Source organism: Cryptomeria japonica, chromosome 9 (assembly GCF_030272615.1).
Source record: "Cryptomeria japonica chromosome 9, Sugi_1.0, whole genome shotgun sequence".
Lineage (NCBI taxonomy): Eukaryota > Viridiplantae > Streptophyta > Pinopsida > Cupressales > Cupressaceae > Cryptomeria > Cryptomeria japonica.
In genome coordinates this window covers 653345895-653417983 of record NC_081413.1, presented here as the reverse complement: position 1 = coordinate 653417983, position 72089 = coordinate 653345895, and the positions used below count along the sequence as shown (strand labels likewise).

The 72089-nt window shown below is 36.7% G+C and overlaps 5 protein-coding genes and 2 pseudogenes across 5 annotated transcripts; 2 read left to right on the top strand and 5 right to left on the bottom strand.

The window, feature by feature from the left end:
• Positions 1 to 32613: 32613 nt before the first annotated feature.
• Positions 32614 to 33630, bottom strand: LOC131858587 (protein DUF642 L-GALACTONO-1,4-LACTONE-RESPONSIVE GENE 2-like). Its single transcript, XM_059211873.1, has 3 exons — positions 33444 to 33630; positions 33014 to 33158; positions 32614 to 32929 (listed from the first exon to the last, which is right to left on the bottom strand). The coding sequence occupies exons 1-3, from the start codon at positions 33628 to 33630 to the stop codon at positions 32614 to 32616; spliced, it is 648 nt and encodes a 215-aa protein (XP_059067856.1).
• Positions 33631 to 41663: 8033 nt separating this feature from the next.
• Positions 41664 to 44556, top strand: LOC131858586 (probable DNA-directed RNA polymerase; annotated as a pseudogene).
• Positions 44557 to 44782: 226 nt separating this feature from the next.
• Positions 44783 to 46204, top strand: LOC131858585 (DNA polymerase-like). Its single transcript, XM_059211872.1, has one exon. The coding sequence runs from the start codon at positions 44783 to 44785 to the stop codon at positions 46202 to 46204; it is 1422 nt and encodes a 473-aa protein (XP_059067855.1).
• Positions 46205 to 51878: 5674 nt separating this feature from the next.
• LOC131858583 (DNA polymerase-like) lies at positions 51879 to 53399 on the bottom strand. The gene is made up of 2 exons (XM_059211871.1): positions 52803 to 53399; positions 51879 to 52727 (listed from the first exon to the last, which is right to left on the bottom strand). Exons 1-2 carry the CDS (start codon positions 53397 to 53399, stop codon positions 51879 to 51881), a joined length of 1446 nt encoding a protein of 481 aa, XP_059067854.1.
• Positions 53400 to 53501: 102 nt separating this feature from the next.
• On the bottom strand, positions 53502 to 54641 carry LOC131858582 (DNA polymerase-like). Its single transcript, XM_059211870.1, has one exon. It carries the CDS (start codon positions 54639 to 54641, stop codon positions 53502 to 53504), a length of 1140 nt encoding a protein of 379 aa, XP_059067853.1.
• A 20-nt stretch (positions 54642 to 54661) lies between these two features.
• LOC131858581 (probable DNA-directed RNA polymerase) lies at positions 54662 to 57500 on the bottom strand (annotated as a pseudogene).
• Positions 57501 to 66721: 9221 nt separating this feature from the next.
• On the bottom strand, positions 66722 to 71368 carry LOC131858580 (mitogen-activated protein kinase 10-like). Its single transcript, XM_059211869.1, has 4 exons — positions 70901 to 71368; positions 68499 to 68907; positions 66990 to 67117; positions 66722 to 66841 (listed from the first exon to the last, which is right to left on the bottom strand). Exons 1-4 carry the CDS (start codon positions 70922 to 70924, stop codon positions 66722 to 66724), a joined length of 681 nt encoding a protein of 226 aa, XP_059067852.1. The 5' UTR covers positions 70925 to 71368.
• Positions 71369 to 72089: the final 721 nt, after the last annotated feature.

Below are 72089 nucleotides of genomic sequence, written 5' to 3'. Positions count from 1 at the left end.
CAAAACCTGCAAATCCATAAAATTAACTATTTTAGCACCTTGGGGTATCCAAATAATCACCAAATACAAATTTATAGCTTCTGGTTTGCATTAAAACTAAAGTTATGGGGACTGTTCATGAATTTTATTCAATTCCCTAAACCAGTCACATAGAGATGCCTGGCCAAATTTTAAAAAATCTTACCCAAACTACATCCTTTCTTTCTGAAAATTTTTGAATATTAAAATACACTCCCAAATCCTCCATTTCAACAAGTTTTAGAATTTTCCCATGGTGAATTTGGAAGAAATGGGAAATTGAAGTTGAAACCTTAGGAAAGGGCACTTTCACGGGCTGTTTGGATCTGTTACAACTTTTCTCCCTCAATACTCGACCTATAGACATTTGGTTGGATTAAAAAGCAATTTATTTCACCCCTATAACTCCCCATTAAATAATCTTTCATTTTGGAGGTTGTGAAATTTCGTACCAACTGAAAGAGTAGCAAATTTTCTTTAAAAAATGCAGTTTTTTATTGATTTCAAATATCAAGTTTACAAATTTCACCCACAACAACCCCCACACAAGTTTTTTGAGGAATTTTATATTTTTCCCAAAATTTTCAAACTTATTTTAGATGGTTATTAACATTGGGCAACCAATTACAACAACTTTTTGAAAAGTTGCTTTACAAATTGACAACTTTGCCAATTTTTGCATTTTGCCATTCAAACTAATTTTATTATCAACCTAGGGACCTAAACACATTAAAATGGATCTAAATAGACCACAAAAACCTTTGATCTCTAATTCTACTCATCTTAAGTCCCTTTGACCATAGTTGACTATAGAGTTTATAATGCACCCTAGGCCACTAGGCCTTACAAAATGGACAATTAAGACCTTATTACAAAACAAAACATAAACAAAGGATTCTTTTATCCTTCCCAACACATTTCTATCAAAAAAATGAAGTTTTCAAACAATAAATTATGAAATTGAGGCTTGTTCCCCTGCACCATACTCTTGGGGTGGGTTGATCTCATTTCCACATGAGATAAGTTGGTCCAATGAAGTGTCATGCTTCAAAATTTCTGCCTCATCCATCCATATTGCCTCTTCAATAGGTTGTCCTACCCATTTCACAAGGTTTTGTTTGTACTCTTTATTTTTGGTCTTCTTAATGACCCTTTCATCAATAATTTTTTCAGGCCTCTTTGGTGCATGAGGAGGTATATCAGCAATGTCCTCTTGAATCTCTTCAACATGAAAGTATGTACCTACAACAACATGCCCTTTATAGGGTGTTAGAAAAAAACATTAAAGATAGGATAAATACCAAGGTTAGAGGGAAGGGATATCTCATAGGCATTCAACCCATGTTTCTTCAAAACCTTACAAGGACCCACTTTCTTCATGAGTAACGTTGTATGCTTCCCCTTTGGTAATCTTTCTTTTCTTAGGTAAACCCACACCATAGCACCAATATGAAATTGTACATCCCTCCTCTTCTTATCAGAAAGTTCCTTGTACTTTTGTGAACTCTTTTGGAGGGCTAGCCTTACTTGATCATGCTCTTTGTTCATGCTATCAGAAAATTGTTCACCATGAGCACTTGTTTGCCCATCATGTGGAAGGTTGCCCATCATGTCGAAGGTCTCTCAACTCCAAGATGCCTCTTGGATTTTGCCCATACACAATCTGAAATGGACTCCTTGTACTCCTATTCACAGAATCATTGAATGCAAATTCAGCTTGTGGAAGTACAACATCCCACTTCTCTCCATATTTCTTTGTCAAGCATTTCAATAGGTTTCCCAAGGACCTACTCACAACTTTAGTTTGCCCATCTGTTTGTGGATGGTAGGCTAAACTAAAGTTCAAGTTTGTTACCAACCTCTTCCATAAGGTTCTCCAAAAATGGCCAATGAATTTCGCATCCCTATCAGACACAATTGTTAGAGGAAGTCCATGTATCCTTACAATCTCTTTGAAAAACAAATTTGCTACATAGTTTGCATCACATGTACTCTTACATGTCAAGAAATGTGCCATCTTACTGAACCTATCTACAACAACAAAGATGATATCAAAGCCTTTTTGAGTCCTAGGCAATCCCATTACAAAATCCATACTACAACTTTCCCAAGGTCTTGTAGGTATGGGTAATGGTTGATACAAACCTGCATTGGTGGAAGTACCTTTGGCCTTTTGACAAATAGTTCATGTTTCAACAAATCTTCTCACATCACTTTGCATCTTAGGCCAATAGTGGTGTCTTCTTACCTGCTCAAGGATTTTATCCAACCCAAAATGTCCACTCATGCTTCCACAATGCTTTTCTTTCGCAATATTCTCCCTCATTGCACACCTAGGAATGCATAGTTGATGTCCTTTCAACAATAAACCATCTTGGATCAAGTAATCAGCATATTCAACATGGTATGCTTCAGAAAAATTAGAACAAACTTTATAAATTTCATGAAAGTCTTCATCACCTTCATACATACCTTTCAAGGATTCAATCCCCACACTTTGCAACTTCACCTCTTGCACTATCAAGGATCTTCTACTCAAGGCATCTGCCACCTTGTTTGCAACACCCTTTTTGTGTTTGATTGTAAAGGTATATGTTTGGATAGATTCTACCCATTTCATATGCTTGTGACTCAACTTCTCCTGGCTATTCAAGAAGCTAAGTGCATGATTGTCAGTAAAAACAACAAATTCTTTTGGAAGGAGATAATGCCTCCACTTTTTCAAGGCTTTAGCTATGGCATACATTTCCAAATAATATGAGGAATACTTCCTCTTTGCCTCATTGAGTTTCTCACTAAAAAATGCAATGGGCCTACCCTCTTGGCTCAAAACAGCCCCCATTGCAACATTAGATGAATCACACTCAATTGTAAAAACCTTTTGGAAATATAGAAAAGCAAGTATAGGTTGCTTTTCCACCTTTTGTTTGAGACTTTGAAAAGCCTCCTCAGCCTCCTTGGTCCACACAAACTTGCACTTCTTCCCCCCTTTGATTGGTTCTAGGATAGGTGCACAAACTTGGCTAAAACCTCTTATAAACTTCCTATAAAAGGAAGCCAAGCCATGGAAGCTTCTAACTTTAGTCATTGACCTTGGAGAAGGCCAATTCAAGATGTTCTCCACCTTCTCAGGATCCATCTTGATGCTTCCACCTAAAACTATGAAACCAAGGTACACCAATTCTTCCTGCATAAAAAGACACTTGTCCACATTGATTAGGAGGTTTTCTTTCTACAATCTCTTAAGGACCAAATTCAAATGCTGCATATGCTTATCTCTATTCTTACTGAAAATAAGAATATCATCCAAGTAAACAATAAGAAATTTACCAAGGAAAGGTTTTAGAACTTCATTCATGAGCCTCATGAATGTACTAGGTGCATTGGACAAGCCAAATGGCATCACTCTACTCATAAACGCCTTCATTAGTCTTAAAGGTTGTCTTCCATTCATCTTGAGCCCTTATTCTGATTTGATGGTACCCACTCTTCAAATCCACCTTTGAATACCACCTTGCACCCCCTAGATGATCCAACAAATCCTCAATACTAGGCATAGGGAACCTATACCTGATAGTGATCCTGTTAATGGCCCTTGAGTCCGTACATAACCTCCATGTACCTTTTTTCTTAGGTGTTAGCACAGCTGGAACAACACGTCGACTCAAACTTTTAGAAATCAAACCCTTATCTAAGAGTTCTTGGATTTGTCTTGTCATTTCCTCATTTTATTGGGGTGTTAACTTATAGGCAGCCTTATTTGGGAGTGTAGCTCCTAGGAGTAGATCAATATTATGGCTAATCTCTCTGATTGGAGGTAGGGTATTAGGCAACTCTTTTGTTACAATATCCTTATAGGTCTCAAGCAAATCTGCCACCTCTTTTGGTCCTATCCTCCTAGGTTCTTCCTTTTTCTTGTGCACCTTTCTTTCTTCTTGTTTTGGCAATACAACCAAAGCATAACAAGGAGTATCCTCCTCCTTCAAAAATTCTAAGAACTCTTTCCCTCCTACAAACAAAAACTTAGAGTCTTTTGCTTCTTCACCATTATCAGGGAGGGGTAGTAGTGTTACCTTCTCACCTTTGTACCAAAGGGTGTATGTGTTCTTCTCACCATCATGTTTTGACTTCATGTCATATTGCCATGGCCTTCCAAGCAGAAAATGGCATGCATCCATGGGTATAATGTCATAAAGTACCTTGTCCTTGTACTTGCTAATAGAAAACTCCACCCATGCTTGCTCTTCTATAACGATATGACGCCCCTTTGTGAGCCATGATACCTTGTAGGGTCTTGGATGTTTAATAATCTTCAATTTCAGTTTCTCTATTGCCTCAATGGATAGCAAATTATCAATAGAACCTTAATCAATCACAACACTACATACTTTGTCACCACTTCTACAAGTAGTCCTAAAGAGTGTCTTCCTTTGGGGTGGATCTGGTGGACTAGGTGCCTTGATCAATGTCCTTCTCATCATCATGATCTCTCCTTATTCAGGGTGCACAAAGGATCCATGAGAGTGAACACTATGTGTGTCCTCATCTCTCACCAAATTTTCTCTCCTTTCACCTTGTTTGTTTGCCTTCTCTGGACATTTGGATGCAACATGACCCATTTGATGACACCTATAGCATTTTATGCCTTCTAGGCCTCTTCCACCACCTCTTCCTCTAAAGTTTCCTCTCTTTCCTCTGAAAGATCCTCTAGAGCTGCCTTCCCCTTGTTCATTCCCTTGACTTGATTCACCAAGGTCTTTGGTGTTGGAAAATGCACACTCCAATGAGAAATTGGAGGTGATTAAAGGTATTGTCATTGATTGCAACCTTACAATCGTATGACTCTAGCAAGCATCGGCACTAGGAGACTCTACACCGGCACCGAAATGATTGATTACCGGCACCCTAGCCGACATGATTTTGTTTATTGTATTTTTTAATTAATTTTAATATCTTATTGTAGGCCAACAAGGGCATATTGTAATAAGGCTCATATATAAGTATGAGATCTTGTAGAACAAAATATATAGGATATGTAGATGGATATCATGTGTGAATATTCAGGCAGATTGTAAAGTAAGGTTTATGATTATTGCAGAGCTTAAACTGGTACTGAACCTGGCATAGCAGATGCTGATCCGAAGCAGTACATGACATTGGATTTATATAATAGACCTTTGTAAGTCTGTGAGACTTCTCTTTTGTATTTAAGCAGTGATCTTTAGGTAGTTGGCCTTCCTGCATGTGCAAGCCCCTATTGTAACAGTAATATTCACTTATTGGCCAGTAAGTGAATATTGTGGGTCACAAATCCCACCGAGGTTTTTCCCACACCGAGTTTCCTCGTTAAAAATATTGTGTTATGGTGTGCTTTTCATGTTCTGCTTATTGTTCATATTTACTGCATTAATTTTGGTTTACCGGTACACTGTTTTGGAATACATTTTGTTTAATAAGTTCAATAAATCCATTAACCGGTTAGATACTAATTCACCCCCCCTCTCAGTATCTTTGGGAATCCTAATAATTGGTATCAGAGCCTAGTCCTCTATTTTCAAAAACCTAATAGCTTGAGGAAGATTTTGACACTGGTACAGATGGATAATCTAAGAAAGCAACTAGAAACATCTCTTGCAAACTATGATGTAGAAAAGTTGAAGAATATAAAACTTGATGATGATTTGAAGGCTGCACAGGAAATCATTCAAGGACTTCAAGAGAATCTCACTATTGCAAGTAACAAAAGAAGAGAACTTCATGAGAAAATACAGAATGATGATGATGAAAAAGAGACTCTTAATGATCTGGTAAGCAAACTAAAACACGAGAATATATCTTTGAAAAATGAGATGGAAGATATGACTATGAGACTTTGTAAAGACATTGAAGATAGGAAGAAGAATGAAGATGACTTGGTTAGAAGACTGAATGATGCTGGAAATGAAAACACAAGACTCAGTCATGAAAATGATATGTTGAAGACAGATTTGATGCATACACAAAATGACAGAACTGTACTCACGAGACATAAAGGAATCTTGGAAAATGAATTGATTGCTGCAAATCAACACAAAGAAAAATTCAAGAAAAGCTCAGAGGAAGTTGATGACATGCTGAAGAATAAGAAACTTGATGGAGATACAAATGGCCTTGGCTTTGAGGTTGGTGAAAGCTCTGGTACTGCAAACAAGCATGATCACAACAAACCGGCCTAATGCTTACAAATTAAATGGGAAATGCTTTAACTGTAACAAGTATGTTCATAGAGAAAGTCAGTACAGATCTAGAAACTATCAGAATAATAATGCACCTACTAGTTAATGTTCTAAATGCAATAAGATTGGTCATAACTCACAAAATTGTAGAATGAATGTAAGATGTTATATTTGTGGAAGATTTGGACACTTATCTAATCAATGCAGAACACATACCGGTATAGGATATGGAAAAGCTATTCAGAAAAAACAATGTGACTTGTTATGCTTGTAACCAGATTGGACATATTGCAAAATTTTGTAGAAGGCATCACCGACAAATAACAAAGGACCCAGCTTGAAAGGTAAAGAGAAGGTTGAAGAGGTAAAGTAAGAATTTTCAAAACAATGGATTAGAAAGTCAGTCATGAATGTTAGTAAAGCTATTCCTTCACAAGTAGAATAGAGTATCACTCCACCGACAGGAGGTTCTTCATCTAACTAAAGAAAAATATTTAATGGGTATGGCAACAAATTGAAAACATGCTAAATTACCCTCAGTTGATAGTGAGAAGTTGAAATACTTCTTTACCGGTAGATGAGTTAATTTTTCACTTAACCGACAGACATTAAATGTGGCAGTTGAAGGAAATGACACTATAAAGAAAGTGTTTTGGCTCTTTTTTCATTCACTAAGCATTCAAACTTCCAGAGAGTGCAAAAATCCTGAGCGAAGGAGTCCATAGCAAGAAGTGAAGCAAATCATCCTAAAGGCAGATTAAGGTATTTATAACAATGGCTTCCTCCTCTCCACCTGAATTCATTGCAAACCCTATTGTGATTGAAGTTATTAAGCGCCCTAGAACCATGTTTAAAATCATTCCCTAAATTGCGAAGAAGGATGATACCCTAAGAGCATTTTCAAAAATACCTAAGGGAGTAGTTTATGCTGAGGATCCTAGAATCTATATACATTGTCATATTGAGGAACTAGGAGTTGAAAAAATAATGAACATGTATAGAATTGTAAGTTGTGATGAACATGGAAATGTTAAACCGGAACACAAGATAGTGGAAACCCTAGGCTTTGTGGACATTCTTAATATCCCTGATTTTCCTAAGGATGTGATAAGGATTGTCTTGAGTAGAGTACATGGAGAGTTCTTTTTGTTGGATTCCATCCATAAGATTACCAAAGAGGTAGTTAGGGTAGTGACAAGCTTACCTTCCACCTGTAGTAGGCCTGACAAAACTAAAAAGGTTCCAAATGACACTGTGATGACCCTAACCGGTGCAAATTTTGAGAAAAGATCCCTGAGAGTAAACGATGTTAAAGATATCAATGTTAGATTTGTTAGCATGATTCTTGGATACAAGGCTACACATGCCAACTGACTAAACTTGTTTTCTAGCTTGTGTATCAAAAGTGCATATGACATGGTGAATAAAAATGCAAATATTGATGTATATGAGTGGCTAAAAGATGAACTGATACATAGTTTAAAGATAATTAAAGGAGATAAGAAAGGGACTTTAAGATTTGGCAACCTGCTTGTATGTTTAATGTTGTACATTACTAAGGAAGTTCCCGATATTGGCAGAAAAGACATTGGTTTTGATATATGAGTAGGAAAACAACTTTTGGACATACTAGACAATATGGGAGATGACAGGGAGAAAAACATAAATGAACATTTTCAAGAATTGAAGGCTAGGATGAAGACTAGAATAAGGCTATCTCAATCTATTGTTGACAAATACCAAAAGGAGATATGCTTTGTGATCAAGAAAGATTAAATTTGGATGGAGTCAGTTGTCCCTAGGACTGTTTGGGTCATAGAGATGGGATATGAGGCAGATGAGAATATAGTTGAGACCTATGCAGAATCCCTCTTAGAAGCCCCTAAGGAACCGAAAGAAAAAGTATTTGGCAATGCTGAAACCATAGAAAGCAAAATCCAATCAGAGAAAAGGATTAAGAAAACTGAACAGATAGTTAGTAAAGGAACAAGGCATGCCAAAGCAATCAAAGAGGATGTATTGAACAAAACTGGTATTAAGGAGAGTGACTTAGAAGGACTACAACTGGAAACACATCTTTCACCGGTTGCTACTTCCTCAGACAGTGATATACCAGTTGAATTCAAAAGGGTAGAAAGAAAGAGAAAACCCTCACCGGTACCTTGACCTACACCCAAAAGGACAAGACAAAAACAATAGGCAGTTAAGCCTTCGGCTAAGAAATTGACCCCAAAGAAAAGAAAAGTGAAACATGTTATTCCTCCTTTTGACAAACTTCTGAATGAGATAATTGAAGATGGCAAATATACAAACATCAACAAGTTGTATAACACACTTTCAAATGATGAAAAAGAAAGTATAGAGAATAGTTTTATACTACATCTTTATAGCTATAAGAAATTTTTGATGGAAATTGTTGATGATGTACCAAATGACTTGTACAGAAGGCTAGAAGCTAGAAGGGTAGCTATTGTGGAATTAGATAAAAAGATCAAAATAGAAAAACTACTTGCAAGTCACCTAGTGAACTCAACTCAAGAGATTGATGAGCTGATCAGTGAGACCAACTCGATTGTATTCTCAACCGGTCACCAACATGTAGCATTAATGGCAGGGAGAATTAATGAGATATCAAAAGAAACTGCAGATAAGTGGGATATATTTTTTATTGAGAAAGAAAAACAAGAACTTAAGAGACCAAAGACTATTAGAGTCTACCAAAAGGATAAGGATAAGGGGAAAGGAAAGGTAGGTGGACCTCCAAGCATAAAGATAACTGATAACTTGCCCCCACCTCCTTCTGATACTCCACGAGTACAAACTATTGACACACCACTAGCAACAGAGAGTATGGATACACCACATGAGGACACCAACCCTGATTGTAAGGTGTTATACACAATGAACATTGACACACAAGAAGTAAATATTATGGTGGATAAGGAAACAACTCACAAGAGGGATGTGGCAATAGAGCAACCTGCAGGAAATATTGCAGTTGGAAACACTGAAATTGGGAATGAGCAACAAATTGAAATATCAAATGATCCCCTAGATACAGGAAATGCAGATACCACAGGTGCACACACTAATGTATCTACTGTGCCACCGACAATTAATATGACTGAAAAATCTACTGAGTCACTGGCAGTAGACAATACAGAGGTAAACAAAGAGGAATCGGTAGATAAATCAGAGTTACAATCAGAAAAAATGGTAGTGGATAACACAATAAAATCATCAGAGGCACAAACAGAGACACCATCAGAAGAGAACACAAAGAAACCGATAGAACAATAGGTTCACACTATGAAAAACATTAAGAAACAGGTAGAGCAACAGGCTTCTTCATAGGTACATACTCAGACAGTGCCACCGGTTACATTTGACAAGCCCAAACCTCTGGTAGTAGAAATGCAAACTCAAACGGATCCTCCAGAGAAAGAGGAAAGAAAAGCTATTACTACCATCGGCGGATTGCAGATTTTGAAGACAGTTGGATAGTCATCCGAAACATCCATAACTAAATTTAGGCCAACTAATGTAACAGAGGTGTTATTAAACTCAATAAAGAAAATAACAGAGTGTAATGCATAGGCATATAAAGCTATTGATGACACTTTACCAATTTTGAAGATGATAGCTCCAAAGTGCAACATAGAAAATAAAGATTCTTTGAGCCAATTAGACACATTGTCTAAGTATATAACCGGCAACCTAATTAAACTTGATCAAATAAATGAAGACACCTTCAGAGAGAAAATGAATAAACAGAAGGAAAAATTCTTTGAGGAGACAGTCAAGAAGAATAAGGAACATATGGATACCTTATTACCGGTATTAGGCAAGACAATTTTGGACTTCAAGAAATTGTATAGAGACACATGCAAATCTAACATTTTGACAGAGAATATAGACAAAGAAATCAACATAGCTCAAAAGGAAATCAATGATATTGTTGACAACTTGATAGGATCATTGGATTCATTATTGGTAGTTGAGAAGGAAATAGCAACTTTTGAAGAGAAAATTGAAAAACTTGAAAAAGACAAAGAAAAGATAAAGTTTAAAGCAAAAGAACTGAAGTGTAGACTAAGTCCTAAACTGGATATCCTCATCTCTTTGAGAAAAAAGATTTTTGAGGCTCTTGTTCTAGGACTTAAGACACCAAAAGAGAAAATGCACACACTCACTGGTACAATTCAAAGAAATGAAGCAGCAATAAAAGACAGTGAAAGATTCAGCAATAGTCTAAATTTTGCATTGGCGGACATTTATCAGATTGTAACCCACCGGTTACAAGGATCATGATAGGAACTCCACTCAATTGGCATTGAATGACAACCTTTGTCATTGATGCCAAAGGGGGAGTAGTTCAGGATGAGAAAAAGGATATGATAGAAGAGATCATCTCCTCAGGGGGAGCACTCAATTTTGCAGAAGACAATTTTGGACAACACTTTTTGGATATACTTTTTGGATTTTTCTCATGAGTGTTGCCATCAATGCCAAAGGGGGATATTGTTGGCAAATGCACACTCCAATGAGAAATTGTAGGTGATTGAAGGTATTGTCATTGATGGAAACCTTACAATCATATGAATCTGGCAAGCACCGACACTAACAGACTCTACATCGACATACAGTTCACCGGCACCGAAAAGATTGATTACTAGCACCATGGCCGACATTGATTACTAGCACCCTGGCCGACAGGATTTTGTTTATTGTATTTTGTAATTAATTATAATATCTTTTTGTAAGCCGATAAGGAATATTTTAATAAGGCTCATATATAAGTATGAGATCTTGTAGAACAAAATATATAGGATATGTAGATGGATCTCATGTGCGAATATTCAGGCAGATTGTAAAGTAAGGTTTATGATTATTGCAAAGCTTAAACTGGTACTGAACCTAGCATAGCAGATGCTGATTCAAAGCAGTTCATGACATTAGATTTATATAATCCACCTTTGTAAGTCAGTGAGACTTCTCTTTTATATTTAAGTAGTGAGCTTTAGGCAGTTGGCCTTCCTGCATGTGCAGGCCCCTATTGTAACAATAATATTCACTTATTGTCTAGTAACTGAATATTGTGGGTCACAAATCCCACAGAGGTTTTTCCCACACCGAGTTTCCTCATTAAAAATATTGTGTTATGGTGTGTTTTTCATGTTGTGCTTATTGTTCATATTTACTGCATTAATTCTAGTTTACCGGTACACTATTTTTAAATGCATTTTGTTTAATAAGTTTAGTAAATCCATTAACTGGTTAGATACTGATTCACCCCCCTCCCCCCGCCCTCCTCAGTATCTTTGGGAATCCTAACATTTGGAACCTTTTCCTCTTCCTTGAGACATATTTCTACCCCTATTTCCAAAGTCTTTTTGCCCTCTCCCTCTTCCACCTTGATCACTCTTCCTCTTGACTTTTTCATCAACCTTCAAAGCAGGTTGAAAACATTTTTGGACTATGGGAGGGCTTCTTAGATTGAGTTCATCTTGTATGGTAACTCTCAACCCTTGCAAGTATCTTGGAAGCTTCACACATTCAAGCTCCACTACATTGGACTTCATCACCAATTTATGGAATTCTTGAGTATAATCTGAGACAGTCATCTCCTTTTGTCTCAAACTCATTCTCCTCTTCTGAAGTTGGACTTCATAATCATCAAGAACATATGCATCCCTGATCAATGCAACCATCTTCTTCTAAGTGGTCACTGGATTCTTCTTCTCCTTCACCCTATCATCTTGAGTGAAATTCCACCATGCAAGGGTTGATCCCTTCAACTTGGACTTAGCAATCTTAACTCTCTGACTTTCAAGTATGTCTTCACATTCAAAGAAGCTTGTGAGGGCATCAATCCAATCCACAGAAGCATTTGGATTCAATTTTCCATCATAGGAAGGTAGGTCCAACCTAACATCCATGGTCCTTCTCTCCATGGCCTTTAGGGTCTTCACAAGTAGTCTCTGATCAGTAGGCACTTCTTCTTCATCACTCTGTCCAAGGGGTTCCTTGTCACTTCCCTCTTCAACAACATCAGAGATTCTACCACTTTTCTTACGAAGTTCCCCATTAAGTCTATCAACCTCCTTCTGCAAGGAATCAATCTTGTGAACCAAGTTTTGATCCTTCAAAAACTTCACTATCTGTGCATTAGTCATCCTTGAGGTCAACTCACCCTCATATTCTTCCCCTTACATGGCTAAACTAAAACAATCTTTCTCCTAAGGATCACACTTGCTTTGATACCAATTGATGTAGAGGTATGGTTCAAACAACTTAAAAATGCTCCAAGTTACTCACTTGCTCAACCAAACAACAAACCCTCCTTTTAAGGATTCACTCCAACCAAGCCTCACACCTTTAAGAGTATAAATTAAACATCTCATATCACCTATTTCCATCCCCATAACTCCACAATGGGACAGTGTGCAAGGTTATCAATATTTGGTTTCAAACCCCATAGGCAAAAGTGCTCGAAATGGCTCAAATTGCTCACAACCCCTCCAAATGGTTTTATAGGCCAAAAAAGGCTCAAGAAAGGTTTGATAGGTTCCTAAAAACTCAAATTATTCCAAAAAACCATCTTATTTGGTTGTTCAAGTCACAACATGCAAATTGGCTCCTTAGACCTATTAGCCTTCAAAACTCACTTTTTGGCTTCCCACCCAAAATCTCCAAAGGACGGGCCAATATTGTTTGATTTTATTGAACAAAAACCTAGGGCAGCACTTTCTATCAAAGGAAAAGTTCTAGAACCTCTTGCAAGTACCATTTCTATTAAACCCTCATCTAGGCTAATAAGGGGTAATTTAAGAACTTAACAAAGGAACTACCCTCCAAACCTACAAATCTGCCAAATTAACTATTAGAGAACCTTGGGGTATCCAAATAATCACCAAATACCAAGTTATAGCTTCTGGTTTATGTTAAAACTAAAATTATGAGGGTTGTTCATGAATTTTATTCAATTCCCACAACCAATCACATAGAGATGCCTGGCCAAATTAAAAAAAAATATCACCCAAACTGAATCCTTTCGGTCTGAAACCTTTTGGATATTAAAATAAACTCCCAAATCCTCCATTTCACCAAGTTTTATAATTTTCCCATGGCGAATTTAGAAGAAATGGGAAATTGAAGTTGAAACCCTAGGAAAGGGCACTTTCACGGGTTGTTTGGATCTGTTAAAACTTTTCTCCCTCAATACTCCACCTCCAAACATCTACTTGGATTCAAAAGAAAGGTGTTTCACCCCTATAACTTCCCATTAAATAAATTTTTAGTTTTGAGGTCGTGAAATTCCATACCAACCAAAAGAACAACAAATTTTCTGGAAAAATGCAGTTTTTTATTGATTTCAAATATCAAGTTTATAAATTCCACCCACAACAATTCCCACATGAGTTTGTTGAGGAATTTTATAGCTTTCCCAAAATTTTCAAACTGATTTTAGATGGTTATGAACATTAGGCAACCAATTACAACAACTTTTTGAAAAGTTGCTTTACAAATTGACAACTTTACCAATTTTCGACAATGTTTGCATTTTGCCATTCAAACTAATTTTATTATCAACCTAGGGACCTAAAAAACATTGAAATGGATCTAAATAGTGTTGGTATTTTGGTTATGTTGATATAGTTTTGTCATTGATGTCAAAACCTATTAACACTTATCAACTCTGGCACTTTGGAGAATTGGCAATGTTTACTGGCAAGCGACTTATGCACAGTCACCGGTATCTGGCACACCGATAGGATATAATGTTCATCGGCACTTGGAATGACATGAAAAACACTTGGTTATGTTATAGACATCATTTGGATACTTTTTCTTGGAGATTTGTTGACTGGTATGTTTGTGTTTGCATATTTGTTGTTACCGGCAAATAGGTACAGCAAATAGGTCCAGGTTATGCACCCGCAGGCTTATCTATTCCAGATCAGCACGACACGCTTTGGAGATGATTTTATTGTTATTGTAAATGCACTAAGCTAATATGTTGAATCAGATATTGCATCAGTTATTGATTTACTTGTAATTATTTTATTGTAATATCTTTTAGAGCCGACCTACTAAAATTGGTCTTAGGTTATGGTATATATGTAAGATCTTATTTGTAAGATTGGTATGCGATTTGAGAAAGGAATTGTAAGAAGGTATATACAAGAATGAGTAGAGCTATACACGTAGAAATCATTTGAAGGTGAAGCAAGGTTTTTGTGAAGACATATCAAAACTACACCGATACTGAATCCAGCATATGAAGATGCTATTTTGAGCAGTACATCATTATTGGATTTAACCATCCAATTGTAGTCAATGTGACTCCTATTTGTGATTGAGAAGTGAGCTCTAGGTGCTTGGCCTTTCTGCATGTGTAGACCCCATTTGTATACACATACTATATGCAATAGTATCATCTGATTGTCGATAAGGTTTCCCACCGTGGTTTTTCCCCTTACAGGGTTTCCACGTACAAACATTGGTGTTATGTGTTGTGGATGTTATTGTCTTTCTATTTCATGCATTAATCTTTACCGGTACTGTAATTAACTACTAAATTGTCTACCGGCATAAATTTTGGTTTACCAGTCCCCCCCCTCTCAGTTATTTCTGAGACCTAACAAATAGACAAAAAAAACCTTGACTCCGTAGTTCTACTCATCCTAAGTCCCTTTGACCATAGTTGACCATAGGGTTTATAATGCACCCTAGGCCACTAGGCCTTACAAAATGGACAATTAGGACCTTATTACAAAAAAAAACATAAACAAAGGATTATTTGATCCTTCCCAACACCTTTCTATCAAAAACATGAAGTGTTCAAATAATAAATTATGAAATTGAGGCTTGTGCCCCTGCATGATTCCCTTTCTGGGTTTTCCACATAGAAAGCATGGTGTTATGTGGTATGGTTGCTTTGCATTGACCATCTGGTTAATTGTCAAGTTGTATTATTTACTGATATCAGTTCCTACCAGCATCTGTATATGTTTTACCGATACTTGATTTGTTTAAGGTTGTATTGTCGATTAAAAGTTATAATCTGTTAACTAAACCACCCCCCCCCCCCCCCTCTCAGTTGTTCACTGGCTATCCTAAAAATTGGTATCGGAACCTTCGTCCTCTTTTGCAGAAGCTTAACTACTTGAGGTAGATCCTATGACAACTAACACTTCTAATCCATCGACAACTATTTTCAGAAGAGAAATCCCTAAGATTGATGGAACAAATTATGGTATATGGAAAATTCGAATGGAGACTCAGCTTAGATGTCTTAACAAGGATATTTGGGAGATCACTAAGAAAGGATACACACCTTATGATCTGGCATCTGGCAATCCTGCTCTTGCAGACCTGGATAAGAATATTGAAAATGATTATAGAGCTAGAGAATCCCTCTTATGTGCACTTATTGATTAGCAGACTATGGGATTGACTGATAAATCATCAGCTAAGGTTATGTGGGACAAATTGCAAAAATTGAATGAAGGTGATCCTAATGTCAAAATTGCTAAACTTGATGGTTATCGGGTAAGATATGAAAACTTCAACATGGAAGATAATGAAAGAATTGTTGTGTTTATGGAAAGAGTAAATGAGATTGTTATGAGAATTCAATGTTGTGCAGTATTTCTAAGTGAAGATGAAATAGTTTCAAAAGTCTTGAGAGCCCTTCCACCAGCTTACAAGATGAAGGCAGCTTCAAGTAATGAGTTAGGAACAATGGCAAACACCTCATGAATTAATAGAGACAATCTGATTGGGAAATTATCTGCTTTTGACCTTGAAGAATTTGGATCTTCTCGAGCTGTAAATTATGAACCTGCTTTTCATGCATCATCATCAACATCTACTAGCAAAAGTGATTGGAAAGCCCTATATGCAAAAGAATTAGAAGACATGAGGAAAGAATATGAAGAACTTGAGAAACTTGAAGCCCTATTTGCTATAAGAATACGTAAAGGACCAACTGGAAGTAAATATGAATGAAAAGCACCTTTTAAATATTTTGCATGTAATAAGATTGGTCATTTTGCATCTAGATGTCGAGAAAGAAATGCAAGGTTTGAGGAAAGAGTTAAGAAATATTTTAAGCCGAACCCGAACATATATAGATTCAAGAAGAGTAAACAATGCTACATAGCAGATGAGGAAGGAGTAACTGATGAGTCTGGAGATGAACTGGCAAAAGAATCTGCTAGTGGATCTAGAAATGGAAAAGAATGGGTGTTCTATGCTTTGAAGGAAGATGAACCAGAACTTGCTATCAAGAATGAAGAAAAAGCCATGGTAGCAAAAGTTAAAGATAAAGATGAATGGGTAATTGATAGTGCATGCTCACATCATATGATTGGAGATAAAAGGAAATTTATGTCCCTAGAAGAATACAATAACAATCATGTCAGATTTGGAGATGACAAGGCGTGTATGATCAAAGGTATAGGTATTATTTATTTGGATGGCAAGCATAACATTGATAATGTCTATTATGTAGAAGGTTTAACGTAAAATCTTTTGAGTGTTGGTCAATTGGTTGATAAGGGTTTTGAACTTCAGTTTAAAGATAAAAAATGCAAAACCATTAACAAGACTAGTTTGGAGATTTCAATCGGTATTCAGACGGGAATTAATATCTTTCACTTGAACACTGGTAATAATACATGTTTGATTGCTCATATTGATGAGAGTTGGCTATGGCATAAGAGGTCGTGTCATGTTAATTTTGATTGTATTGTTAAGATCAGTTTAAATAAGGCAGTTAGAGATATACCTAAGATTATGAAGCCTCATAATCTGATATAGTTTAGATGGCTATTTAGGATGACATAGTTGATGTTTATTGTGTCAGTGGTCTAAGAGAATGTGTTATTCCATCTAAGAGAAGTGTGAGATCTTCCTGAGATTTGCAAAGTGCAATGTATAACTAGATCTGATCAATCAAGCAAAGAAGTGCAAGTAAACAAATCATTCTTTCACTGTTGTTCCCTAACAGTTGCAGCAGGTTAAATCCCTTAACTGGGTGGGTCCTAACAAGCCTTAAACATTTAATTTTGTGAGGTTTTTACAAGATCAAGAGGCAATGGAAAGCACAAATAAGAGAGAACAAAATTTTGATAGGAATAAACTGTATTCTATCAATATGAAAATACTAATCAACTAGATCATGAAGCAAAAAAATTCATACAATGTATATGAGCTTGCTTATATAAGCAAGGCAATATGGATATGTGAGCACACAAACATGACATGTGGCTCATATACCACCCCAGTCGCAATGATAGCTCTAGTCTCCAAGTCTCTAATAAAAACTAACTCAGGTGTAAACTCCGCAATTTTCTTAGCTACACCATGTGTGATTTGATAGATGGAAAGGATATTGTTTGTCAAATGGGGTACACACAACACATCATTAAACGAGTTATCCCCAATGGCAATAGATCCTTTCCCAATCACATCCATGTATGTATGATTGCCCACCAAAATCTGTGGCATGGTGCAAGGCTCAAATGTAGAAAACATAGACTGTGAAGATGCCATATGATGAGAAGCCCGTGAATCTAGAAACTCCACCAAAGATCAAGGGCAAAACAACAAGATAAGACCACAAAAGGTGGAAATTCTCCTACACACACTATTCCAATGTGGCACAAACACCCAAGTGTCTCATACCCAAACTACTATGATATGCATGTACCTAAGTAAACTTAAGTAAGGTGTAATAATATTTAAGATGAATAATTAATTCCACCAACAAAGTCCCCTAATAGGGCATCTCTCAAAAGAGTGTTAAATCCTCTCATGAGGTTGATCCTAACAGATCATCAAGCTTCTAACTGAGATGCAAGGCAAATCCCTAACCGGGTGACTCCTAACAGGGTCTGCTCTTAACTGGGCATATTGTAAGCTCCTAACAGGGCATACTTCAAAAGAGTAAAAATACTTGTGGTTACCAACTCCCACCATGGTTTTTCCCTATTTGGGTTTCCACGTCAAAAACTTGTGTTCATATTTGGAATGTTTTTCATGTGATGTTCTTGTTTATTTCATGAATTATTTTTGAGACACTAGTTATGATGTTTTATCAGACGTTTATCAGAAGTTACCGGTACTGACAAGAAGTTGTTTGAGAAATTTTTTGATCTGATTGATAAGGTTAATGAGTTGGTAAATGATCAAGTTTATATGATTGCTTTGGTGGTGAAATTATTGATAGTTGTGGTAAATGATTTGATTAATGTGTTAAGAAAATCTGATAAAGAGGGTATTAGATCTCATTAAAGAAGTTGAGATATTTTAGATCTAAGATAAGTTTATTTTTAGTTAAAGTTTTAGTTGGTCTGAATATTGATTCACCCCCCCCCCCCCCCTCTCAGTATTAACCGGATCCTCATAGGATTAACAATTGGTGTCAGAGATTTGGTCCTCTGTGTGCAGAAAGACTAACTGCTTGAGGAAAAGATTATGAGGAATTCAAGATGATGAAGAAAGAGGGTTCCAAGTTCAACAAGGATAAATACAAGATCTGGAAAGACAGTTTGAAGATCTACATCAAAGGTCTTGGTGCACAATATTGGAAGCAACTTGAAACAACATATTTTGCTCCTACAACTACTCTCTTGACATCAGATGAACTTGGAGAGAAGCAAGATAACATGCAAACCCTAGAAGATATTGCAAGTACTTTATCTAATTTAGAATATATTGATGTTCAACGATTTGAAATTGTAGGTGAGGTTTGGAAAAATTTAGAGACAATCTATGGAGGAGATAAGCATGTTCAAAGAGACAAAGAGGAAAGATTGAGAGGAAAGATTGAGAGGAAAGTTTGATGACATGAGAATTCTTGAAGGAGAGAATATTAGATAGTATGGTCAGAGAATCAAAGAAGTTGTTGGTAGAATAAAGAGTGTTGGAGGCAAAATAGAAGATGATACAATAGTAAGTAAAATGATCAAAACTCTTCAACCTCAGTATGCTCTAAGAGTATCGGCAATCCAAGAACTTAGATCAATTTCAAAGGATAAGGTAACTGTTGATTCATTCATTGGTAAGCTTACAACTTTTGAGTTAAATAGTTTTGACAATAGTGCAACAAAATCTACTGAATCTTCCTTTAAAGCTTCTGTTATCGGTTCATCTGCTAGAAAAGGAAAAGATACATGTCAAAATCATGAGTGCAGGACAAGTCATAGAAGTAATCAGGGAAATGAATAAAATGAAGATCAAGTGATCAAACTTGAGGCACTATTAGCAAAGAGATTTCCAAGAGGCACTGGTAAGTATAAAGGAAAGCTACCTTGAAGTGTTTCTCTTGTAGTAAAATTGGTCATATTGTTGCTAATTGCGCTAACACTGATGACAAAGAGAAGTTTATAAGATTCAAAGGAAAGGGCAAGAAACATTGTTATGTTGTAGTAGATGAAGGAGTGATCAATGATGAGTCGGAAGAAGAAGATGACAATGAAGAAATTGTGTTTGTAGCCATGAAGGAGGAACTGCCAGATGGAAAGGCACTAGTATCTCATATGGAGAATAGTGATGAGTAGATTATAAATAGTGGTTGTTCACACCACATGACCAGAGATAAAAGTAAGTTCATAAACCTTAATGAATTTGATGGAGGTGTTGTTAGATTTGGAAACAACTCTCCCTGCATGGTGAAAGGTAAAGGTTCAATCTCTCTAAATGGGAAGAGTAATGTTCATGATGTATTTTGGGTTGATGGTCTTAAGCACAATCTTTTAAGTATCGGTCAACTCAATGATAAAGGTTATTTACTTGAGTTTAAGAGTGGAGTCTGCAAAATTCTTGCAGGTAATGGTGAACTAATTTCTAGTGGGAAGCTAACTAGAGGTAACTTATTCCATTTGAATAGTAACATTAATAATTTTCTGGTTACAATAATGGAAGATAGTTGGTTATGGCATAAAAGATGTTGTCATGTTAATTTTGATAATTTGGTTAAGATAAGCAAGTCAAGTGTTGTAAGAAGATTACCCCAACTTGTCAAACCGGATAGTGTGATATGCTAAGATTGTCAAATCGATAAGATGACCTCTATTTCTTTCAAGAGAAAGAATGGTATTTCTGAGAATGTTTTAGATTTCATACATACTCATCTCTACGGCCCTATGAGAACAAAGAGTTATTATGATAATAGGTATTTCATGATCTTCACCGATGACTATTCTAAAATGATGTGGGTAACATTTTTGAGAGAGAAATAAGAAGCATTTAATAAATTTAAATCATTTAAATCTCTGGTTGAGAAGGAAACTAGTAGGAACTTGAAGTGTTTAAGATCATAATGTTGTGGTGAATTCACATCTGGTGAATTTGTTAAGTATTGTGATGAACAGGGTATAAAGAGACAGATGTCTGCTCTGAGGACACCACATCATAATGGCATAGCAGAAAGGATGAACATAATAGTTAGGATAGCCGATGAACAACTGAGAGGGGGGGTGAATCAGTTGCTAATAGATTATATCAATTAATCCACTTAACAACCTTAAACTAGAGCATATAAACATTAAGTACCAGAATAGCAGAAATAGATACTGGTAAGCAATGAAACTTAACAATAAAACAGATAATTAGCACAATGCAATCATACCACATAACACCATTATTGGTAGGTGGAAAACACGAAAAGGGAAAAACCATGGTGGGAAGCCTACCCACAGTCAGATGATACTTCTGTAGAAAGTATGTGATACAATGAGGGGCCTGCACATGCAGGAAGGCACACTACCTAGCGCATACTGCTCATTACAAAAGAGTCTCACTAACTACAAAGAGTTTATATCCACCTCAAGATAAATGGACAATAATCCAAAGTAATGAATTGCCAGAGATAGCATCTACCATGCCTAATTACAATCCCAGTTATGCTCGATACTAGAGGCCTTTAACCTCTTTCTTAATCCCAATTGGATCACCTATGATCGACCAAATCTCCTTCGCATATGATATTGCATTCCAAGACCACGAAACACATTCCTCATGATCTACAATGAGATCTTACATCATTTTATACCAACCCTAAGGCCTAAACCAATTAGGTCGGCCACCTAAAAGATATTAAAATAAGATCATTACATAAATCCATATTACAATGATATGTCATGTCGGCTTAAGACCAAAACAACAATAACCAATCCATAGAACATCCTAAAAAATCCCGGTAACATGTAGACTACATGTTAACATGATATTGGTCCATAACCTAGATAGGCACCGGACCTAATCTGGGTCCACCATGCCAAAGCAATGTCTTCAAGCAGTTGAAGCACAATTAAAGAACATCTTCAACATCCTGGAATCCATGTAGAAGCTACACCAACACCACTTATGCATCTTGTCAAGATTCCTCAATGAAAGCTCTGTCGGTTAAACCTTAAACCAATACCGGTATGGGTTTACAAGAGTGTATGATAGCATCTGATTACCAAGTCAATACCAATTGACCAAAACATGCTCGAGGAACATGTAACACATAAAATAAAAAATACTCCATTGATCCAAACATGCCAGAAGTGTCTAACAAATAGTCTCTTATGTCAGTAACGCCAGATCTTCTATCGGTAATCAAAACTTGCCTGTCAGTAACCAACCATAACAACTAGTGTTGACATCAATGACAAAACATCAATGCAACACATAATCAATTCATCGATAATGCCAACAATCTCCCCCTTTGACATTGATGTCAACACTAGATGTGAAAATCATCTAAGTACCAAAAAAATGCCAAACAAGTCTCTCCCTATGGAAGACGAATAATCTCCTGAATATAAATAACTCTACCACTATGAATAATATCTTTGTAAAGCTCTGAATTTATTTTTCACATCACTATCTCTCCCCCTTTGACATCAATGCCAAAAATTTGGCACAAATATCAAAGCAAGAATATAAACCTCTAAGTCTCAAAGCTCACTACTCCCCCTGAGTAGTAGCACCACTCATCAGTTTCAGAATGAATATTATCTCTGATAATGCATGTCAGACTGATGACAAACTGTAGCAATCATGTCTCTGTCGAAGGGGCAGAAACCCCTAACATATCTCTGAAATACTCAAATGATTCCTTAGATAGTGGTTTAGTGAATATATCTGCAAACTGTTCTTTAGTGTTCACATAAACCAATTTGACTTCAATCAATTTGAGATAAATTTGAGATCAATGGTTGAGATTTTATAATGAAAACACTAATTAGGGTTTATTACAACAAACTCAATTCTGGCCAATGAAATAATTGCATTATTTGGACACATGTCTTCTCTGGAATATTCGACCAATGGATAATCGAGGTAGGTACATCGAAGTTAGTGTCATCTTTGATGAGTCAGGTACATTGAATTTGGACACGCTGAGGTGGACCAATCCAACTGGAGGAGTGATGACTGGGATGCCACCTTGTCTAACACTTGTAACTTGGTAGGTGTTCAATTTGATGATGCTGAGAAGCTAACTTTAATTAACTCTTCTAAAACTATCTACTTCTTCAACAGACCCTTGCACTGACCTTGTTTGATTCTCCTCTGTCCTTGATGTGATGGATGGGTGGTGTACCTTTCCTTGAAATTTTGGCAATGCCCTTCATTGTCATCTTGTGGTTCTTTAGTGTGGCAAAGTGAAGGTTCTAGAGGTAGCTAGCGAATTGGTCGTCCTTGATGATGCTGGACTAGAGAAGGCCATCCTTGCCCTGGCCTGGTCTTCCTTCATCTGCAAAACAAACCAAAAGATGATTAAGGTCATATAACAAATTCATTTCAACATAGCATTTTCCACCTTAAGTTATCAACAAGAAGACTTTAAAATAAAGTTCGCTCAAAATCCTTCCCAAGGATAGGCCCTATAAGAATTTTGCCCTGGACCCTTTTTAAGGGTCAGGAGTGAATTTTGCATTTCTGACTCAAATTCTCCTCACTTTGCGACTACGCTTGATTAGATGCATGCCTAAGGATCCCTATATTCTCAACCAATACCAAGTTTGATGTAAATTTGGGGCAAAAGAGAGGTTTTAAACATTTCGGTCTGGACCCTTTGGAAGGGTCAGGAGAGAAATTTACATTTTAGGACAAAATCCATCATGCCTCTACTCCAAAATGCCTTCCAAGGCAAGCATACACTATTCTTATCTTCCTCCAAGGCCTGGGAATTCATCTCTTGATCTTCATCATGAGTGATTTAGGTGAAATTGGGAATTTTGCTCTGGACCCTTTGGAAGGGTCAGGAGCGAAATTCAAGTTTTAGGCTTGATCTTACACTTCCTTTACCTCAATTCACCCTACAAGACAATAATACCTCACTCCACCTTCAACCATGCCATAGGTATCAAAGTTTTAGCTCCACTTAAGGGGAAAATGGTTGATTTGGAGAATTTTGCCCTGGACCCTTTGGAAGGGTCGGGAGCGAATTTCTTCCTCTAGCCCAAAATTTGCACTTTTAATGATCAAAAATATTTCCAAGGCATTCCAAATGGCTTCTCTCACCCTAGTCTAGGCCTGACTTCACTCAAAATTTGGAGAAAAGGATGGTTTGAAGAATTTCGCTCTGGACCCTTTGGAAGGGTCAGGAGCGAAAATCCTATTTTAGGCTTTTTCCTCCATTCTTTCAACATCAATTAACTTCAAAAGGAAAGAACATGTCTCCTCGCACCCATCCAAGCTATAAAAACCTAAAATTTGACTAGTCTTGCAAGGAAAGTAGGTGATTGTAGGATTTTCGCTCTGGACCCTTTGGAAGGGTCAAGACCTAAAATCTTGGTTTAGCTCAATTCCTTCAATTTCAATGATTTCTAGAAACTTGAAGCAACTCCTAAGGACCTCTCCTATCTCAATTCGCTCTAGTCTGCGATTACCTTGGCATAAAATTGAGGAAAAAAGGTGGTTTAGTGAAATTTTGCCCTGGACCCTTTAGAAGGGTCAGGAGCGAATTTCCCTTTCTAGACTTGATTCTTCATCCTTTCAATCCCAATCTTCATTGCAAGGTAAAATTTCATCTCTTTTCATCCAAGGAACAAGGTTTTAAGCCCAAGCAAGGTTAAAAATATAGGTTTGCAAGGAATTTCACTTTGGACCCTTTGGAAGGGTCAGGAGCGAAATTTCCTTTCTTGGCTAAAACACTCACTCTTCAATGCTTTCAAACATTCCCAAAGGTAACAACATGCCCATTCTCCCTTTCAACATGCCTTAGACATCAAAATTTGGTCAAATAAGGAAGGAAATGAATCCTAGGTAGATTTTCGCTTTGGACCCTTTGTAAGGGTCAGGAGTGAAATTCATGATTTAGGCTTTGATTGCTCATTTTTCCTACTTCAATCTTCTCTGGAGGCAAACATAGATCATTTTCCACCTAAGGAACAAGGATTCAAGCCCAAACAAAGTAGCAAATGAGGTTTATAGTGAATTTCGCTCTGGACCCTTTGGAAGGGTCAGGAGCGAAATTCTCTTTTAGGCTAAAATCTTGATCTTCCAAAGCATCCCACTCCCTCTCAGGGCAAGAAAATACTAATTCCTCCTCCATCATGCCAACGCCTAGACAAAACAAGGAAGAAAACAAGAGATATAAGGATTTTTTCTCTAGACCCTTTGGAAGGGTCAGGAGTGAAAATCATGATTTAAGCTTGATTCTTGACTTTTCCAACTCCAATCCTCTTTGGGAGGAAAACATAGATCCTTCCTCTTGCATCTCCACCAAGATCCTGACTTTGGCCAAGGGAGAAATGAGTGTTTTCAAGAATTTCGCTCTAGACCCTTTGGAAGGGTTTGGAGCGAAATTCATCTTCTTGGCTAAAATCCTTCATCTCCTCAACCTCAAGTCGCTCCCTAAGGCTAGAACAAGTCAAACACTTCCATACATGCCTTAGAAGCTATGAACCTAGCCTTGACAAGTGAGAAATTGAGGTTTAAGAGGATTTTCGCTCTGGACCCTTTGGAAGGGTCATGAGCGAAATCCCTATTCTTGGCTAGTTTCTCACCTAGGTTCATCTCATTTTCACTCAAACTTGATCAATTCAACTTCCTTCCATCACAATCAAGACAATCCCTCATCCAACTGGGTCTAGGTAAGGTCAAACTAGGTTTTTAAGGCCAAGAGAAGGCTAAATGGAGGATTTCGCTCTGGACCCTTTGGAAGGGTCAGGAGTGAAATTCTCTTTCCAGGCTAGCCTTCATCATCCCAAGGCCTAAAAACTCTTTTCTAAGGCAAACATGCATCAAAACCTTACCAAACCATGCCTTAGAAGTTCCAATCTTGGTCAAGCTAAGGAGCAAAATAGAGGAAATATGAATTTTGCTCTGGACCCTTTGGAAGGGTCAAGAGCGAAATTCTAATTTTGAGCACATTTCTCCATTCGTTCAATTCCAATCCACCTCAAGAGGTAAGGATACGTCACCCCATACTTATCTATGCCATACAAACCAAGTATTCGACCATCTCCAAGGAAAATAGGTGTCCTTCAAGAATTTTGCTCTGGACCCTTTGGAAGGGTCAGGAGCGAAATTCTAATTTTAGCTCAATTCCTTCACTTTTGGTGATCATAAGCAACTCAAAGCCATGCCTAAGGACCTTTTCGACCTTGATCCACACTTGGCTAGATACAAAATTGAGAGGAAAAGATGGATTTTAGGAATTTTGCTCTAAACCCTTTGCAAGGGTCAGGAGCGAAATTCTCATTTTGAGCTAATCTTTCACTTGCTTCCTCCTTTCTTCATTTACACAAGTGTTTTTACCTTTATTCATGCCTAGGAAAGGGTTAGCTCAAAGCTTGGGTTAAAGTGGAGTGTCCTATGGAGAAATTCGCTCTGGACCCTTTGGAAGGGTCAGGAGCGAAATTCCTCTTTGAGCTCAATTCACCTCATTTTCAACTTGACTTTGCCCTAGGCTAGATTTTTTATTCATTTCCTTCCATGTCCTAGCCAAATTCTTCCCAATTCAGACCTCCAAAAGACAAAATTTCCTCATCAAAAATCAATGACCTCCTGATACCATAAGAAACAAGGGCAGAAACTAAGCTTAAGGGAGACTTTCAAAGAAACCCTAATTCGGGAGCATTGCGAACTCACCCTAACTTAAGCAAAGCCTGCTATCCAGCGATCCCCCTGACAGCACTCATCATGCAAAGGCTAATAGACACAACCCTAAAAGACCTAGAAAACAAACCCTAGAAAGCAAAAAAGTAGGGGTCCCCACTTGCAATGGGGCGATGTGTGAATACGTCACAACACATACCAAACCCTTAAGGAGAGGTACAAGTCGATCATCAATTAGTAATCTCTATTATCCTCCAACATTCCTTGAAGCTTCAATCATCTTTGCAATAATGATGAATAAAAAAACTGAAAACTTGACATATTGTAGATTATACTTTTGATTTTTCAACCTGTGTGATCAATTTGGTAGAGCTTAACTATCATAAAAAATGTATATGTAAATAAGGAAATCTAATAGTTTTTATATGAGTTGACTATTTTTAAAAAGATAACATAAAATGATCATAAACAAAAATTGAGACTAGATTCTATAACGTTAAGGATAACACTCAAAATATTAAAAAATTTTAAAAAATTTGGTTAGGTCCCACTAAAATAGGCTTTCTAAAAGGGGGATATGAGAACACAAGCTTGTGGACTTATATCAAGACCTAATTTTGGTGTTTGGTGATGATTAAATGTTAAATAAGATAATTACGATATAAAATAGAGTCAAACACATCACCTTGAGATTGGGGGTAAATTCAAGGCTATAAATGGTCTTAAAATGGTCTAGGAGAGTGAAAACTAAAGTGACTGCCAAGGAGAGTGTGAATTTGAGTTCCTAACTAAGGAGTACAATTTACAACACTACACACATGTTTAGTGGTTGACGTAGATTGGGTGAGTGGGCCACCATAGTATTATATTTCTTTAATGAGTGCATATGTGAAGAATGGCATGGGATGTGTTGTAACAAGTTTCGATACATGGGGAGTGCGCTAGAGGAGCTTGATGTTTAAAAAAAATTCATGGAGACTCTATAACTACATTGTAATATTTTGTTATTGAATAATAGCTAGATTGTGGACGCTTTTGGAGGATGCTTTTTTCTATTTTAAGGTGTTTCTTATGGCATATCTTGTGTTATCTTATGGCTTGTCTATATATCTTTGCATTATAATTATTTTATAATGCTTGTGTACATGGTTTTACTCTCGTGTATTTATGTAGGAAATAAATTAAACATTCTTAGTATTACACATTTATTTCTTAATAAGTGATATCAAAGCGTGATATCAAAGCTTTATTCATGATTGAGGGAGGTGTGAGCTCTCCAATTTTGTATAACATTTGTTTGAGTATATTTGGTGCAAAGTTGAATCCTTGACAATGTAAGAAATATTTGAAAAATTTCAAGATTTGATGCTTTTGTGTAGGTTGGTGTTTTGTAGAATAAGAGTATTAGATTTTTCAAATTTGTTATGCTTATTACATATTTGGGGTTTGAAAAATGTTTGACCAAAAGAGTTTTTTCGACGTATATTTCACACACATTGATTGCACATACATGTAAGTTACACAAGGCACTTCTATATATTCACCTTAATTTACTTTTAACATTTTCATATTTAATTTTCATTTTATGCATTTACCTATTGGTTATATGACAAAGATCTCAACTTTTTAACATCTCATATTTACACTTAGGGGCAATTTCTTGGGTCATTTAGAGTCATCATCATAGATTAGATTATATCCTAGAGTATAGGCACTTAGAGAATTTCTGATGATTAGATTATATCCTAGAGTATAGGCACTTAGAGAATTTCAATAGTATAAGAATTTAGTTTTAATTTTATCCAAATGTGCTATCTCTAATTTATATGTTTTTGAATCTTATTATAGAGACCATAGTGTCAAGGAAGTCAAATGATTTGGCTTGCATTTATCTTAGGCCCCAAATGTGTTTTTCAATACCACCAATTTTTCAAACACACTACACAAATAGAAAAAAATATTTCTAAACTAAACAAGAGAAAATAAATAATCCTTGTAGGAGAAAAATATCTCAAGACCATAACACAAGTGTGACCTAATCACAATTGTACACAAGTTTAGAGGAAATTTATTTTTGGTTCTATATCATTTTTCCAATATTAGACTTTAATTTTTAATTTTTTGTTGTCATTCCTCAATCAACAAAAGGTGTCAAAGATGATAGATAACATTTCATAATGTACAAAATCTCTTTTTCTCTCAATTATTTCAATTTCCTAGATGTTAATTTATTTAAATCTCAACTTATTAGAATGTGTTTAATTTAATTAGGGTTGGACACTTTAGATCTATTGGTTATATAATATTACAAACATATTTTATCATATCAAAAAAAAAAAAAGATTATTTACAAATTTACACCGTTATTCTCCATTAAAAATCATAAAATTTCTATAAACATCTTACATTTTACATAACATTAATATTAAAAGAATATTATAAACCTTCATTAAATCCAAAGTGATATTTTATTAAATAAGCACCATTCAACTCTATTTTAAAAGCAAGTAATTATTTTATTCAAATTTGAATAAACATAAAGTATGCTCCAAACCAAGATTAACTTCAACAATGCATTTAAAAACTCTCATTCCAATACTAATTATTTTGTCCAATTGTTCCCAAATTATAAAATTTTATTGGACTAATATCTTATGATGTATTAAAAACATCTCATACATAATATTGAGAAACTCCAATAGAAAAGGCTTTTGAGAAAAAAACAAAGAACAAAAAATTATCCTTATCCATTACTAATGTACAAATCCACACTCTCGTAGAATCTTTACTCCTACATACTTACAAATTCACAAATTTGATTAACAACTAAATAACTAAATTTAAAAAAGTAAAATTAAAAACAAAATTAAGAAAGTAGAGAGAAAAATATCGTTTTCATATTATGAATACTTTTCAAGCATCATGGTGGTTGCTTGTGGATTAATTTCAGGATCGCTTGTAAAAGTGGAACCATCAACAACTTTTAGACCAACAACATCTTTGACCTTATATGTCTCATCAATCACAGAACCAATATTAGACCCTTCATGAAAATGTCACATAGTGGCAATATTATCTTGACAAAATTTTCCCCATGGCTACATCATCTTTATTTATTACTAGGTAGACTTGGCCCAATGAAATGTAGTTCATTTATGTCACTAGTTTTATTATAGGCAAAATTGTAAATAAAATTTATTCCATAGATGTTATACATTACCTTGAGTCCTTGCACACATGTATGTATATCTTCAGGCGTAGAATAGTAATTATAACAAACAAAAGGATTGTCTCTAAGATCCTTGCTACTTAGACTTAGATTTTCTCTCCATAAGGAAAAAAACACTTTCAAAAAAATTCCATTAGCATATTTGGTTATGAAAATCAAGTCATTTGAGGGAACTTTCAACACAAAGCTACTATTATATATGTAAAGCTGAGATTTATTCAAAATATCCACTACTTGTATGGTAGAAGTATTGAATGGTGTAAGGGATTCTATTGCTATTGTTGTACGAATATTATCCTGGATCCATTGTTTTACAAAAGATACATTTTTAAGGACGGATATATTTAATTTTTTAAGATCTTGGGAATGACCTATTCCACTTAACAGGAGTATTTAAAGACTTCATAAACTTTCAGTTGATGGTTGTACCTCATTGCAATGATAAAACATTAATGGTGTTGATGATAAGAACATTAATGGTAGTTCTTATCAAGTATTAATCAATGATTCATCACATTGCAGTGAGTAATTCTGTCAGCAAGAAATTTAAAAAGTCTTTATCTTCTGCTTTTAAACGGAATAGGTCTCTCCCGAGATCTAAAAAAATTAAATATATTTGTTCTAAAAAATGTAACTTCAATAGGCCAAAAGATCCAAGATAATCTGCATACAAAAATAGCAATAGAATCTTGTATAGCATTCAATACTTCTAGCATACAAGTAGTAGGAATTTTGAATAAATCTCAGCTTTGCATATATAGTAGTAGTTTTGTGTTGAAAGTTCTCTCAAATGATTCGATTATTATAACCAAATATGGTGGTGGAGTTTTTGAAAAAGTAGTTTTTCCCTTATCAAAAAGAAATCTAAGTCTAAGTAGCAAAGATCTTACAAACAAATCTTTATATTCATTATAATTATTATTCTATGTCTGAAGATATATAGACATATGTGCAACGACTCAAGGTAATGTATGACATTTGTGAAACAAATTCTATTCGAAATTTTGTCTAGAATAAGTCTAGTGGCATAAATGGATTACATTTCATTGAGTCAAGTTTACCCAATAATAAATCAGATAATGTAACCATGGGCAACTTTTGTAAAAATAATATTGCCACTATGTCACATTTTCATATAGGGTGTGATATTGGTTTTAAGATTGACGAGACATACAAGGTGAAAGATGTTGTTAGTCTAAGAGTTGTTGATGGTTTCACTTTTACAGTCCTGTAATTAATCCACAAGCAACCACCATGATGTTTGGAAGGTATTCATAACATGAAAATGTTATTTTTCTCTCTACTTTCTTAGTTTAATTTTTAATTTTAATTTCTTAAATTTAGTCATTTAATTGTTATTAATCAAATTTGTGAATTTGTAGGTATGTAGAAGTAAAAATTCTACAGGAGCGTGGATTTGTATATTAGTAATGGATAAGGATAAGTTTTTGTTCTTTGAATTTTTCTCGAAATCATTTTCTATTGAAGTTTATCAATATTATGTACGGAGTGTTTTTTAATACATTATAGGATATTAGTACAATAAAATCTTATAATTTAGAAACAATTAAACCAAAATGACTGGTATTGGAATGAGAGTTTTTAAATGTATTAGTCCACTATTAATTTTAGTCAGGGTACACAACTTGAATACTCATCGCTTTGTGTCTCCTATCATAAGGTTAAGGCACTTGTCATAATCCTATGATATACTATGTATAACCTCCTCGTGGTCTGACAAGTAGGTTCTGATGGTGTGATGAAAGTTTAAGTATTCGGTCAACTACTGAGAGGGGGGTGAATCAGTAGAGATAGAAAAATTGATACAAACTTTACCAATCTCAAAAATCAATCTCTCAAAGTAAACTTAGAACTATCAATGAAATACCACTGTCAAGATAAAAACTCATTAGATAAACCGGTTGACTGTTACAACAAATTAACAATAAACTTCTTCATATCTCAATGCTTTCGGTTATCATGACTTATCAAAATAGTTAAGTAGTTAAGTAAATAAACCATGAAAACATAACCACAAAAACATTCACCACTTGACACAAATATTTTTGACATGAAAACCAAAATAGGTACAAACCACAATGAGATGAGACTCACAAGATAACTATCTGAACTCTTCTGAAGTTCGCCCTGTTAGGAGCCTAGCCTATTAAAGCTTTACAAAAAGTCTTGTTAAGAACTGATCCTGTTAGAAATCACCCGGTTAAGAGATTGACTACAAATATCTTGTTAGAAGCAATACCCTATAAGGAGTAACCTCGGTAGAGGATTTGAAAATCCATTCTAATGGACCACCTTGTTAGAGGATTTGAATAGCACCAAGCTTGTTAGAGCTTACCCGGTTAGGGGATTTCAATTCTGTTGTAATTGTTAGAAAACAACAGGTTTTTGCTGATCTTTCTAAATAGCACTACACTTTCTTTATCAGATCCATTTCATGCTCCTATCTGCCTTACTCAAATTGCAGATACATCATCCAATTCAGCAACCACACACTCAACTGAACTGTGTTTATCTCTTTGCCAACTCATTAAACTAAACAACTTCATCGACCTTAAATACAAATCAATCAAGTCGTTAACAACAAAAACCTAATTCTCATTGAGATTACAAACAAATTGGTTCAAGTATGACCATTGGATTACATAGCAATCTCTGCACATCAATCAAGAAAACCTTGATCGTCGCTTCATCGAACTTAGTAACTCATCACGCGCTTTGCATTAGATGCAATACATTTGCTCATTCCCTAGACAAAAACCGTTATAACTCACCAAAATCTCTTGGAATTGTCTTCATACGATAATCATACGTGTCATAATCATTACTGCTCATCATCAGATCATAAACCAATATAACCAATTCACCAAACTTAATCAGTTAGGGTTTATCAAAAACAATAGGTAGGGTTTACACTGGTTATCGGTTCTCACAAATTCTTCCTACCAGTTACAGTAACAATATTATAACAATATCAACAATATCATTACCAGTTAATTAACATCAATGACAACATAACATATCATTAATGCAATCTTCATGCAAATGCCAACATCTTCAAGCTACTCATGGTCTAACAAGTACTTTAATTTGATCGATAATAGGGCCACACAAAGAATTGTTATCTAGCATTTTCGTGTTGTAATATAGACTGTAGAGGGCAATCTTAGTGTTCTTAGAGTTCGCCATGAAACTAAGATTGAAGACCTGAAAAGGGTCACTCATGATAGAGTTGTTATTAGCAACTTGTGATTGATCCCTTACGAGGGCCATCACTGCAAGGGGTTTCTGGCATTTACCCACTACATCTCCTAACAAAAATTTGAGATTGTATGTTCTTCTTGTGGCTGTTTTTATGGTCTGTGAAATGGAGCATTGATTGCTTGAGAAAGAAAGAAAAAAATTATATTATTGTCACAAATTTTCAAAATGGATTAACAGATCTTTGCAATGGACTGTTTCATGCCTGAGAGCAAGTGTATGACCCTCTTGCTTTCTGGAACAGAGAAAACGATTAGAGTCTATGTATCTCACAACCTTGCTTGATTCTACAATCCAACTAGGTAATAGAGATGTTTCATGGTTAAGGTTGAGAGGTAAGATGACTCTCACTGAAGAGTTTGGGAACATGAAAGGACCCTTTTCGAAATCTCCATTTATCACCAAGTTTTGTGCAAACACAGAACATAAAAAATTTAGCTTCTTTGGTGAAATAAAAGTTGGGCAAAATTTTTATAGTGGTGAACAATTTTTATTGCAACTAAAGATACGTTCCACTTGAATGAGAGAAAAAGGATGGAACTATATCCCACAATGCTGGCATTCCATGAAATAGCAGTTCTTTGAGGTCACTTGCCTTGTCAATTCTTCCACATTTTACATACACATCTACATGCCAGTTGCAACTAAAACATCTGACAATGTTTCTTTTTCCGTTGTGCTTCTATTTGTGTCCATACCCTGTTCTAAAGCTCCCACTTTGTCAAGAGTTGTGGAATTTGTCTTTACGCATGCCAAAGGCATTTTCTTGAAAGTTCCTAGAGCTTTTTCACCAAACCCATTTTGGGCATTTCCTGCAATCATGACATTAATGGATGCTCTATTTTCTCACCATTCAAACGTGTGGTTGTCTGGAAGCTCAAAATCTTCTCCAAATTAAACTACGCTTTTGGTTTTTGTTTCTATATGTATTCCATGTGTGGTTAAAAAAACACAACAGCTAGGGTTTTAGCAGTACTGCGTTAGGGTTTCAACACTAGCATGCGGGATTCAATGGCAGCAACGAAGTAACGGCTGGAAGAAACATTTACAGTTTTAGAAATCCACAAGACCATTGTCGAAAAATGCACGCTAAAGTGGGAAGAACTCTCAGACCACTATGTTTCCCTCAAATAAACCCTCGATAAAAAAAGACCAAGAATTGGGAGAGAGAGAAATCGCTGGAACTCAAGAGAGAAAAAAAACAGAAATTAATCCGCGTGGGGTAAGAGAAAAAATGTGCAGTCGAAGCCATTGAGAAGGTTTAAAGTGGTTTCTCAAAAGTCAGATTTGTGTTGTTATGTGGCTGAACAGCGTCTTGAATTTCAAAATCAAAACTACATTCATAGGTGCATGCTAAATAAGGGACTAGCAAAGTGAAATCCAAAATCAGTTTTTGTGTATTTAAGTGCACCCCTAACTGAAGGAATATCCTTTTAAAGATAAAAATTGATTTCACATAGTCAAGTACACACCTCTGTAAAGGATATTCAGTTTCAAATTGACAAACACACACCTGGGGAAGGAAAAAGTCACCAACAATTTTGTAGAAAATTGTACTGTTAGGTGCACACCTCAATGAAAGAAATTTAATATCCAAATTGAAGACAGATTTGCACAGACAAGTGCACGCCAAGGGAAAATAGTCGGTAAATTTAAAAAGCGTTTGTATGTACTGGTGCATACCAGATTGAAGAAAAAACAATTCCAAACAGTAAGTCCAAAATTGCATTATGAGACAGATACTTGACAGTAGCAGAATGATTTTCACTTTTGAAAGGAGGTTTCATACACGTGTGTGTGCTCCTGTAAAAGAAGGCCAACTAAGTTTGTAAAAAGCTTCAAAACACATATAGAGGTGCATGCCTATCAACAGCTGAAGGTTTTGAGAAAAACATTTGGAAATTCAGTCATTTTAAAACAGGAGAATGACAGCAACCTTCATGATTAGCAGTCATCCACAATACTGATCTTCATCAAGACACCTGATGATATCAGCATACTTTTCACCAAATGCCTGATTATATCAAATTCGGTAGGTTTTTCAGGGTATAGTTTGCTAGGCAATTGTATCATCTGCTAGGGGATGCTTCTTTATAAGGAGGCAACTTATTTTGTCATATTATAATGTTATTTTTAAAAGAGATACAAGGTTGCTAGAAGATACGACAACCGTGTCACAAAGTCTTGTTCACTCAAAAAGGGTATTGTGATTCTTCACATTATTCAAGATGTTTGGCAAACTAATTGCATTACCAGCAGGGTATGCAAAGACGTAATTAAGTTAAACAAGGGAATTTAACAAATGAAAAATTCATAGATGCACTTGAGTGCTTTGAAATTGGAATCATGCCAACCATGCTCTAGGGTTTGACTAGTTTGTATAGTGTATTTTTTGCACTCTATTTAAAAATCATTTTTTGTATTCAAATGTGCTTATTTAGCTGGCAGACTATGTTTTCATAAGTTTTTCAAATGCCCTTAGGTTGCAGATGTCTGGCTCTTCTGGGAAGCTTTGTCCTATGTTCAATTCTTTCCCACAATATTGTATACTTTATGAGAGGTATGCACTTGAGTGGGAAGGTGGATACCTTTCTTTTTCTGAACATTGATTGGCTATTTGGCCAGAGCTGTCAAAAAATGGGGACAGGGAAGCAGCTCTCTTTAAGTATAGTATTCCAAGCGCAAGAAATATTCAGGCAATCATTCATCCGTTAAGGAGCTGAGATTTTAATTTTGATCAATGTTTTCAGCATGACTGGAGCGCTTGTCACAGTGGCCTCAGTTGAAGGAGGCTTCCAGACTGGTTCGGATCATGTGAAGTTAGTAGCAGACAAATTCATTTCAGAGTATGTATGTCAAATTATGTCACAAAATGCAATTTTGTATTCATGTTCAGTGAAGAAAATATTTGGAACAAATTCATTGAGTCATGATCAAGTTCAAATATTATAAAAAACTTTTTTTATTAAAAACTTACTAAAATCTAATAAACATGTCAACATTAATTAAAATTAAATATAAATCATTTTAAATTAATCATAAAATTTAATAAAAATAACTTTATTATAAAATCTTTTCAATTATTTTTTTACCATAAAACTTAACAATTTATTATTAAATACTTGAAATATTATTATGAATAATAATTTATAAATATGAAAACTAACATTTATTTAAAAACTTAAAATATTAATCAATACAAAGTAGTAAAATTATAAGCTCATGCACACGGTTGTCCCTATGGAGAAGATTCACTCTCCATGAGTTACATTTCAGCAGCCACAATGGACTATCAACTAATATTGACAACACAAACAGTTCTTTTGTGTGGCTGGGGTCAATTTTGTGAATAGGGAAAGTGTATCAACATTAGTCTATTTATTTATAATAGCAAGGGCAGGTTTCAGCGTTCCCGGTTTACAAGTTGGGCTCAAGCAACAAAGTAAATAACTATTCATTGCAGCATATATATAAATTATTAAATAGTCAATAACCTTGAATGCTCAAGAACCTCAGATAAATAAGCGTCTAACTTAAAACTATGTCTTGTTGGAAGCCCAATTAGAATACTTGACCTTATTTACTTATTGGTAAACACAACGCCAAGGATTCTTGAGTGCAGCCTCATTAATGGTGGGATGCTCCTAGTGATTGTTAACATTTGAATTTGTTGCCTTAATCCTTTGCAAACTTTGAGTGAATCACCCAATGAACAGCAGCAAATTCAATAATAGTATATAGCACCCTAGTATAATGTGGGATCAGGAGGAGGAGATTGTATTTTGTGTATTTTTTACCTAAAAGAGGAGCAAGAAGATAAAAGGGAAGAGCGGGGAAAGGAAGGAGAATGGGAAAAAAGAAGAAGCCTTGCGTTAACCAAAAAAAATAGAGGACCACATCAATAATTCAAAAAAGTGTAAAGCAGGAGCATGCAACTAATTCAAAGCTTCATCATTCAAACTGTAGCATCGGGATAAAAGAGAGAGAGAAAATTGAAACATGAGATGAAGCTTCAAATGACTCACTGAATATATTTAAATTCCATTCAACAAACTGAAAATCAGATTTTGTAAAACAGGAAATTACCACACACTCTAATGGGCAACATTGAGTTCTATTCTGTCAAAAGTTGCATATCATTAACACTATAGAAAAAATAACAAACAAAATTTAAAATTACACAAAAATAGAGGAGAACAGTTACCGATATTTGGACAAAAACTTCCAATCCTAGAAGGCCCTGAAAAAACTTCCAACATCTGAAATCTCCCCTAAATTCATCACATGGCATGGGGGAAAGTTTTGCATGACAATTTCAATCTGTTTTCCCAATCACATCCTCGGTTTCAAATTGAAATAATTGCATGTCTAGGTCCGTAGTAAAATATATTTGTACATTTTTATAATTGATCAATTTAAAAGAATTAAATACATCTCACATGTGCAAAAACAAATACAACTTATAGTGGACCCTTTTAATGACATAAAGTACATAATGAACCTTTCCTAGCAGATAAATTTACTCCAAATAAGAAGCATAATAGCTCTTACTCCCTCATCAAAGCACCACAGATCCGCCAATCTTTTGAGAAAGAATCTCCATATTCCAGTGTGCACTAAGGAATGAATGAATCACTGGACTTCTGTTTGGTGTTTGGAAAGGGAGCCCAAAATTGGAAAAAGCTTTATACCTTACTGCAAGAAGAAAGGCACAGCCATCTATCTGGAAGGCCAGAGAAAGGCACAGCCATCTATCTGGAAGGCCAGAGAAGATGAGAGGCAATGATAATGCCCTTTTCTTGTCAAGTGGCACAGCACTCACACAAATGAATGACTCGGTAATTTGTTACGGGATATGGGACCCAACTATACTCACACACCCGAGGTACAGTCACTCTTTCAAGCAACTGCTCCTTTAAGTTTTCATTATGGCAAAAATGATTTTGACCAGCTTAATATGACAATAAGAACAATAGACCACTTGATGATACGTGAACAAGTAAAGTATTATTACTATTAGAAAATTTTGGAATTGTTAAATTAGAAATTTCAAAATATAAGTATTACTGTATAACCTTTTTAAATAAATAGAGGCTATTACAAGGTCACCTCCTATTTTACTATTGAGGAGTTGAGGACAAGAAGAACTATAGATTAAATGGTTGCATGATATCGAACCAAAAGTGCACATCAATTATCTTGGTCAATTGGATAGATTGGTGTAGAATCATTGCATGAGTTAACTCACTCAATTATTTGAACTTGATACATAATTAGGTGTCTTCCCCTTAAAATAATCACTTAGCAATGCAAACTTCTAATCTCTCGTACAAGAGTCAGATAACAACCTGCATGGACTGTCGAACACAAGCCTTTGGCACGGATCTCAAGGAAAAGTCAAGGTGATGCCAAAGGGATGCACAAACTCACATTCAGGCATGTCCCTAAAGTTTGGTCACTGTTTAATGTGCTCATAGGCTATTTCATGGGGCACTAAACACCCTAGATGGTAAAATGTGGGGTCTTTACAAGCTCAAAATGGGTACCTCTATTGTTTATACTTTATTTAAATGGCATAAATGAGGGAAAGAAGAATTGCAATTGTTCATATTAAGCTGACGAATGCTTTTAGCTTCTTCACACAATTCGCATAAAATTGAGGATTTTTTACTAGGTGACCCACTGACCATCAAACTTGCATGCAACAATAGAGGACTCTGAATTCATCATTGAGCCATATAGAGGTCAACTAATAGCCACCTCATGGCATCCTCACTAGAGTCAAATGTGGCTAAATCCATATTTAGTATTCACCCATTATTGCCTTAAGGTCACACAACTAGCTACTTCTAATCATGATGATCCTATTTTGACTCAGTCCCAAAGGTGTTATAATTTTTCGTTGTTATAAATTTATAATGGATCTTTTATTACTTCAGAGAACAAAAGAGTCATATCAATCTAATAGCAAGATTACAAGGAAAACGCTCTCCCTAAAAAATCTAGCCAAACTATCTACGCCTTTTATAATTTATACCCAAAAGGCATTGACTTGACATCTTTACAAAACACTTCTAAAACCATTGACTTGACATCTTTACAAAACACTTCTAAAACCAAATCTGCTTCAAAATCCCAACTCTCCTAAGATGAAATCCTGAAGAGGAAGAATCCTCATAAATTGTAGACTTCCACCTTGGTCACCTGAAGTTTCAATAGCATTCAACCAAACTGTATGCCATAAATATTTTCAGCTTTCCCTTATCATTTAAGTGTTACCAAGGAAAGATCCTCTCCAACAAAGGGAAGCGTTGGGCATAGAGGAACTTCAGCTTGAAGCCATGCAGGTCTTGACTGTAGAGCATCTCCAAATGCCATGAACAACAATTACTTCTCTACCAAAATATCTACATAGAGAACCGGAACCACAAGTTTTGAAGCTGTCTTGACTGCACAACTATAGTGGAGAATCAACCACCCAAACCTTTTACTTGAAAAAGGCTCATGATTTCCAAATACACGGGCACCTCACTAACTCGGAGATATTGGAGCTTGATGAACAGGGCACATCATTAGGGCCAGGGCACATACAGAAGGAGTAAAGCCTTCATTTTGTAGGAGACATACTTTTCCATACAAACATCATTGAAGCAAGTTCCTGTTATCAGAACAATCAATTTTCCAAATCCTCGCCAATTTTCAGTCATAAGCAACAAAAATGGCTCTCCAAAGCATTCCAGAAACCTCAAGCATGAAGATATGCACTGTAACAAGCTGCCAACTCATAATAGGTAAAGAATATTGAAGCATTATCAAAAATCAAACAAATTACTCTTGAGATCATTTTTCTGTAAATATGTTAATAACTCTTCAGAATGCTCAGAACATCAACATTGAACAAGTGAGAAAAAGTGTGAGCATGTGGACTGTCATGGTCATAAGTGAGACACTAATGAAGAACTAGAAAACTTTTCCACAACTATTACCACCCAACGAACTAGTAGAGACTGTGAGGAGCCTCTGAAAGTTGATCCGCAATTTTAGAGTGGATATACATGACTTATACAAGCCCAATTAGAGCAAAGCCAGCATTCATAGGCAGTCATAAGAAAATTCTGATCTGATTTCTCCAGTAAGCCATGGTGATGACCCATTTCAGGAACAAACTCTGCTGGGATGCAGTTATCGGAGGCCAGAAGATCCCAATGATCCAGAGATGACCCCATCCCTTCAAACAATACATTTCCAACAGTTTTCACCTCTGTGCACCCAGCAACAGAGTGTTCCCTGCCAAAGAGGCTGTTGGTTCAAAAGATTCACTAGGACATACCACATGGCAAACAGAATGAACCAAATAGAAAATTCCTTGAATATCCCGAAAGATACTCCTAAAATAACACCCAAAGAAAACTATATGTCCTTGGGAGTTTGAATGAAATTGACAATGTCAATCCAAAAATTAGTTTTCTTCTTTGATTTTTCTACGTTAACTATCCCAGTTTGTTCTTTTGGTTGAGGACTAATATCCACACGTACAGAGCTATGAGTTCTCTTCTTAAGTCATTTGAATAAAATACATGGGATGGAGGTTCCTTGCTGAAAATCCAAGTTTGGTCTTTCCTTTGAGGATTCATATACACCAGTATGAAATCATGAGTTCCTTTCTTACCAATTCCTGGTGTCTTCATACTATAGCAAGTCTATAAAAAATGTGCCAGTGCACATGTAAAGAAATTATGAGTTCCATTTTACCGGCAGAGGTCGGAGTGAACGCGGATTAACAGCAACACAAAAACATGAATTTAACAATTTGAGAAATATATCAAAAAACCAATACAATTATGTAATAACTGGGACATGCCTGTATGACAAAATCCAGGTTTCAAACTTGTAGACAAGCTATTCACCAAAATCCCGCCAAGGAATTTCGTCATATATCTAGTCCTTAAGTGAAACTGTAATCCAAATACTCTTCAACCCGAGAGAAAATGCTAGCTAAGAAATATGACAAAACCTAGTAACAGCGACACAGCCATTAAAGAACAACTACATCCAACTTCAAGCATGGAGTTATTGTGGGATTTTATCCTGGGCAGAGGTGAGCTGATAAAACTATCACCATTAGACAGTAGAACCGCGGGATTTCTAAATTCAAACACTCTATAAATAAGTATGGTTATGATAGTTACCAGGAGGAGGAACAGAAACAAATGCTTCAGCTCTCCTGATGAGCAAAACCTTTCCCTGGCCATTTCCTGGTTTCTTTGGATTTCGTATGGTTTCTTTGGATTTCGTATGTTGGTATTGATGATTCCGAAAGTTCTAACCATTGTATATACATACGACTGCTGGTTTGAACGGCGGAGCTTTCTGTGCTTTGAATACATAAGAATTTGGTGGCAACATTTGATCTGCAAAAGCCAAAAAGGTTGTCTATTATCGATTCTGTTTTAATTTGACGGGTATAACTCCCGTTCCCCCAAACTCCTTAGAGCAAATTTCCAAACCTGAAAGGTATAGATTCAATCCAAAGAGTTTGGAGTGCACTGCAATAGACGTATATTGCATGTACACAAGGGAAATTATACAACTAACCTCTCCTCTCGTGTTGGTCCTTTCTCTCCCGGATGCAAGAGTACCAGTCAAGTCATTGTCGAGAGAGTCCGGGGATAAGGCCGGATGGACAGCCTTAACTTACTCTATAGAGTATGCCTCTGGTCAGGGGCATTTTTAGGACCAAGGGTAAGGACACGGCTGGATTGGTACTTACTTACTCGGCCTGGACGCTGCTGGCCAGCGATATATGGCTTGGATGATGCTAGCCATAATGACAAATGGATTATACTAACTATACAATGATTAAGTTGACTATTCAATTGCCAGGCATGGCAGTAAATATGTGGCCAGGCATGGCCAAAAACATGCTACTGGTTCTGTTCGTAGGATATTCTTCTGATGCAGGTGGACAATTTTATGATAATGGTGGCAGCGGTGGACAATTTTATGATAATGGTAGGAGATATAATTCAGAAAGTGCAAATTATTCAAGTAAGGAACGAACTATTGATTTATTCTGGAAGAATTTATACAGAAAGATTGAGTCTATCCCTAGCTCTAGTGATAAGGTGTCTAATGCTACTATGTATCAGCATGAAGTTATCAAATTATTGCTTCAATCGAAATCAATGAAACAGAACGGTGAATATTTTAGCCATAAAGAGTTGTTTGATTTACAGATACAAATCGAAGATCTTACTATTCACTTTGAAGAGAAGAGTGTGTTTAAAACTTATCCGAGCTTGATCAAACTATTAATTCGTCAAGATATGATTTCTGCTAAGCTCTATCTAAATAATAAGAGCGGCCTATCAGAACAGGATTTAACATATATTAATGGGTTTGGTCCATATACACTGGAGGCTATCATTATTCATGTACTAGGATCAGTTTACAACTGTGTACAGGATTTATCCGTCGTTAGGGTGTCTACTTTGATCCATCAGAAATTGATTTTATTGTATGAGTTCAAGCTGTTAATATGGGAAGGAAAGCCGCAGGTAAGGACAATGTTAAGTTATCTTCCAACCTAGAGCAGAATACAAGCAAAATTACTAGGGGTCATTATGCTATCGGGGTCGGCTTGGTAGAGTTCTTGCTTGAAAGAGGATTGATTACTTTGAAAACTGGTGCAAGCTATACGCGGGTATTACCAGTTTCTAAGATTAAGGGGTATATACTCAATTGTTACGCTATATGCAATTTCGACTTAAGTATCCTCCCAATTAAACTAAATCTTCCCATCGTTTAGAGTCGTTACCTTGGAAATCTAAGGTAGATGTACCTTCAACGTTTGTTGATATTGAAGGGGGTTACTTAAGCGGACTCACGGGAGACATCTCTAATAGGTTCCGTCTATTAACTTCTCGTGACTATAGCAATTTCTATATCAAGTTGAATTATCCACAGCGTATGTGTGAGATATTGAATAAACTTCAGTCTCAAGTCTTCGAGATAAACGATAATGTATTGTCGTTCATTATGGACAATCGTATTCTATTACAAGATGTAGGTATTCTTACGAATAGATGTCTGGCGAAGGTTAATCTACATGAGGCTTCTGACATATTGAGGTTCTGTTACTTCAATGACGAAGTTGTGAAGGAGGTGTGTAGCTGTCACGTCTTGTTAACAGAATTAGTTAAGCGAGTGCAGCGAGCTAGGTATGGAGAATTCGTATTAATTCTAGCGAGTGCATATGCAGGCTATAAATTCTATCTGCCAGCCTTCATGGACTTCCATGGTAGAATCTACCGCGTAGGTGTATTGCATTTCCACGAGCGGGATTTGGCCAGAAGTTTGATTATATTATCCTCAGATGCTAAAGCACCAGAACTAACCAAGCGTGATGAGATGTCTCTCGAAATTCAATTAGCATGTGCTGCAGCCTTTAAGTATAAGAAATTCTCCTTGTTAAATAATGCTTATAGCTGGTATATACAAAACAGGGAACAAATGATTGAATCAGACGAAAGTTTAATTCACTTAGCACTGAAAGCTAGTGATCCATTTCAGTTCATAGCCAAGGTTCTGTCTAACGAGAGAGTTACTGATATCGATAGAATTCGTGGTTTGAATAGGGTTCCAGTGACTCAAGATGCATCTGCGAGTGCTTATCAAATCATGAGTTACCTCTTGCTTAACGCTGAAATGGGTAAGCGAACAAATCTTATTCCGTCTCCTGAAAAGGTTATCCAAGATTTGTATTTGTGTTTGACAGATGAACTTTTGGAGTTCTTGCATTCAAGATTGGATAATAATAAGTATGCTATCATAGAATCTCGGTTAACAAGAAAGCTCATCAAACAACTCTTTATGCCATTACTATATGGTAAGACGGCTATAACCATGGCTAGTGATATTTGTGAGGCTTATGGTTCATTGCTCAGGTCGAAGGATTACTATCACATCGCTAAACTTTGCCATGAATTTTGGATCAATAAATATCCAGACATTGCCAATTTAATGAAGTTGATTAACCTAATTGGTTGGTTTTGTTCAGTCTTGGATCAACCAGTGCAATATAGTATACCGTACTTCACAACAGTGCAGGATTATATGCGTAGCAATAAAGCTTATATATGGGTTTATGATAGGGTGTGCAAGAAGAGACGGCGGGCTACTATCCGAGTGCCTACGTCGGTTAGGGATAAGCGCAAGACTCAAGTATCTACCTGCGTCAACTTTATTCATTAGAAAGATGCATTTATCGCTATGAAAGTGGTGGAGCAATTGACTTTCAGGAAAGCGCCGGTGTACACGGTACACGATAATTTCATAACAACAACTGTTTCCGCTGCTGTGGTTCCTACAATCTATACCAAAGTGTTTATTGACATGGGTCCTCCACTTCGAGTAATCAATGAATTTATTAGAATGAATCTGATCCTACCCGCCATAGGAGAGTTGTTGAATGAAGCATTCCCTTGGGACTATGATCCTATTCCTGGCGAGTATCTTAGATCTCTTTTAATATCTCTGGTACCTAAGGATTTGAGTGACAACGATAAGTCAAAATGGGATCAAAAGATTGATGATACTATGAGTTGTTACGATAAATATGTATATAATATTTGTGGTGAAGCTCTGCCAACAGATGCTGGGATGTGGCATGCTGAGAAGTGGAATGAATTTAATTCACTTCTCAAGAGCTGGGAGTCTCTCGGCTGTAACTACAGCTTGCACTTTTAGAGGATAAAATGAAAATAACCATGAAAAAATCCATGTTCGATGCTTATTTGAACCGTTTAAAGCTGTTAATCGCTTGGGAAAAATGCCGGGATCCATATGTAGGATTGAGAATAGCTGAAGTTGGATTTAAACCACCTTACTTGCAATGCGCTGATTATGAAATGATAGCATTGGCAGTACTGCGGCTGTTAATGAAGTACGCATACAATACTGAGTTGTTCCTAACATGGATGTATATGCTAAGATCTTGAAACTCTTAATTCAAAAAATAGAGGATTACGATAAAGCACTGCTATCAGGTATATTCATTCGAATTTATCTTAGAGGTATGCGGGATAAAGAGTTACCTCTTAGCTCCGATGAAATGGATGCCATAATTCTGCAATTAATGAATGTCGGCATAGATGGCTGTGGTGAACCACAAGAAGTGGAAGCTATGGGTAGGAAGAGTCGTTATCCCAATCATATACCTGCACTCAAACCTACAACTAAGGAAAGGAGGCCTTTCATCGTCGCTGATATGGAGACTATTCTGATCAATAATGTTCATGTGCCTTACGCTACGGGTTTCATAGCGCTTAGGCCGGGTGAAGATATCGGGGAGTATTCGGATGATGGCTTTGTTAAATATTTTAGTGAAGATAGCTGCTTCTTTATAGATGAATTTAAAGACAGGAGTGATCATATGTTGTTCAGCTTTCTAGAGCATTTAGCAATGGTTACTGCTCAAAATCAGATTCAAACGATTTACTTCCATAACTTCTCACGATTTGATGGTATTCTATTAATGAAATATTATGCTTCTCGTCCGGATAAGGGATACAACATCAAACCTCTCACGAGGAACCTTAAGCTTTACGAGTTATCAGTGTATAAGGGAAGGAAACGATTGTTCCGTCTAAGAGATTCATACGCTCTGCTACCTAGTAGTCTGGCTACATTGGCTAAGACTTTATGCCCGCAATTAGGCTCTAAAGGATCCATCCCACATGATGAAGTGCGAGTGTCGAATCTTATGGATCTTAGAGAACAACTCTTGGATTATATGATACAGGATATTCGCCTGTTAGGTGGTGTTATGCTTAAGGCTCAAGATATTTATTGGAATCAGTACAAAGTGGATATTGAGAATTGCTTGACATTCCCAACGCTAGCTATGACAATTTTTCGTACGAACTATTACAATCCTATTAGTTGGCCAATCCATATCCCAAGCAGGAACGAAGATACATTCATTCGCTGTGGGTATTATGGACGCCATGCTGATACGTATAAGCCATATGGTGAAAATTTGTACTACTATGATGTTAACTCATTATACCCATATGTCATGAAATCTTGTCCTATGCCTGGTGGTACGCCTGTATGGCATGCTAATTTGGAAGGCCAGGAATTGTCCAACTTGTATGGATTTATTGAGGCTTATGTAGTGTGTCCTAGTACCATTAAAAGACCATTCTTACCATATAGGGATCATAATGATACTTTACTGTTCCCAACTGGTAAATTCGTAGGCGCGTATTTCAGCGAAGAATTGATTTATGCACGCGACTTAGGTTACAAGATCTTCCCAATAAGGGGCTACTTGTTTGATAAGAAGCCTAGGCCTTTCGGCAGCTTTGTGACATCCATCTTCGAGAGAAGGTAAGAAGCTAAGCTATCCGGTGATGAAGCTATGGCTTATGGCTATAAGATACTCATGAACTCGCTCTACGGTAGATTCAGTATCAATCCCAAAAGTACTATAACAGAGGTATGCAATAGGGACATATATGACTATTTGACACATAAGGACAATTTGATCTTTGGGGACAAGCTGAGCAAGCAGTACTATATCGTATGCTACGTCAGCAATACCAGTAATGTCGAAGACAAAAACTGGAATCCTTCCAAGATCTCAGCTGTCCAATTGGCAGCTGCAATTATAGCTCATTCTCGTATTCATATGTACAAATACATTTCCAGACCCGATTGCTACTACACGGATACAGACTCTACTATTCTAGGAAGCCCTCTTCCAGATGATGATGTCTCTCCCTTCGAATTAGGCAAGTTAAAGATTGAGCACTTTGTCAAGAAAGGTATCTTCTTAGCACCCAAAAGTTATACCCTAATAACCGAAGAAGCTGGTGATATTATCAAACACAAAGGCCCAGCTAAAGACTTAGTCAATGTTGATTGGTTCGAGTCACAATACGCTGATCTATCCTGAACTCAATAGATCACCGTCGAATCCAACTTCAGAATCGATTGGCATACTCTAAACATCGCAAAATAGTCATACCAAATAAACCTCGGTATCAAACTAGGCAGCAAAAGGGAACCTATCTATGATAATAACAATGTCTGGGTAGACACACAACCCAAAGATGTCACTGACTTCGTCGGCCAAGAAAGCGCTATTCTCAGATTCGAATTGATGATCCTTAGGGAGCTGCTAGAAAAGAAAGATCAAGAATATACTGAGAGGCTTGACAAGAAAGATAAAGAATATGCTTGTTTGCAGAAAGAATATGCTAAGAGTATTGCTATGCAGAAAGAAAATGCTAAGAGTATTGCTAGTCTGGAGTCAGATCTTGCTAGTCTGGAGTCAGAACTGGCTAAACAGCGTGAATTGATTCAATCGCTGTCTGCGGCGGCTAAGCCACCTACTCAGTCCAAGCACCCTACAGCGCAATCTCCAGCTATGCCTCCAGTAACGCATCCTCTGACCGAACCCAAAACGGTATTAGATCAACCTACTCTGTACATGCAACTTCCTAAGCCGAAGGGGAAGGGTAAGAAGCTGAAGGGTAAGGGTGAGAAGCGGAAGGGGAAGGGTAAGATGCAGTAGGTCAAGAAGCCATAGGTAAATGACACTAGCTAACCTGGCAAGCTACAATAGTAAACACTCCCTTCCGATTACAGATGCACACACACTAATTATAGATAGATGCGGAGGTGTTTTACCTTACCGATACCTTCCTTAAATAGTAGGTACTGCCGGACTGACCCCTCATGATAGAGATGTTCCTAGCTGTAAATACGGATATCTGAACCTAATTACCCGATAGAGCCTCTGTGTGGGAAAGAGGAATCTCGCCCACCAGATACCAACTAGGGAAGACTGATATTGATTGAACGGCAAGGTTGTCAGATTTACCAGAAATGCGCCGATTCGAATTGTCCTTCCTCGCCCACCATATACTACTTCGATTGTTCTGTCATATCGCTATCTCTGAATAGCTGTTTCCATCGGTGATGCCACTGCAATCTCACGGATAGGATAGTTGAGCCGAAATTGTCGATTTCTCTTTCCCCCTCGATATGGTGGGAATCAATGGATAGCCTTGAAGCTGTAACCCACTATTTGTAGTCAGTTCAGTTCCGTCAGTCAATTCAGTTCCTTTCCTCCCACTCTTCCCTCCTGAAATAGGTACTGATCCCTTCCCACCACCAATACCGATTCCTCCCTGTTTTAGGTACTGAAACCTCCCCACCAATCAATACCGATTCCATCCCGTATCTAAGAAAATGTAGAGGTCCAGGAGGTCAGAGTTTTCCTATTTTGGGAAGGAGGAAGAGACAGAGACTTTTACTATTATAGGAAGGAGGAATCAGAGATGGGAAATGGGAATATCTTCAGAGTTCCAAACTTTGGCATCACTCCATCCCATCCACTATAAAGCCACCTCTCGATCCTAGTTATTTCCATCTCGCATCCCACCCGATTTCAGCCACATGACTCTGTTTCCATTCCATGGCATACTTCATGTCGTCCTTAAGAAACTTCCTCTGGAAGAGGAAGAATAACCAGCCTTCCAACTCTGTTCCACGTCCCGTGGTTCCACCCATTTCACGTCCCGTGGCCCTACCCCCATCCACCAGAAATGAAGGAGTGACCCCTGGGAATATTTTCCCACCCACTCTCTCTGTTTCACTCGTTATATATCCCGCGGATCCCGCCCCGTCCATCCGCAGAATGGTTCAAAGGAGTTTTTTGGGAAACACTACGGAGAATGCTGCACCGGACCCTCAAACCCGTCGTGGGCGTAGGAAGAAGAATTTTATGCCTTTTATACTTCTGACCATCCCGCAACACCACCCTATTCTTACAGATCTCCTGACCCGCATCTGCAACTTGTGGATCTGTAAAGAGATATGCGTCTTCGTGTACTACAATGACGAGGGGCTCTGCAACCTACGAGTTGCGATCTGCAACTTGAACGCTCTCATCGAAGGGGCGGAATCCGAGTTGAAAAACGCGTTTCCCAGAGTCGACATCGATTGGGTGTTCTATAACAAATGGGATCTGCTCCTCGCAACAATGGAAAATTTTCTGGAGCGAAGGACCGAGGTTCTCCGTTGGACATGCGCCGGTGGCATCGAACTCTGCATTGATCCTGAAAGATTTCTTTAAGAAATCAGAAATGGATTTGTAATAGTTTTATTGGTTCAGATAGTGTCTCGACTTGGGAAGAAGGGACCCTGTGTGTCTCGAGTGTGGTAGCTTGTGTGTGCGTGTGCATCCAAAAGGATTGGTAGTGTAGTGTTTTCAGTATCTGGACAGTTTTTGTGTACATCTATTTGTCAATAAATAAAAGGTTTTTTTCCTAAGCATCTCTTCCCATGCTTCGATGGGATGCATAAATAGATAGATTAATAAATAAAGGAATAAAAGGTTATTGAGTTTTCCTCTCCCATGCTCCGATGGATAGGAATAAATGTAATGAATGAATAATATGAATGGACAAAAGGTTATTTGGAACGAATATTGTATACTCACGTCGATAAATGAATGAATTGCATCGATAGCCAATTTCCTACTCTCAATAATATAATGACGTCGGGCAACTTTTCAAGGGTAGGGGCATTTTTAGGTCAGGGGCATTTTCAGGTCAGGGGCATTTTCAGGGCATTTTCAGGTCAGGGCATTTTTTGGGGTAGGGGCAGCGGGGTAGGGCATTTTTTGGGGTAGGGGCAGGGGGTAGGGCATTTTTTTGGGTAGCTGGGGGTATGGCATTTTTTGGGGTAGGGGCAGGGGGGTAGGGCATTTTTCTGGGTAGCTACCCAAAAAAAACCCTACCCCCCCTGCCTACCCCAAAAAATGCCCTGATCTGAAAATGCCCTGAAAATGCCCCTGACCTGAAAATGCCCTTGACCAAAAAATGCCCCTACCCTTGAAAAGTTGCCCAGTGTCATTATATTATTGAGAGTAGGAAATTGGCTATCGATGCAATTCATTCATTTATCGATGTGAGTATACAATATTCGTTCCAAATAACCTTTTATCCATTCATATTATTCATTCATTACGTTTATTCCTATCCATCGGAGCATGGGAGAGGAAAACTCAATAACCTTTTATTCCTTTATTTATTAATCTATCTATTTATGCATCCCATCCAAGCATGGGAAGAGATACTTAGGAAAAAAACCTTTTATTTATTGGCAAATAGATGTACACAAAAGCTATCCAGATACTAAAAACACTACACTACCAATCCTTTCGGATGCACACGCACACACAAGCTACCACACTCGAGACACATAGGGTCCCTTCTTCCCAAGTCGGGACACTATCTGAACCAATAAAACTATTACAAATCCATTTCCGATTTCTTAAAGAAATCTTTCAGGATCAATGTAGAGTTCGATGCCACCCGCGCATGTCCAATGGAGAACCTCGGTCCTTCGCTCCGGAAACTTTTCCACTGCTGCGAGGAGCAGATCCCATTTGTTGTAGAACACCTTATCGATGTCGACTCTAGGAAACGCATTTTTCAACTCGGATTCCGTCCCTTCAATGAGAGCGTTCGAGTTGCAGATCGCAACTCGTAGGCTGTAGAGCCCCTCATCGTTGTAGTACGCGAAGATGCGTATCTCTTTACAGATCCACAAGTTGAGGATGCAGGTCAGGAGATCTGTAAGAATAGGGTGGTGCTGCGGGATGGTCAGGAGTATAAAAGGCATAAAATTCTTCTTCTTGCACCCACGACGGGTTCGAGGGTCTGGTGTAGCATTCTCCGCAACGTTTCCCAACAAACTCCTTTGAACCATTCTGCGGATGGACGGGGCGGGATCCGCGGGATATATAACAGGTGAAAGGAGAGAGTGGGTGGGAAAATATTCCCAGGGCTCACTCCTTCGTTTCTGGTGGATGGGGGTAGGGCCACGGGACGTGAAACGGGTGGAACCACGAGACGTGGAACAGAGTCGGAAGGCCGGTTATTCTTCCTCTTCCAGAGGAAGTTTCTTAAGGATGACATGAAGTATGCCATGGAACGGGAACAGAGTCGTGTGGCTGAAATCGGGTGGGATGCGAGATGGAAATAACCAGGATCGAGAGGTGGCTTTATAGTGGATGGGATGGAGTGATGCCGAAGTTTGGAACTCTAAAGATATTCCCATTTCCCATCTCTGATTCCTCCTTCCTATAATAGTAAAAGTCTTTGTCTCTGCCTCCTTCCCAAAATAGAAAAACTCTGACCTCTTGGACCTCTGCATTTTCTCAGATACGGGATGGAATCGGTATTGATTGGTGGGGAGGTTTCAGTACCTAAAACAGGGAGGAATCGGTATTGGTGGTGGGAAGGGATCAGTACCTATTCCGGGAGAGAAGAGTGGGAGGAAAGGAATTGAACTGACTGACAGAATTGAACTGACTACAAATAGCGGGTTACAGCTTCAAGGCTATCCATTGATTCCCACCATATCGAGGGGGAAAGGGAAATCGATGGTTCTGGCTCAACCATCCTATCCGTGCGATTGCAGTGGCATCACCGATGGAAATAGCTATTCGGAGATAGCAATATGACAGAACAATCGAAGTAGTATATGGTGGGCAAGGAAGGACAATTCGAATCGGTGCATTTCCGGTAAATCTGACAACCTTGCCATTCAATCAATATCAGTCTTCCCTAGTTGGTATCTGGTGGGTGAGATTCCTCTTTCCCACACAGAGGCTCTATTGGGTAATTAGGGTCAGATATCCGTATTTATAGCCAGGAACATCTCTGTCATGAGGGGTCAGTTTGGCAGTACCTACTATTTAAGGAAGGTATCGGTAAGGTAAAACACCTCCGCATCTATCTATAATTAGTGTGTGTGTATCTATAATCAGAAGGGAGTGTTTACTATTGTACCTTGCCAGGTTAGCTAGTGTCATTTACCTATGGCTTCTTGGCCTACGACATCTTACCCTTCCCCTTCCGCTTCTCACCCTTACCCTTCGGCTTCTTACCCTTCCCCTTCGACTTAGGAGGTTGCATGTACAGAGTAGGTTGATCTAATACTGTTTTGGGTTCGGTCGGAGGATGCATTACTGGAGGCATGGCTGGAGACTACGTTGTAGGGTGCTTGGACTGAGTAGGTGGCTTAGCCGCCGCAGACAGCGATTGAATCAATTCACACTGTTTAGCCAGTTCTGACTCCAGACTAGCAAGATCTGACTCCAGACTAGCAATACTCTTAGCATATTCTTTCTGCATAGCAATACTCTTAGCATATTCTTTCTGCAGACAAGCATATTCTTTATCTTTCTTGTCAAGCCTCTGAGTATATTCTTGATCTTTCTTTTCTAGCAGCTCTCTAAGGATCATCAATTCGAATCTGAGAATAGCGCTTTCTTGGCTGGCAAAGTCAGTGACATCTTTGGGTTGTGTGTCTACCCAAACATTATTATTATCATAGATAGGTTCCCTTTTGCTGCCTAGTTTGATACCGAGGTTTATTTGGTATGACTTTTTTGCGATGTTTAGAATATGCCAATCGATTCTGAAGTTGGATTCGACAGTGATCTGTTGAGTTCGGGATAGATCAGTGTATTGTGACTTGAACCAATCAACATTGACTAAGTCTTTAGCTGGGCCTTTGTGTTTGATAATATCACTAGCTTCTTCAGTTATTAGGGTATAGCTTTTGGGTGCTAAGAAGATACCTTTCTTGACAAAGTGCTCAATCTTTAACTTGCCTAATTCGAAGGGAGAGACATCATCATCTGGAAGAGGGCTTCCCAGAATAGCAGAGTCTCTATCCGTGTAGTAGCAGTCAGGTTTGGAAATGTATTTGTACATATGAATACGAGAATGAGCTATAATTGCAGCTGCCAATTGGACAGCCAAGATCTTGGGAGGATTCCAGTCTTTGTCTTCGACATTACTGGTATTGCTAACGTAGCATACAATATAGTACTGTTCACTCAGCTTGTCCCCAAAGATCAAATTGTCCTTCTATGTCAAATAGTCATATCTGTCCCTATTGCATACCTCTGTTATAGTACTTTTGGGATTGATACTGAATCTACCGTAGACCGAGTTCATGAGTATCTTATAGCCATAAGCCATAGCTTCATCACCGGATAGCTTAGCTTCTTGCCTTCTCCCGAAGAGGGATGTCACAAAACTGTCGAAAGGACTAGGCTTCTTATCAAACAAGTAGCCCCTTATTGGGAAGATCTTGTAACCTAAGTCGCGTGCATAAATCAATTCTTCGCTGAAATACACGCCTACGAATTTACCAGTTGGGAACAGTAAAGTATCATTATGATCCCTATATGGTAAGAATGGTCTTTTAATGGTACTAGGACACACTACATAAGCCTTAATAAATCCATACAAGTTGGACAATTCCTGGCCTTCCAAATTAGCATGCCATACAGGCATACCACCAGGCATAGGAAAAGATTTCATGACATATGGGTATAATGAGTTAACGTCATAGTAGTACAATTTTTCACCATATGGCTTATACGTATCAGCATGGTCTCCATAATACCCACGCCGAATGAATGTATCTTCGTTCCTGCTTGGGATATGGATTGGCCAACTAATAGGATCGTAATAGTTCGTACGAAAAATTGTCATAGCTAGCGTTGACAATGTCAAGCAATTCTCAATATCCACTTTGTACTGATTCCAATAAATATCTTGAGCCTTAAGCATAACACCACCTAACAGACGAATATCCTATATCATATAATCCAAGAGTTGTTCTCTAAGATCCATAAGATTCGACACTCGCACTTCATCATGTGGGATGGATCCTTTAGAGCCTAATTGCGGGCATAAAGTCTTAGCCAATGTAGCCAGACTACTAAGTAGCAGAGTGTATGAATCTCTTAGACGGAATAGTCGTTTCTTTCCCATATACACTGATAACTCGTAAAGCTTAAGGTTCCTCATGAGAGGTTTGATGGTGTATCCCTTATCTGGATAAGAAGCATAATATTTCATTAATAGAATACCATCGAATCGTGAGAAGTTATGGAAGTAAATCGTTTGAATCTGATTTTGAGCAGTAACCATTGCTAAATACTCTAGAAAGATGAACAACATATGATCACTCCTGTCTTTAAATTCATCTATAAAGAAGCAGCTATCTTCACTGAAATATTTAACAAAGCCATCATCTGAATACTCCCCGATATCTTCACCCGACCTAAGCGCTATGAAACCCGCAACGTAAGGCACATGAACATTATTGATTAGAACAGTCTCCATATCAGCGACGATGAAAGGCCTCCTTTCCTTAGTCGTAGGTTTGAGTGCAGGTATATGATTGGGATAACGACTCTTCCTATCCATAGCTTCCACTTCTTGTGGTTCACGACAACCATCTATGCCGACATTCATTAATTGCAGAATTATGGCATCCATTTCATCGGAGCTAAGAGGTACCTCTTTATCCTGCATACCTCTAAGATAAATTCGAATGAATATACCTGATAGCAGTGCTTTATCGTAATCGTCTGCTTTTTGAATTAAGAGTTTCAAGATCTTAGCATATACATCCACGTTAGGAACAACATTCCCGCTTTTATCATTTAAAGAAATAGGAGTACCAATTGTATAGGCAACAGCTCCGGTTGGTATTTTCATGACATAACCTATGGTAAACTTACCATACTCAAACTTAGTATTGTATGCGTACTTCATTAACAGCCGCAGTACTGCCAATGCTATCATTTCATAATCAACGCATTGCAAGTAAGGTGGTTTAAATCCAACTTCAGCTATTCTCAATCCTACATATGGATCCCGACATTTTTCCCAAGCGATTAACAGCTTTAAACGGTTCAAATAAGCATCGAACATGGATTTTTTCATGGTTATTTTCATTTTATCCTCTAAAAGTGCAAGTTGTAGTTATAGCCGAGAGACTCCCAGCTCTTGAGAAGTGAATTAAATTCATTCCACTTCTCAGCATGCCGCATCCCAGCATCTGTTGGCAGAGCTTCACCGCAAACAGTATATACATATTTATCGTAACAACTCACAGTATCATCAATCTTTTGATCCCATTTTGACTTATCGTTATCACTCAAATCCTTAGGTACCAGAGATATTAAAGAGATCTAAGATACTCGCCAGGAATAGGATCATAGTCTTAAGGGAATGCTTCATTCAACAACTCTCCTATGGCGGGTAGGATCAGATTCATTCTAATAAATTCATTGATTACTCGAAGTGGAGGACCCATGTCAATAAACACTTTGGTATAGATTGTAGGAACCACAGCAGCGGAAACAGCTGTTGTTATGAAATTATCATGTAGCGTGTATACCGGCGCTTTCTTGAAAGTCAATTGCTCCACCACTTTCATAGCGATAAATGCATCTTTCTGATGAATAAAGTTGACGCGGGTAGATACTTGAGTCTTGCGCTTATCCCTAACCGACGTAGGCACTCGGATAGTAGCCCGCCGTCTCTTCTTGCACACCCTATCATAAACCCATATATAAGCTTTATTGCTACGCATATAATCCTGCACTATTGTGAAGTACGGTATACTATATTGCACTGGTCGATCCAAGACTGAACAAAACCAACCAATTAGGTTAATCAACTTCATTAAATTGGCAATGTTTGGATATTTATTGATCCATAATTCATGGCAAAGTTTAGCAATGTGATAGTAATCCTTCGACCTGAGCAATGAACCATAAGCCTCACAAATATCACTAGCCATGGTTATAACCGTCTTACCATATATTAATGGCATAATGAGTTGTTTGACGAGCTTTCTCGTTAACCAAGATTCTATGATAGCATACTTATTATTATCCAATCTTGAATGCAAGAACTCCAGAAGTTCATCTGTCAAACACAAATACAAATCTTGGATAACCTTTTCAGGAGACGGAATAAGATTCGTTCGCCTACCCATTTCAGCATTAAGCAAGAGGTAACTCATGATTTGATAAGCACTCGCAGATGCATCTTGAGTCACTGGAACCCTATTCAAACCATGAATTCTATCGATATTAGTAACTCTCTCGTTAGACAGAACCTTGGCTATGAACTGAAATGGATCACTAGCTTTCAGTGCTAAGTGAATTAAACTTTCGTCCAATTCAATCATTTGTTCCCTGTTTTGTATATACCAGCTATAAGCATTATTTAATGAGGAGAATTTCTTATACTTAAAGGCTGCAGCACATGCTAATTGAATTCTGAGAGACATCTCATCATGCTTGGTTAGTTCTGGTGCTTGGGCATCTGAGGAGAATATAATCAAACTTCTAGCCAAATCCCGCTTGTGGAAATGCAATACACCTATGCGGTAGATTCTACCATGGAAGTCCATGAAGGCTGGCAGATAGAATTTATAGCCTGCATATGCACTCGCCAGAATTAATATGAATTCTTCATACCTAGCTCGCTGCACCCACTTAAAACTAATTCCGTTAACAAGATGTGATAGCTACACACCTCCTTCACAACTTCGTCATTGAAGTAACAGAACCTCAATAGGTCAGAAGCCTCATGTAGATTAACCTTCGCCAGATGTCTATTCGTTAGAATACCTACATCTTCTAATAGATTACGATTGTCCATAATGAACGACAATACATTATCGTTTATCTCGAAGACTTGAGACTGAAGTTTATTCAATATCTCACACATACGCTGTGGATAATTCAACTTGATATAGAAATTGCTATAGTCACGAGAAGTTAATAGACGGAACCTATTAGAGATGTCTCCCGTGAGTCCGCTTAAGTAACCCCCTTCAATATCAGCAAACGTTGAAGGTACATCTACCTTAGATTTCCAAGGTAATGGCTTGTAAACCATGGGAAGATTTAGTTTAATTGGGAGGATACTTAAGTCGAAATTGCATATAGCGTAACAATTGAGTATATACCCCTTAATCTTAGAAACTGGTAATACCCGCGTATAGTTTGCACCAGTTTTCAAAGTAATCAATCCTCTTTCAAGCAAGAACTCTACCAAGCCGACCCCGATAGCATAATGACCCCTAGTAATTTTGCTTGTATTCTACTCTAGGTTGGAAGATAACTTAACATTGTCCTTACCTACGGCTTTCCTTCCCATATTAACAGCTTGAACTCGTACAGTAGAATCAATCTGATGGATCAAAGTAGACACCCTAATGACAGATAAATCCTGTACACAGTTGTAAACTGCTCCTAGTACATGAATAATGATAGCCTCCAATGTATATGGACCAAACCCATTAATATATGTTAAATCCTGTTCTGATAGGCCACTCTTATTATTTAGATAGAGCTTAGCAAAAATCATATCTTGACGAATTAATAGTTTGATCAAGCTCGGATAAGTTTTAAACACGCTCTTCTCTTCAAAGTGAATAGTAAGATCTTCGATTTGTATCTGTAAATCAAACAACTCTTTATGGCTAAAATATTCACCATTTTGTTTCATTGATTTCGATTGAAGCAATAATTTGATAACTTCATGCTGATACATAGTAACATTAGACACCTTATCACTAGAGCTAGAGATAGACTCAATCTTTCTGTATAAATTCTTCCAGAATAAATCAATAGTTCGTTCCTTACTTGAATAATATCCACTTTCTGAATTATATCTCCTACCATTATCATAAAATTGTCCACCGCTGCCATCATTATCATAAAATTGTCCACCTGCATCAGAAGAATATCCTACGAACAGAACCAGTAGCATGTTTTTGGCCATGCCTGGCAATTGAATAGTCAACTTAATCATTGTATAGTTAGTATAATCCATTTGTCATTATGGCTAGCAACATCCAAGCCATATATCGCTGGCCAGCAGCCTCCAGGCCGAGTAAGTAAGTACCAATCCAGCCGTGTCCTTACCCTTGGTCCTTTCTCTCCCGGATGCAAGAGTACCAATCAAGTCATTATCGAGAGAGTCTGGGGATAAGGCTGGATGGACAGCCTTAACTTACTCTATAGAGTATGCCTCTAGTCAGGGGCATTTTTTTTGGGCTTTTGGTGTTGCAGTTGTTTTTTATCAATGTGAAATTTGGGTCAGTGGTACCTCTGTCTTTCAATGGAAGCAAATAGAGAGAATTCAAAAACGTTTAATCACAAAATTAAAAGTACAATTCTATATGATATCATGTTAAGTGAAGTGGGAGCTGCCCCTATTGAAGCAATTGCTACAGTGCGTCTCATTAGTTATTTAAAAAGTACTGAGCAATTGGGAGGAGCCTAAGGTTGTTGTAAATGACTTATTGTGTAAAAGGAATGCAACAAAACATCAAATGGTTGAAAAAATGGAATATCTATTTGAATGCATGTCCCACAAACAACAAGGAGATAAAGGTCTTCGTAATGGATAAGTTCTACAAAAAAATCTGGGGTATTGGGTTAGGAAGAAAGAAACAATACTATATCAATGAGTTCAATCCCACTTATGATCATCTTCAAAAAATCTATATAAGAGCTCATATATCTTGTGATGCAGTGAGAAAACCAACCTCTACCTACAATCTCAAAACCAAATTCAAATAGAGACTCGTGTTTACAAATAAAAACATAGCCCTTCAACAAACCTATAAATTTTATTTCATCAAATCATTGAATACAAAATGTAGCATTTCATCGACCCCTTTTCTATTCAACACTACAAAGCTCTTTCTAATCTAATCCACCAGCACACTCACACATGTATCTACTCCTCTGCCTACACTACATGCATTACAAGGTCTCATATCTGCTGCATCACAATGACCAAACCCAACTCTTGCGTAGCATTTCAATCTTCCTTCCCTAGACTGATTTCTCCACCAAACAGCATGAAGCTTCGTCCTTTGCTCACGCCTCCTCTCACTCCTTCGCTGCCATCACAGACAAAATTGGGAAGTCTCTTCTACAGAGCCACTCACACAATGGCCTTCTTCCCCCCCTCCTTCGACGTAGCAGCTACCCGAAAATATCTTTTCTTCTTGAATTGAATAGCAGCTACCCATAAATATCTTTCCTTCTTGAATTGAATAAGCTCCCTCTATCTCTCTACTTTTGGCAATTGAAATCTACATCTAGTAAAATAAATGTATGTCCAACATGGCCAATGAAATCTGTTATTCTAACGCTCTTTGTCCTTATAATTTATTAGCTGCTACTCCTTCCACTTCCCTCAGTTACGCATTCTTCTGGTGACCATTCATACTTATCATCGATTCTTCTTTCCTCCAATGCACCATGCCTATATTTATTTGGAAGCTTCATTTCCTTCGGTTACAAATATCTATAGTTATTAACCAAAAATATGCCTCTACATTTCCTAGCTGTCAGACTGCCATTCCACAGGTGTCCATGTTCTATTTGGGTGCTCCCATTTTGTCATAGGGCGACAGGATGCTCTACATCAACTTGGAGAGCTCTAAAATCTTCATTGTTCAACTTAGAACCAACTCGCACCAACACATGAAGGGTGGAAACTGAAAAACATTTTATTTTGGAGTGTGAAGCACTTAAAACAACACGGATAAGTTTGTCAATATCTTAGCTGATAACACATGGTATAAATTATTTAGCAAGGAACATATAGAGAGAGTTAGGCGCACTCATCATCAACTTGCATTGTCTGAGATTGTTCTTTAGAAGTTGGTTCAGATTGGAGAGGCTGTCCCATAGGCTATTCTTGGTCTCTAGACGTTAAAATTCTTTCTTTCTTTCTTCTTTCTCTTACCATCATTTATTGATTTGACAAAACTGGTTAGGGGATAGGCTATTATTAGCTGATAGGCTATTATATGGGAGAATATTTTCTTCATATTGGACGCCAGTTTTTTTCTGTTCATTTTTTTTTTGTCTGTACGGTTTTCCATTCGTGATTGGTTTGCATTGCCAATATTTTAGTTCATTACAGGTAGTCATTGAGGCTAACTTCGTCAACATGTAGCCGTCACATGGAATATCGTAAGACCTCCGTTTCGTCAACATGTAGCCATCACATGGAATATTGTAAGACCTCCATTTTTTTTCTTAACTATCTACAACTAAGGTTTGAACGCGTGACTCATCATGCAAGTCGTCAAAAATAACAAGTTTAGTGTGTTATCTCTAACTTTTATATCCAACACCAAAGGACCCATGTAAATTCTAATTAAGGGAAAAGGATAAATTGAAATCTCTCCCTATTTTAGTGTTTCAACAACTGCTTAAAAATTGAAAATAAGTTTTGAAAAAAAAGGGGGGGTTAGAAATAAGTAGTGGCTGCTTATTGAAAAAAAAACATATAGCTTCACCATATTTTTTTGGTCTCCTATTTACTTGCCTAAATTTTGTTTATGATTTTTTTTAGTTTAAAATATAATCAATAATTTCATCTACAAAATGATGAAGTTTATGGGATGAGAACAGTCAAAATGATTTAAGTGAGTATCTTATAATGACACACTTATAGTCAATAGCTATGATATTTTATTAGAAACAAAAAATGATCTATTTCACTTGTTAATTAATGTATTTATGTCTATTTTATATAACATTTATAGGTTCTCTTATGTTCAAGTATCAGTCCATTTTGATCAACATTTGACAATATTTTTATTTACATATTATATGCACAATTGCTTTAACGACTATTAGACCCCCTACTTCTACGGATCCCTCTATAAAATCGGGGAACTTTCAGAGTTGAGAATCCATTTGTGGGCCCACCCGAATCCATGATATGACGCAACTTGCAGAGCTAAAAATTAACGTGTGTATATTGTTTGGCATAGGGATCAAAATTAACGTTAATGATAGTACGGAAATTTCCATAAATGTTAACTCTGCATAAGAAACCGTCTAGATTATTTTACACAGGGTAAAAAAACATAAGGTTGATTATGTAATAAATGCTAAACAAGAGTTAAAAATTAAAAATTATTAAAGTTAACATTGCAAATTAAAAATTAAAAATTAATGTTGATTATTAATGTTAACAGGAGGGTGAGAAGGGTTTGGTAGGCTTTTGTGTGCAAAGTTAACACTTATTAAACTAGCATCCATGGATTCATATCTGATTCATATCATGCCTAAAACACTTAAAAGAGGAACACTACCATGGTAAATATGTTGGATAAATTTGAAATTTGAATTAATCTGGACATGGCTGCTGCCTTATTAACAAAATGTTCTGCTCTGGACATCCAAACTATAAATTCACCAGAATTAAAGTCCGTAGGATACACAAGTGCAAGGCTCGAATTTGTGAAGACTATATTATTCTCTGACAAAGTAATGCTTTGATAATGCCTTTGGAACCTGCCTATAATCTTCAACTTAAACCCTAATCTACAAATTCTTTTGGCAATAAGCTCCTCCATTTTTTAATCATGATCAAGGTCAAAACTTGGTAATGTCAAAACACCAAATCGGACCGCTGATATGTAACCGCAGTTATTAATTAGTACGCTATCGCACCAGTCACAGAGTTCAAACCCTAGCTACACTCGTATTTGTCAAGGATTGTAGCTTTCCGTTATTCCGCAAAGGTAAATGGATTGACTCCCTCTAATCAACCAAATAAAAAAAATCTTCAAATAAACCTAACATTGTCATCATACCCTATAAAACTGTATTCCAATATTTCCCTTTGTAAAATATTTGCAAGCTTCTTCTATACGTCTATATTTCCGTGGGGAGAAGAAAGAACTCAAAAGGGCCGCCCACTGTATCGAGTATTCTGTTGATGATTGAGTCAACCTCGTTCCTTTTTAGACGGGCGGTTGCTTCAATTCTACTCATAGTTTGTTGACATTCATATAAAAGTTATTAAGAATCTAAAATACACATGACATGAAAAAAGAATGATAAAAATTAATGTATGATCATAATTTATTTTTAAGATTTGTGATTTATGTTTTACATTAATGTTTAATTTTTTTTTTAATACTTGTAATCAAAGATTAAATTTAAGATTAAGATAATTAAGTAGAATTAAGATTATGATCAAAGATAAAAATAATTATTTAAGATTAAGAAAGATTTATTAATGATTATTTGAAAATAAAAAGTTATTATAGAATAACTATAAATTTTTCAATCAAATATATTATAACTCTAATTATAATTAATATTACTTTACCTATTATATTCTATGATAGTGTTTGAAAAATATTACATATTGACTTAAACATATAAATAAATATTGGATATTTTTGAAATTTCAAATATGTCCTATAATAATTATTTATATTTCAAATATTTAATTAAACATCTATCTAATGGTAATGCATTGGAAGAAATTAAAAAATATATAATTGATTAAAAAATCTCTCTAATCAATAATTGACAATACAAGATTTGCTAGTGGAAAAATTCATTGAAAACTTGTTAAAACTTGTTTTTCACACTTGTCACCATTGTTTATTGACTTATGCTTAATTGAATTTATTTTATTAGCTTCATATTTTTTTATATATTTAGATAAAATTTTATGTATGTATTCTTTAAAAATAAATATTAACAATATTTGTAATTTTATTGTAATGAAATTTGTCTTTAATTTTAAATTTTTATTTCTTTATTTTGTAATTTTTTTTATTATATTATATTATTTATTGTCATTTTAAAATTTAAATATTTGAAATTTATATTTAATAGTACTATAAAATTAAAAAAAATTATTTTAAAATATAATTTTTTAATTTATAAAATTATTTATTATAATATGTAAATTACCATCTTTATAAATTGAATTACAATCTTATGTAAACATTGAATAATATATATAAAAATATATATATATATATATATATATATATATATATATATATATATATATATATATATATATATATATATATATATATACCATCTTTTAATTGAATAATATATATCAAAATTAAATAATATATACCATCTTTTAATTATAGTTAAGATAAAGATTATATTTAGCTTAATGTTAGTGTTAGAGGTTGATTTCCATTTATTTCCTTCTTTCATCAAAATTTCTCATCACTTGCGTTGTGCCAGGACTAAGCATATTTTCTATCGGGCCAGCTTGTCTTTGCTTCGGGCGGTTATCAAATCTACGAGGGGGTCCATCGATCAAATATCTCGCAGGTTGTTGCCACTCCACTTAGAACTCTCTCACTCATTCGACCCTCTTCTCGTGATACCACTGTTCGGTGTTCTTCATGTTCATGTTTCTCCCCTTTTGCAACGATCTTCTAGCGTTAATGGTTATGTGATCTCCTGTGGTGACCCGTTCCTTCCTCGGGCCTCCATTCCCCGGCCTGTCATCTCTCCCCTCCCCTTGGTCCATTCGTTGCCTGACATTTGTGTTGTTTCTTCTCTCTTCGATCTCAGCCAGGATCGTGGTTCCCCTCCGGTTGTTGAACCTTCCCGATGTCGTTTTTCCTTCTCGGATCCTGTGGCCTCCTCAATTCCCCCGCGGTCAACTTACCAGCCCAACCCCACTCTTAATTTTCTTCCCTCCTCGAATCTTACCTCTAGCTTGATCCATAATTGGGAGAACAATACTTAGATTCTCTTTCTTTTAATTTTCCAAAAAAGTGGCCTTGGGTTTGCTATCTCTCCTTCCTTCGTCCCTGTTTTCGATATTCTCATTGAGATTGAGAAGGTGGTTAGAACTCTTACGGATGATGTGGCCGAAGAAGTGAGACAAGATTGTGCTGTCACTCTTCGCCACGCTATAGACCACCCAAGAGCAATGTCCCTAGGGCTGAGCTTCACGCCTTTAGGAACCTTTTAGACAATAATGACCTCATCATTTCCAAAGCTGATAAAGGTAATGCAACAGTTATAATGAACAAGGATGATTATGTGACCAAAATGCACGCCCTTCTATCGGATGGCAATAGCTACAGCCAAATTATTAAAAAAAGTTAAATTGGCTAAATTGCTAACTCTTTCCTTGATGAGGTCATTAAAAAGAGCTTATTCTCGTTTAAGGAGATAACCCCGCACATTTATGGATTCCCAAAAATTCATAAGGCGGGTGTTCCCCTTAGACCCATAGTGGATACTATTGGCTCTCCTACCTACAAGCTTGTTGCCCACTTGGCTAAGCTCTTGTCCCCGCTCTCGGGTCAATCTTTCTTCTTTGTTAAACTTTCAGCCCACTTCGTTGATTTCATCCATAACCAAAAATTTGATAGCAACGACCTCCTTGTCAGCTTTGATGTGGTTTCTCTCTTCACCAAGGTGCCCATCCCTGACTCCATTGAGTTGGTCAGACAAAAGACCAACTCTGAGATTGCCAACCTGGTTGAGTTATGCCTTAGATCCACTTTTTTCTCATTCCAAGTTGTAATTTATGAACAAGTTGATAGGGTAGCTATGGGTTCTCCTCTGTCTCTGATTGTGGCCAACCTTTACATGGAGCACTTTGAAAACATCGCTCTCCATTCCTTCCCCTTGGAACCAAGATGGTGGAAGAATTATGTTGATGACACCAACGTGTGTTGGCCTCATGGTCGTGAGAAATTGGAGGAGTTCCACTCTCATTTAAACAACATAGCTAAGTGTATCTCCTTTACCAAAGAGATTGAATCAATGGCAAGCTTCATTTCCTAGACATCCTTCTCATTAAAAAGCTTGATGGCTCTTTAGCTCGTCGTGTTTACTGAAAAACCACCCACACCAACTCTTACCTGCACTCTTCCTCTCATCACCACCCTACCCAAAAAGCAGGTATCCTCAAGACTTTGTCTTCTCGTTCTTTTCTAATTTGTGATGATGACAATATTGAGCAAGAGATTGCTCACCTTGTCAATGTTTTCATATTAAATGGTTACAAGAGAAAGCACATCATTAGGGCCATTAAGCATGACAAATCTTGGAGTGCTTGGATTCCTAATCCTTCTCCTCCTCCCCCTCCCACCTTTTCTTGCACCTCTCTTCCTTTTATCGAAGGCCTCTCCAACAAACTCGCCAAGATTCTTAGAAAAAGAGCCCTAGGTTGCTCCTTCAAACCCTTTAAAACCCTTCCAAAGACCCCAAAGACCTCTTCCTCAACTCGGGTGTCTATAAAGTCACTTGTTCTTGTGGCACTCCTAATATAGGTGACTTTAGTCGCTCTATCAACATGAGAATTAAGGAACATTGGGCTGATATTAGACATGAACGAATCCTCAAATCGGCCCTTGCAAAGCACTCTTCCAAGACTAAACACCACATACCCTTAGAAGACACCCAAATTGTTGCAGTTGAGGAAAACTATTTTAGAAGGAAGCTCAAAGAGGCCATTGAAATCCAGAATCACCCTTCCAACCTCAACCGAGATGGGGGTTGGAATTTAAGCTTCTCGTGGCTCCCCCTTCTAAACCATCTCAAGAATCCTAATTCTCTCGCTCCTCTTGGTCTAGTTCCCCTCCTCGTGTCTTCTCCTTCCCCTCTCTCTTAACCCTTCTCCCTTCGTTCCTCCTTCTTGGACCTTTTCTCTTTCCCATCCTCTCTTCCCCATTCCTGGCTTTTCTCTTGCCTTTGCCCCTTATTCTTCTTGTTTGGTTTTTAGTCTTCTTGGTTTCTTTCTTCGTTCTTTGTTTTTCCTTGTTGGTTGATCTCTCTTTCTTGTTTGTTTGATCTATGCCCCTCTCTTTTCGTTTTTCTTTGTTTTCCTTCCTTTTTCTTTTGTGTTTTTGTTTTGTTCTTCTTTTTATATACATATGTATGTATATATATGTATACTTTCATATATGTTTTGTTTGTTATACTTTCGTTATTTCCCTTAATTACATTTGTTTTTTTTCAGGGCATTCATTTCTCTGTCTCCTTCTCCTTTAGCCTTGCTTCTTCGTTTTATTTTCTTTGGTTTGGCTCTTTGTTCTTTTTCAATGTATGTATGTATGTATATGTACACGTGTATATATATGTACACATATGTGTACATATATATGTGTGTGTGTGTGTGTGTACATACATATACATATATGTATATGTATATGTGTGTGTATATATATACATATATAGACATAAAAATGTGTGTATACACATATTCTTTTTCATATATATATAATTGGATATTCCTTTTTTGTTCTTGTTTTACTTATCCACATACATTCATATTTAATTGGTTATGTATGTGTGTGGGTATATTTTTAAATATATATATATATATATATATATATATATATATATATATATATATATATATATATATATATATATATATATATATATATTTTGTTATTCCATTGGCTTCTTTTCTCCTCTTTTTATTTTGGTTGACTTTTGTGTTGTTTCTTTTTTGTGGTAATTTTTATATTTATGGCTCTTTCTTGTTATTTGTGTCTCTGTCCTTGAGCCTCATATTTTGTTCTCTTGCTCTCTCACTTGCTCTCTTGCCTTGATGATGGATCATGGTATTTGATCCAAAATGTTGGCAACATAAAAATACACACGGTCAATCATTATGGACTATGGAGTCAATTAGGGTTAGAATTTGTACTAAAAATTCAATGATTTATTTATTTTATTACAATATGTAAAATACCATCTTTTAAAAGATAGCATTAAAGTTGGGATAAAATTAGTATTAGGGGTCACTCTTTTGTGAATTTTTACCCTTCAATATATTAATTAACTTATATCTTACTATTGGCTAACCATTGCACCTTCTTTTCGTGCAAGTGCTAGCCATAAGAAGAATTCATCATTAAAGACATATTCGTGCTTCGTGGGTCACGCCCTGAAATATTGATTTTTAAAAATTAAAAAAAATTAAAATTTAGAAGAATAGATCAATTAGTTACTTATGTTCTAATAATTATTCAACTCTTTTTTATAAGTCTTCCTGATGAATCATCATATTTGATTGAAAAAGTTAACAACAAAACATTTATATGATCTAATTCGAAAAGAAAACATATTCAATTCATTATAGTGTAATTACAAAATTAACAACAAAACATTTATATGATCTAATTCGAAAAGAAAACATATTCAATTCATTATAGTGTAATTACAAAATTAAATAAGTAAAATATTAATTGAGGAATATGGGCAGAGCGCAGACAAAGTAGCAAATACCTTGGAGAAAAAAGATCCACATAGCTCTGGAGCCCTATACCATCGTGTAGCAACATAATCCTGTGTAGAAAAAATTACATCTCATTGAGAAACAAAGCTAAAAAGAAACTGTGACTACACTATTATGCTAACTAAAACAAATGTGAACAAGATCCAAAAATGCTCACATTACAATGAAGTCTACAATACAAGTTACAAAATACTATACCGTCCAGAAGATTGTAGTAGGCATGTCATTGAAGGCAACCCTTGCCAAGCCAAAGTCACATATTTTTAGCTTGCAATCAGCATTAGCCAAAACATTCTTCGGTTTCAAATCCCGATGGTAAACATTTGCTACAGAACCAATAAGCCGACACTTCAGAACATGATCTAAAGGCATATCTTCAAATCAAGTTGACAAACAATGCAAATATTCATTAGAGTTATACTGATCATTGAACAAGAAATTGCAAGTAGTTCTACAACAGAAATATATATCTTGAATTAGGATGCTTAGGGACACAACTAGAAGCCATTTCCAGTAGAATAATAACTCAAGTGTTCTAGTACATGTGAGTCAAACATAAGTGTGACCTGTAGGTATTATCAATACTTCATAAACACAAACTTTGTGATAGAAGTGGGGATTAAAACTTTGATAATCCCTAACATGGAACCATTATCTGTAGACTGTTGTAAAAATTCCAAGAATCTTCCTTACAAGGCTATGTTAGGAAAGATTTCATGGGTCAATGAATGAAATTAATTGATTCTATTCTAGGGGTTGGTAGGTTATGTCGAACCTAGGACCTTCCATAAGCCATTGTCCGTCCGGGTGTCTCCTAGCATGGACCTGGTTCTGATACCATGTTGAGACATGGACCAGCTAGGGCTCGAACCTAGGATCTTCCATAGATTGCTGGAGTGCTCTACCACTGAGCTACTGACCCCTCTTGGACCAGTCCATCGTCCGTCCCGATGTAGCTTATTTCCAACACCAATAGGTTAAACTCTGTCAAGCAGTTCTCAGAATGCCCATTCTACAGACTCATTAGCATCCACAATGATCTGTTCGCATTATAGTTAGTTTCTTAACAAAACAAAGGGTGGCTCATTCATACAGTGAATTGGTTGTCCTTCCCATTTCTTTTTCTTATTCCTTTTTTAGTTACACAGGAAAATCAGTTAAATAAAGAGTACTAAAATCTAAGGAAACAAGCTTTGTTTAGCCTATTTGTAGCCCTTAAACTGTAAGCTCATTTACATCATACAGATGTATAAAGTGGAAAAGACATACAAATTTTTCTCACAACTGAAATTCATTTAACTATTAAAGAATACAAAAGCAATAATCACTCAATCGTGCATACAATAAAATGCATTTAGAACTACAGTTTCCAGGGGTTTGCTTAAGCTATTTGAAGCCCTTAAATTGTTAGCTCATTTACATCATACAGATGTTTAAAGTGGAAAAGGCATACAATTTTTTCTCAACTGAATTTCATTTAACTATTAAAGAATACAAGAGCATTATTCACAAATTTGTACATACAATAAATTTCATTAAGAAATACAGTTTCCAGAGCAAAAGAGTGGCTATACACTCACAATTAGCATAAAAATCCTTTACATCTATGATCTAGTGAATACAGTCTGCACGTACACATTGTTTTTGCATTGTTACAATCTTTAACTGAAACAAATTCACAATAGCCACACTAGAAATAAATTTTACCTGTATGCATGTATTTTAAAGCTCGAAGAAGCTGGTACAAAAAAAATGGATAATGTTCTGGGGTCAGGTCATCATTTGCCTTTATAACCTGGTGTAGATCTGACTCCATATGTTCAAAAACAACATAAATATCTTTGAATTCTCGCCTTGATGGTGGCAACATAATATGCTTGATTTCAACAATATCAGGATGACGCAGAAGTCTCAAAAGATTAATTTCACGTAAGATCCGAGTTGCATCAGATATATGTTCAAAAATGTCATTTATCTTCTTGATTGCAACTTTTTCTCCAGTATGAGTATCAATTGCAGAGCAAACAACACCATAGCTCCCTTTACCTATAACCTCCTGGACCTTGTAGCGACTAGCTTCACCATATTCAGTGAAAAATTCCGCCTCCGTAGGGTTCTGTATTCACAGAAACCACATTGAATTTAGATTCTAAACTTATCATTATCTTCACAAATATAATCCACAAATCTATATTTTGCATATTTTCATGTTAAATATAGCTAAAAATATTCTGTTAATTTTTTTCTTCCAAACCAAACCAAATGTTGAAGGATGTCCCAAAGTACCAAACTTCTCCTCACTCTCTCCTTCAACCATGGTTTTCTGTACTCAGTAACTATAAAATATTTACATAAGATGCTAGCATTTATGGCATGAAAATAATTAAGAGGCAATGTAGAGAAATGAACTGCAGTACCAGTGTAGGTCTGAACTTTTTATACCAGTCTTGTCAACAGATCAAACAAAGAATAAGATAGAGGCAGGGTTGGATTTAAAGCAGTGCAGGAAATTAAACCATCAGTGGGTATAATTAAAATGCAAGTATAAATTTCAAAGCAAATATAAGCAATGGCTGTACAACTAACTGGCTTGCAAAAATGTTTTATTATTTATATGAAGCATTTAAGTATTGAACTGTGCAAGCTAAAATCCTTCGTCTGCTCTACTAGTTGTTGTTCATAATCGGCTTCCAAACACTTTTTACTAGAAAATTGAATTGAACATAGGAAACATATGGTTTGTTGTGATGGAAAAGATGATAACGCCATACAATAACTTGGATGTACATTTACTGACATCATCCAAAGATGGATAAGTATAGAAATACAAAATGTGATATCATAAAAATTGTTGTTTCCTTCAGTACAAAATAAAGAATTACCTGATATTATTGATAAAATGAGATGGAAAAGAATCAGACATTGATAAGGAACATTAGAATAGAATATCATTAAAAACATATAAAGAAGATCCATGAGCTGAGAAAAAATATCTGTACGCCTTACTGACACTTCTAATGCTCAGATCTTAGTATAGGTAGAGGTAGTTGAGGATTGATCTGTGATCCATTTACAGGTAACTGATGTTGGAGTTCTCTGTTGGTCTGTCGTCTGGATATAAGATAAGACCTTATCACAATTATAAACCGGGTTTTAAAAATCCACAGCTGTGACCCATTAATGCAGCTTGATGAATGTAACAGAGAAGTTGGTTTTCAATAAAAACAAAATTCAATGGCGGTATGACAAAGGTGTTGGATTTCGATAAATCCAGGATCCAATGACCGGCCGTATAACTAGTTCACTGGTGTCTAAGCGAAAGAGAAATATGGTACATACAGTGACACAGCAGTGTGCTCCCAGTAAACCAACAGTCATGTTAACCATGGAAAAAGGTAATTGAAGTTGGAGTTTACTGATTGGAGTCTTGACCACCATCCTGTTAAATGTACAAATATTCTCAACATAGGCATAGCAGGGAATTTTATCCTACATGGAAAGGCTTAAAATTTTTGGTAAAATCAAAAAACCATAGACAGGAAAATCATTTTGAAAACACTACAATCACCGAAAACCTAGAAAGGTCTAGTCAAGACAGATATCCAAAGGCTTCAATTGAACAACGTTGGTAGAGTTTTGTTTGCCAAACAAGGGCAATGCCACTGTCAAACTTTATCTTCTTATTTTCTCCATAGATCCAATTGAACGGAAACATGTTAGGCAACTGAAGAGACGTAGTGTTTTCCTTTTAGCAATTGGCGATTACTAAATTGCAGTTTAGAATGACATGATGAAGTCACTTCAACTGAACATGAAGAAACGCAATGACTCTAGACCAACAGCAACTCAAGCTTACCAGATATAACTGGGACATGCTGGACCATGCTGTTAAAGATGTGAAAAGGAGAAGAGAACTGGTGTGGACAAATTATAGCTAACCATTACATTGGGCTTACCCATAACTGATCATTAAGAATTATTATATTGTAGACGACAGCGTAGGGCACACATATAGCTGACCGTACCTGGCAAATAACGAAAAAACATAATTTTCATACAACACAGAATAAGTATATCAAGAATCCTAGCCAAATCCGAATCAGTCTTACCTTTCTTCTCTGTTCTTGCTGCATAGTTCCTTTTTGTGTGTCCTCTTCCAGATCCACCTTAACTCCTTCAAGTTTTGTGCTTCACAAGAAATTCAACTTTCTCTACCTATTTTCAGCCTTTCTGTGGCCACAATGTCGAGTCTTTTTCACAGAAGAAACCTTGAAATTTGATAAACTTACTTAAAAACAAGCGTTCTTTCAGCAAGGTCTGGGCCTCAGCCACATTTTCCCCACCAAACCCACTGTCTGTTTTGCTTCTCCCACTCATAAACAATTTTAGATCTCTTCTTCTGCAGTCAGTCATAGAGAAACAACACAAGCCCATGGCCTGGCAGGCCTGCTGAAAACATACAATGTCTGCATTGCCAACCCAAGAGAAAAAAGAAAAGGCAAAAATCTTCTAAGAAAAAAAAGGCTATACAAGAACAAAGCAGCTCCAACCCTGGTCTTTCTATCCCTTCCTGCAGGTCTTCCTGTCACCTAGCTACGTGACAGGTATTGGGTACTCAACCCAACTTACAGAGTGCAGCTAAAATCCAATTGGACATTTGAAAATGCAAGCTTTTAAGCAAATGGGTGGTTGAAAGTGAAGGTTTACAACGTCAAACATAGCATTCGGCAATAAAAGGGATACTCGGGTCCCCTAGATGTGCAAAAATCCAAAGAAACCCAATCAACTTTTCAGTGACGGAACAGTGACCCACTACAAGAAATAAAGGAAATTACCCAATCTCAGGAAGGCAATGCTGTGATTTTTCCTTTCTGTCACTTCCACTCTCACCTGTTCAGATTTTGGCCCTCTAGAATCTTCTCCAAATCTACCCTTGGGGGCCCAATGCGAGAAAGGGGAATTCTATACGTAACATGGGTGGGTTGAAACTGGGTTTATCAATGTTTTCAGCTGTAGTTAGTCTTGTTAGAGAACAGTTTATACTTCATTTTATACAGTTCTTTTGTTGGATTTCTTATTCTTTTTCTTTGTACTTTATTTCATTTGACTTTTTCAGTATAAAAGAAAACGTTTCGTATTTATTTTTAATCTTTCTTTAATTTCGCTTCCTATTAGTATGGATTGAAAAAGTCATGTGATCTTAGTCTCAATCCTTTTCCCTTTTCCAACGTTTTAAATATTGTAGGTCAGCTACTGTGTTTGTTTCTGCTTTCCTCTTCTCCTCTAATCTGTTATATC

Excerpts from the sequence above, each read along its gene's own strand:
- LOC131858587 (XM_059211873.1), bottom strand. The coding sequence starts at position 33,630 with ATGATTGCAGGAAATGCCCAAAATGGGTTTGGTGAAAAAGCTCTAGGA. Across the intron at positions 33,159-33,443 it reads AGATGTTTTAGTTGCAACTG|TGAGAGTCATCTTACCTCTC; the intron begins GCATGTAGATGT and ends CAAACTCTTCAG. Across the intron at positions 32,930-33,013 it reads GGTCATACACTTGCTCTCAG|CAATCAATGCTCCATTTCAC; the intron begins GCATGAAACAGT and ends TTCTTTCTCAAG.
- LOC131858583 (XM_059211871.1), bottom strand. The coding sequence starts at position 53,399 with ATGACAATTTTTCGTACGAACTATTACGATCCTATTAGTTGGCCAATC. Across the intron at positions 52,728-52,802 it reads CCAAAAGTACTATAACAGAG|TACTATATTGTATGCTACGT; the intron begins GTATGCAATAGG and ends CTGAGTGAACAG.
- LOC131858582 (XM_059211870.1), bottom strand. The coding sequence starts at position 54,641 with ATGAAAAAATCCATGTTCGATGCTTATTTGAACCGTTTAAAGCTGTTA.
- LOC131858580 (XM_059211869.1), bottom strand. The coding sequence starts at position 70,924 with ATGCAGCAAGAACAGAGAAGAAAG. Across the intron at positions 68,908-70,900 it reads AGCAAGAACAGAGAAGAAAG|AACCCTACGGAGGCGGAATT; the intron begins GTAAGACTGATT and ends CTGTGAATACAG. Across the intron at positions 66,842-66,989 it reads CTACTACAATCTTCTGGACG|GATTATGTTGCTACACGATG; the intron begins GTATAGTATTTT and ends TTTTCTACACAG.
- LOC131858585 (XM_059211872.1), top strand. The coding sequence starts at position 44,783 with ATGGATGTATATGCTAAGATCTTGAAACTCTTAATTCAAAAAATAGAG.